We start from the raw sequence: 67,014 nt of genomic DNA on the forward strand, positions 1-67,014 counted from the left end.
TCACCACCCAGCCCTGAAAACGACGACCCTTACCCACTGCACTCAACCCCCATCAACATGCAGTATAGCCATCCTGAAATGTAGCACTCATTGCACAGCATTCCAGACAGGAAGGCTGAGTATGATAACAGGACATATGCAAATCTGTGATTGTACCATTCCGCACCCCTTTGCCCTTTCTGTTTCCCACGCAGTTGTGTTTCTTTTCAATAAATGGATTTTTTGGCTTTGAAAACATTCTTTATTATTGCATAACGTAAAAGATACCTTAGCCCAGGAAAGAAGCAGGCACTTCAAATCAGCGTAGCAAACACAGATTCCTACTAACATTGGAACCATTGCACTTCACTTCCATGCAGGGCACCAGACATTACTGGTGGCTTTCAGCCTCAAATTTGCTCCCTCAAGGCATCCCTAATCCTTGCAGCCCCGCACTGGGCCCCTCTAATAACTCTGCTCTCTGACTGTTTAAATTCAGCCTCCAGGTGTTGAACCTCTGTGGTCCATACCTGAGTAAAGCTTTCACCCTTCCCTTCACAAATGTTATGCAGGGTACTGCACGCGGATATAACCGTGGGGATGCTGTCATCGGCCAGGTCCAGCTTCCCATACAGAGAGCACCAGCGGCCCTTTAAACGGCCAAAAGCACACTCCACAGTCATTCTGCACCTGCTCAGCCTGTTGTTGAACTGCTCCTTGCTGCTGTCAAGGCTCCCTGTGTAGGGTTTCATGAGCCACGGCATTAAAGGTTAAGTGGGTCTCCAAGGATCACAATGGGCATTTTGACTTCCCCTATGGTGATCATCTGGTCTGGGAAAAAAGTCCCGGCTTGCAGCTTCCTGAACAGGCCAGTGTTCCAAAAGATGTGTGCGTTTTGCATCTTTCCGGGCCAGCCTGCATTAATGTCAATGAAATGCCCATGGTGATCCACAAGTGCCTGGAGAACCATAGAGAAATACCCCTTCCGATTAACGTACTCGGAGGTTAGGTGGGCTGGTGCCAGAATTGGAATGTGTGTGCTATTTATCTCCCCTCTGCAGTTAGGGAAACCCATTTGTGCAAGCCAGCAAGAATGTCATGCACATTACCCAGAGTCACAGTTCTTCTGAGGAGGATGCGATTAATGGCCCTGCAAACTTGCATCAACATGATTCCAACGATCAACTTTCCCACTCCAAACTGATTAGCGACCAATCGGTAGCTGTCTGGAGTTGCCGATTGTGTTATAATAGGTTGATAGTATTTGTAAGGTCACTAATGAGATGGTAACATTTTCAAAAGCAATAGCCGCCCCCTTCTCCACAGGGCAGGGCAGCTCTCAATCTTGTGACCTTGCGCCGCAGGGTGGGGGCGAGCTCCTCACACAGTCCCATGAAAGTGGCTTTTCTCATCCGAAAGTTCTGCAGCCCCTGCTCATCATCCCAGACTAGCATGACGATGTGATCCCACCACTTAGTGCTTGTTTCCTGAGCCCAAAAGCGGCATTCCACGGTGTTGAGCATGTCCGTGAATGCCACAAGCAAACTCGTGTCATATCGAGAGTTGATGTCGGAGCCCTCACTGTCACTTTGGATCATAAGGAATAACTCGACTGCCAAACGTTATGTGCTGGCAAGATTCGTCAGCATACTCCTCAGCTGTTCGGGCTCCATTCCACCAGACCGAAAGGGAAGACAGAGCATGCAGCACAAAAAATGTTGAAAGATGCCGCCAAATGTGGACGGAAGCACAGGGATTGCTGGGATGCGAACTGATGCAACACTGGGCATTGGGACAGGACCCAGAATGCCCCGCCCCCTTCCCACAAGCCACAGCACCAGAATGGGAAGAGGTGCTCTGTGGGATAGCTGCCCGTAATGCACCGTTCCCAATACCGCTGCAAGTGCCGCAAATGCGGCCACGCCAGCGTGCTTACAGCTGTCAGTGTGGACAGACTGCAGCGCTTTCCCTACAGCGCTCTCCAAAGGTGGGTCTAACTCAAAGCGCTCTACATCGAGTGTAGCCATGCCCCAAGTTGTGTGAAACTATCTATTCAGACCCACTGGCAACAGCTAGGGGCAGCATCTAGTTAAATCATTGGAATTACTTAATACTTGAACTCCCTGACACGTCCCATACTGCAGCATGTTTCCAGCTAAATGAAAATGCAGTTTGAAAGGTTCATAGAGCTTTGAGGCTGGAGGGGTGCTAAGGAAATGCTCTTGTTATTCCCCTTTGGTTTTGTTTTTTTTTTTCTTTCTTATTCTGTCAGCTTTGTAAGGCATCTTCGAACTCTTTCGAGACCCAGATTTATTTTCTCAGCGTGATACAGACACATCCTGGCTGCAAATACAAAATTCGTTGTAGTGGTTAGAATTCAGAACCAGGAAGGCTGTTATATCAGGGTATTGTGTTGGCTAGATTTCTCTGTATAATGGAGCTTTTCTTTGTGACCAAGAAAATAAGCTTTTTAATAAACGGGGGGGGGGGGGATATTTTGTCAGTAGGTGTATGCAGTTATAACTGTTTTGCAGAAGTCTTGCAGCAATGAGCAATCTAGGACATGATCAGACGTTGAGGCCAGTAATCTTTCACATATGTTAGCTCCTATTTATAGAATATGGAAAAGTGACTGTGACCTGTGTCCCTATCCTACCAGCAACTGCTCAAATTTTAAGTTCCTTAAGTTTTATTTTAAGTTAATTTCAGTAGGAGCAGAAGTGGGTCCACAGACCTGCTAAGAAAAACGGCAGGTCCAGTTCCTCCTGAAGTTAATGGGAGCGCTTGTTAATTTCTACAGCAACAAAATAAAAAACAAAAACCCATGCTAGGCGTTTATTGGCAAGATGGCATTGCTGTCTCTACAGGAAGAATGTGGAGTCCCCCAGAGTGAATTTTCTGAATGTATTACTAGATTAACTATAGAGATGTATGGTGATAGCAATGTTTGTGACAGTGTGTCATAGTAGGATGATAGTATTTGTAAGATCACTAATGAGACGGTAACATTTTCAAAAGCACCCGAGTTAGGCTCCTAAATCCAATTTTCAAAAGTGACTTGAGCACTTAGGAGCCTGAGTTCCATTAAAAGCCAATGAGACTTAGGCTCCAAAACACCTAAACTGCTTTTGAAAATGGGATTTAGGCTCCAAAGTCACTTGGGCCCTTTAGAAAATTTCCCCCAAGATTTTTGATTACATCCCCTTGCTTTCAGTTCATTGAATTGTGAGGGAAGGGCCTGACTCATAAAAGAAATAGCCAGTTATTTTTTCTCTCAGTCCCAGCAAAGTTCAAATCCATTTTGGTCTCGAAATAGCCAGTGACCCATGCTGAGATATAGCTCGGATCATGTGGTGGTTATCCCATGCTCCAAGACAGTAGCCCAGGGTGGTTTCTTGCTTCATCTGCTTTAAGACAACTTTCAGAGTAGCAGCCATGTTAGTCGGTATTCACAAAAAGACTGTATTCGCAAAATTTATTTGAGCATAAGCTTTCATGAGCATCCAATGAAGTAAGCTGTTGCTCACGAAAGCTTATGCTCAAATAAATTTGTTAGTCTCTAAGGTGCCACAAGTAGTCCTTTTCTTTTTAAGACAACTATTACTTTTTATCTGCCTGCTGAGAGGGTTTTATTTGTAATGATGCAATTCACTTTGAATCTGGCCTATTTCCAAATGCAAACTCTGCAGAGATCTTCACTCTGCTTCAAAGGTAGCAAGGCACAATATGGAATATCCTGCGCATAGATATTTCGCTATAACACAAAATGCATTCAGAAAGTGCAGACCTTCAACTGGCTCCATTGAGCATAGCTAGTGCTCTGGTTAACCTGGATGCTGGTTTACATAACTGCCAATCATTATGCCTAATTTCCTATCTATATTACAATGGAGCCTAAAGGTCCCAACCAAAATTGAGACCCCATAGTTCTATGTACGGTACCCACGTAGAGTAAGATGCAGTCCCTGCTTTAAAGTGCTGCCACCATGCCTCCATGGGTCACAGCTGAGGATGCCAGATTCAGGACAAGTGAGAAATAGGGCAGACTCACCCCAAACTGATGGTTATTCCATTATTAGCTATACCAAGCCAGAAACAAAAGTAAACTTATGTCTCACCACACTAGTTAACAAGAAGTCCATAATGCACTCTCTTTAGGCATCCCAGCCCTGGTTTCACCACCAAGATACTAGACTTTATGACGAGAGGTTATTGAAAACCAATTCATCAATCAAAGGGTTCTTCTGATCTCAAAAGATCTGCCACGTACCCAGGTCAATATATAACCCGGATCTTACCCAATAATCATGCTGTTGCCAATCCTTTAGTATCTAATATCTAAATGTTTATTTATGAGAGAAAAGAAAGAGTTAAAATGGTTAAATCAGATATATACAATCATTGCAAAGTTATTGCATCAGGTTTGTAGCAGTGAGGGAATAAAGTGCTAGTTTGCAAAAAGTCTCTCTGGAAATTACCCAAACAGCTTCAGGGTCATCAGTCCTTGTTTAGAGCTTCCTTCTTAGAAATCCAGTCCAGAGAAATAAAGCAGGAAATGAAGACAAAATGGAGATTTTCCAGCCAGGGTCTTTTATATCCTCTCCCATGTGGATGGAATTTTACTGTCCCAAACAAAGTTCTCAGTCTTTGTTTGTGGAAAATTACAGGCACAAGATGGAGTCCAGGGTCACATGAACAAGTCACATGCCCATACATGCTTTGATGAATCACAAGTACAGCCATTACCCATATTCTGGCTGGGGGGTCCACATGAAGGCTTGCTGGGCTGGATGGATTTCTTCTATGGGCCAGTGTGAGAGTTTATTGCTTTTGATGGGCCATCAACACAAAGCTGTCTTGCTTCAGTGTAGATTTTACCTGGGGGTGTTGCTCAGGAATACAGCACATATGTAGGATGCCAGTACATAGTCTGTTCATAACTTCAGATCCAAAAATGATACATGCGTGTAAACAGGATAATCATACTCAGCAAATCATAACTTTTCCACTGACACCTTACATGATATACTTTGTACACATTCTATTGCAGTTGTCCAACAGTGGCAATATTAATGATATACATGATCATATCTCAATCATACAGCATCACAAGAGCTTAAAATCTAAATACACAAGACAGACAAAGGGTAGGAGGGTTAACAGAAGCATAGAGAGGGAAAGCAACTTGCCCAAGGTCATACAGTAGGTCAGTGGCAGAGCCATGACTAGTAGAAACTCATGTCTCCTGAGACCAGTGCCCTTTCCACAGGCCCATATTGCCTTTAGGGTGAAATTCACGCTAGTGCAAAATGCATCAATTAAGCCTTATTTTAAGGGCATTAGTTGTGTTTATACCCTTGTATGGGTCCTCTACACCAGAGTGAATTTCACCCTCAGTTAGTATTAACTGACAACACTTATATCGTCTGTTACTCCCTTTACACTCTGTGTTACATACAGCAGGTGGCTACCTAGGCAGGTAGGTGTGTAGCATGCAACAGGTGTGCTGCCTCTGGATATAGCATATGCAGCCACCTCTGGGCATCACGTGCAGCAGGTGGCCTGGAGCAGGGCTGAGAAAGGAGAGCCATGCATGGTGGTTTGTCAGTGTTATTTCTGAATGGGTTGTCAAGGATATAAACCCTTCTACTTCAGGGCATACACCAACCTCTGCATGGGGGGCGCATGGTCAGAAGGAAACTTCTTCTGTGTGCATCTTATTCCATAGTTGGCCACATCTGGATTTCTTGCACCTTGCGCTGAAGCAGCGGTGCTGGCCACCCTCGCAGACAGGATACTGGACTGGGTGGCCCAGTGCGCTGCTCTGCCCTGGCAATTCCAGTGCAGCCTTCTCCTGTTGGGCGCATTTTAGGCTGTGTCTGAGCAGAAGGCTCTGGAGTAGCAAATATTAATCCCGCGACTCCCAGGGCCGGCACTTAATTGGGTTGAAGCTGAGTATAAGGGAACACGATAGGCTCTCCCAGGCCTATTGACTTTCCTCAAGGAGGAAGAAAACAAACCTGTACAAGTCTGAGTCAGGCTTTTATTGAAGAAGGTGAAATAAGGCAGGAATGTAAAGGGGCGCGGGCGGGGGGAGCCTGCAGGAGGGACAGCAACTGCCATAGAGCTCAGCTTCCCCTCTCTCCTCTTTTCTGACAAAGCTGACTCTCCCCACCTGGGTTAGAGACACTACAGTTCTGTGCCTTGCAGTGAAAAGCAATTAGCACTCATAATTAGCTCTTCTGGGGGCTGATCCAAAGCCCACTGCAATCAATGGGAGCCTTAGAGTGGGTCCACATAACACTTTTATTACACAGCAGGTATATTACACAAATTCAGTACAACAGGATCTTCGTTCTCTCTCCCAGCAGAAAGGTAGCCTCTCACTTTTTCAATTGGAGCAGGGGCAAGAGAATTGGGGTTTCTAATTGTTTTATATGCTCTGAGAGCTTCACAAAGTGGTGGGTTAGATATGGACAACACAGCGACTGTGTGTGCATTGCCCATAGGTTCCGCCCTTAGCTTCTTCGCAGTAATTCTCCTGCATCCTTGACCTGTGTTTTAGTGAGAGGGGCAGGTTGACCAGGCTCTCCTGATTGGCCACAGACTGATTGTCCCATGAAATTCTGCCAATGTATAAATGCCAGAGGTGCAGAAAAGTTCCCACATCACACCAACATTGTTTTTCCTTCCGCCCAGTTCTTCACACAAATGCCTTGAGACATCACAAAGAAGCAAGGCCACCCTGTCCCCAGCACCTTATGGAGATGGGGACAATATATGTGGATGAGCAGCTGAGGGGATGCTTAGCAGCTCTGAGGACATAATACATTTTCTGCTACAGCCTCTTGGACTGTCCCTCTGAGTTTCAGCCGAAGGTCGATGCACCATTTATGCCCTCAGCCTATGAGATCTAAGAGCACCTTGGTCTTCTGCAGCAGCCACCTCACCCATAGAACAGGTGACATGCAATCTGGGAGAAAAGTTCCATTAAATCCCCTCACCACACAGAGGCCTCACTGGCAAATTTGCACTCACCCCAGCAGGCTGCTCTGATGGCTGACTAAACCAACAGATGAGCACCTAGAATGGACCTCTCTTTATTTTCCTGATGTTTGCAAAACTCCTTCCCTAGCCTACTGTCATGTGCTCATGTTCTCCTTCCCCTAGCACATTGCCTAACCAAACCCAGACTCCTCATGGAGAAATGAGGAAGGAGCTGCTCTGTCTATGCACACTGTGATTATGCCCAGAAGGCCTGAAGCCAGTCACTACAAGCAAAAACTGTGTCACTGCAGAAGCAAAGGGGCACAGTAGAGAGTGGACAGTGCCAAGTTAAATTGGTTCAAAATCCCTCCATCCCTCTCAAACCAAAGTAACATACTTTTAAATTAGTTCCTCTTTAGATAACAGGTATGTTATAAAGTGGCCTGCAGCCATGACTACTCAAGTTAGGATCTTATCATCTCTTAGGCAAAGAAGGGCTAGACTGATTAGATTTTCCTGGCGGGGTGGGGGTGGAGGGAGGGTCTCTGTGACACACTGTACCCTTAAGTTCACCATTTTTACAAAACTAGGATACATTTTGTACAAAGTATGCCTTGTGAGATATCATATGAAAACTTATAATTCACTGGTCATTACTGTCCTGGTAAAATATGTGTGGCAACATTGCATGTAAAGTTATAAGATCCTACTGCATGATGTTACTAAGGCATATTGCAAATCTGGGGAAGCAGCCCAAACCAGTTCCTCAGAGGCAAACTGATGCCTCAGCCAGGTATCAACAAAATCAGATGGACTATGGCCTCGTTAAGTGGCCATTCTTTAACAGCAAGAAGGGTGTGAGTGAGAAATTTACATTTTAGTTGGATCCCAGGTAAACAGACTGGCTGTCACTTGAACCCCAGCTGGAGATGATTTTCAAAGGGAAGGAAAAGATATAAAAATGAGGAACAGAGCACACAAATCAGCTCTCTTCCCTCATCTCTGTTCAGGGCATCAACAACATTTGAAAGACAAAAGAAGCATCATTGAACTGGGGGACTGGTCTTGACTGAAAAATCCAGCCAGACTTCTGTGAGCATGTGGTGAGAAAAACCTTTTTGCTTCAAGTTCACTTAGCTTGTTAAGGTAGGTGTTAGTTTGCATTTTACCTTTTATTTCTTTGTAACCAATCCTGACTTGTATGCCTCATTACTGTAATCACTTAAAATCTATCTTTCTGTAGTTAATAAACTTGTTTTATTGTTTTATCTAAACCAGTGTGTGTTTGTTTGTAAACCTCCATTTGAGATAACAGGCTTTGTGCATATCATTTTCTATTAATACAATGACAGATTTTCTATGAGCTGGTACTCAAAGAAGGGAAGAGGTGGGCTCTGCACTATCAAAGAGATGCCAAGACTTTCCCGAGAGGTGGTTGTTTTTCAGCAGTGGGGAAAACTGATTTCAATATCTGTAAAGTTTGTTGCACCACTTTTAGGATGCAAATTGCTACTTTTCAATGTAAGGCACAGTTGTTTATTAAGAAAATGACTAATGATAGACTGTTAATCCACTGAAGAAATGCACACATCTGACATAATACATGGGACTTCTTAGCACATATATAACACCAGGTTTCAGAGTAACAGCTGTGTTATTCTGTATTCACAAAAAGAAAAGGAGGACTTGTGGCACCTTAGAGACTAACCAATTTATTTGAGCATAAGCTTTCGTGAGCTACAGCTCACTTCATCGGATGCATACTGTGGAAAGTGTAGAAGATCTTTTTATATACACACAAAGCATGAAAAAATACCTCCTCCCACCCCACTCTCCTGCTGGTAATAGCTTATCTAAAGTGATCACTCTCCTTACAATGTGTATGATAATCAAGTGCTGTGTTTATGGGACTTGCCCAAAGTCACATTAATTCAGGAGTCCTGACTTCCAGTCATCCACTTTAACCTCTAGGCCACACTGCCTCCCACAAAGGAAACAGACTTTTAATGTCACAAATGAAAACATCTCTCCAAATGCTAATCCAGCGCTGAACATTGTTTTGTCAATGTGTGTGTGCACAGCACATTCCCTGCTGTCCCGGTAGAAGATGTATTTCACTAAACATTGGCTTTCTGTTCCTTACTCCAGTCTGCAGGGATAAGCAACATGTGTACAGTTATTAAATACTTTCTGGCATATTTGCAAAGGAGGAAGAAAGGGCAGAATTGAGAGAGAATTTACAGCCAATGTACCAAGTTTGATAAGGGAAAATAAAGCAGCCCGTCCTCTGTAAACATAATCCATGAAGCTGTGCTTCATAACCTTACATGGCAAAACAAAGATCATATTAGAAAAAAATCATGATGTAAAATTATGAAATCGTGTCAGCTTCATTTGTAAACATCATGCTGTCATGGTCTCTCTGCCTGGTATGCTCATGCTCTCCCTGTTCCTCTGTCTACATTATTTGTATTGGAGTTGCACCTAGAGGTCCCAACTGAGATCAGGGTTGTTTTGTGCTAGGCATGGTACACACCAGAAGTGAGAGACAGGCCCTGCCTTGAAGATCTTACCGTCTAAATAGATGAGTCAAAGGAAGTAGAATTACCTCAGTTTTACAGAGGGAAAACTGAAGCAGAGAGAGATTAAGTGACTTGCCCAAAGTCACAAAAGAATTCTGTGGCACCGCCAGGAACAGAATACAGATTGCCTGACTCTCAACCCAGTGCTTTAACCATAATGCCATTCTTCCTCTCAGATCAGTCTTCCTGTACACAGAGATCCATCCATCCACTTACTTCTGAAGAGTCAGTAGATTTACAGATATTGGGGGCTTGACTGTGTCCCAGGCTAGGAGGGGTGTCTTTTGTGGGAATGGGGGAGGGCGCTAGGTAGCTACCCCAGAGACAAGGAAAAGGCAGCGAGCCTGCAATGAGGAGAGGGGAGATCACGCACCGTGGCGTTTGGGGAGCGGCTGGGGAGCTAGGGAGATCCCGGCCCCTTGGGGATTCAGGAGGGGCTGGGGAGAGGGGAGATCACGCACCGTGGCGTTTGGGGAGCGGCTGGGGAGCGGGGAGATCCCGGCCCCCTGGGGACTGGGGAGCAGCTAGGGAGATCCCGGCCCCTTGGGGATTCAGGAGGGGCTGGGGAGAGGGGCGATCACGCACCGTGGCGTTTGGGGAGCGGCTGGGGAGCGGGGAGATCCCGGCCCCCTGGGGATTGGGGAGCAGCTAGGGAGATCCCGGCCCCTTGGGGATTCAGGAGGGGCTGGGGAGAGGGGAGATCACGCACCGTGGCGTTTGGGGAGCGGCTGGGGAGCGGGGAGATCCCGGCCCCCTGGGGATTGGGGAGCAGCTAGGGAGATCCCGGCCCCTTGGGGATTCAGGAGGGGCTGGGGAGAGGGGCGATCACGCACCGTGGCGTTTGGGGAGCGGCTGGGGAGCTAGGGAGATCCCGGCCCCTTGGGGATTCAGGAGGGGCTGGGGAGAGGGGAGATCACGCACCGTGGCGTTTGGGGAGCGGCTGGGGAGCTAGGGAGATCCCGGCCCCTTGGGGATTCAGGAGGGGCTGGGGAGAGGGGAGATCACGCACCGTGGCGTTTGGGGAGCGGCTGGGGAGCGGGGAGATCCCGGCCCCCTGGGGATTGGGGAGCAGCTAGGGAGATCCCGGCCCCTTGGGGATTCAGGAGGGGCTGGGGAGAGGGGAGATCACGCACCGTGGCGTTTGGGGAGCGGCTGGGGAGCGGGGAGATCCCGGCCCCCTGGGGATTGGGGAGCAGCTAGGGAGATCCCGGCCCCTTGGGGATTCAGGAGGGGCTGGGGAGAGGGGCGATCACGCACCGTGGCGTTTGGGGAGCGGCTGGGGAGCGGGGAGATCCCGGCCCCCTGGGGATTGGGGAGCAGCTAGGGAGATCCCGGCCCCTTGGGGATTCAGGAGGGGCTGGGGAGAGGGGCGATCACGCACCGTGGCGTTTGGGGAGCGGCTGGGGAGCTAGGGAGATCCCGGCCCCTTGGGGATTCAGGAGGGGCTGGGGAGAGGGGAGATCACGCACCGTGGCGTTTGGGGAGCGGCTGGGGAGCTAGGGAGATCCCGGCCCCTTGGGGATTCAGGAGGGGCTGGGGAGAGGGGAGATCACGCACCGTGGCGTTTGGGGAGCGGCTGGGGAGCGGGGAGATCCCGGCCCCCTGGGGATTGGGGAGCAGCTAGGGAGATCCCGGCCCCTTGGGGATTCAGGAGGGGCTGGGGAGAGGGGAGATCACGCACCGTGGCGTTTGGGGAGCGGCTGGGGAGCGGGGAGATCCCGGCCCCCTGGGGATTGGGGAGCAGCACTACCTCTGCCCCGGAGCTGACGGGCTGGGAGCCCGGGAGGAGTCGGGGGCGCTGGCGGCCGGCCCGTCCCTCCTGGGCGGAGCTCTCTTCTCCCCCGCCGCAGACTGTGCGCGCCCGGGAGCCAGAGCGCAGCCCGCCGGAGCCCGAGCGCGGCGGCCGCGGAGCATGGTGCGGGCAGCGCCCTGAGCCCCTTCCCCGGCGGCAGCATGAGCTTCTCGCGGCCCCTGCGGCGCTCGGTCAGCCTGAGCCAGGCGCGGACGCTGCGGCTGGTGGTGCTGGGACAGGGCGCCGTGGGCAAAACAGGTAGGGACCCTGCCCGCCGTGCGCCCGGGGGGCCTCGGACCCCCCGCCCTGCAGGGCAGCGCCAGCCGCCTGGCCAGGCAACTTCCCCGCTTCCTCCCGGCTTTGCCGGACGGCGGAAGCGGGAAGCCAGGCGGGGGAAAAGGCTCAGGCCGCCCGTGGGCGCCCCGGGCTGACTGTGCCCTGCCTGCGAGGCTGCCTGGACCGAGGTCCCGGCCACGGGCCTTAGATCAGCGCCCGCGGGGGCCCTGGGCAGTCAGGCTCCCCCTGGCGCCCCAGCAGGGATTTCCCCACCCCTGGTGCCGTCAGGTTTGGCAAGTGGGTGCGCTTTGTCACCCCACCCGTCGTGTTTTGCAGAGCACCTTCCCGCCAAAGCCCTCAGCCCAGCCGGTGTGTTATGGGCTTCCCTTGTAGACACGTGCACTGGGGGCGTGAATAGATCACTTGCCCCACGCCTGAAATGTTGCCGATCAGATGCTTTCCACGGCCGCTCGAAACAGGGCAAAAACCGGGCTCTGTAAGGGGGTGGTCGGGCAGGCAGGCAGTCCTGGCTTCTAAAATCAGCCTTTGCAAAGGACAGTGGACTGGAGATTGCTGGACTGGAGGCAGTAAACACAAAAGTTCTCGTTAGTGGGGGTGCTGAACTTCCCCTGACTCCATTCGGAGTTAGCGAAGACTCATTGATTCTGGGAATCATACCCAAAGGATTTTTGGCCCATGTCACCGCCTGCCTGCAGAAATGCTCCTTGTAGATCAGCTTGGCTTAGACTTGTGGGTCACTGTCCTATATCTTCTAGCCATATGAAAGATATCTTTTGGGGGAAAACAATGTAAATGCCAGGTTTAAACTCCCATCAGTTACTCTGAAATTCCTGCCTGTATTTAGTAAATTAAAGCAAGCAAGCCATTAACATCCTTTAGTTATAAGTTTGGGGGTGGGGGAAGTGGGGTTAAAAGTTGAATGACTTTCACTGCACTTTCAAGTGACTTTTTTTTTTAAGCTGAAGTTTGGGTGGATTAGTGGACTGAAAGGCAGTGTGGTCTAGTAGATAGAGCACTGGACTGGGAGTCAGGGACCTGGCTTCTTCTAGTCCTTGTTTTATCACTGAACTGCTGTGACTTTAAACAAGTCACTCGCTTTCACCCACCCCCATCTGTCTGTCTAGATTGTAAACTACGGGGGGGGGGAAGACCATCTTCTACTATGTGTTTGTACAGCATCTAGCACAATGGTCTGAAAGCCTGTAGGGCAGGGGTGGGCAAACTTTTTGGCCCGAGGGCCACATTGGGGAATAGAAATTGTCTAGCGGGCTATGAATGCTCACAAAATTGGGGTTGGGGTACATGCTCTGGGGATGAGGAGTTTCGGATATAGGAGGGTGCTCTGGGCTGGGACCAAGGGGTACAGAGGGCAGGAGGGGGATCGGGGCTGGGGTGTGGGAAGAGGTGCAGGTTCTGGCGGGGGGGGTGCAGGCTCTGGGGTGGGGCTGGGGATGAGAGGTTTGGGGTGAAGGAAGGTGCTCCGGGCTGGGATTGAGGGGTTTGGAGAGCAGGAGGGAGACCAGGTCTGGGCACGGGGTTGGGGCATGGGGAGATGCTCAGGGATGCAGGCTCCAAGTGGCGTTTACCTCAAGCGGCTCCTGGAAGCAGTCACATGTCCCTTCTCTGGCTCCTATGCGGAGGTGCGGCCAGGTGGTTCTGCACACTGCCCCATCCACAGGCACTGCCCATGCAGCTCCCATTGGAGCGCCAGAGGGGGCCATTGGAGCGCATAGGAGCTGGAGTGGAGTAGGAGCCGTGTGGTCCGGCCCCTGGCCGGAGCGCCGGAGTAGGGCTGAGTTGTGTGCTGCGGCTCACGGGCCAGCTTAAAACAGCTCGCGGGCCGTAGTTTGACCATCCCTGCTGTAGGAACTTCTGTAGGGGCTTCACACAGCAGACAGTCAACCTGTGGAACTCCTTGCCTGACGAGGTTGTGAAGGCTAGGACTATAACAGGGTTTAAAAGAGAGCTGGATAAATTCATGGAGGTTAAGTCCATTAATAGCTATTAGCCAGGATGGGTAAGGAATGGTGTCCCTAGCCTCTGTTTGTCAGAGGGTGGTGATGGATGGCAGGAGAGAGATCACTTGATAATTACCTGTTAGATTCATTCCCTCTGGGGTACCTGGAATTGGCCACTGGCAGTAGACAGGATACTGGACTGGATGGACCTTCGGTCTGACCCAGGATGGCCATTCTTATGTTCTTATTGGGAGATACAAGTTTACTCTTGTACAGTCATACTTTTTCTCTGTTACTAGGGGTCAGTGGTGTTGGCAGTTGAAATGCAAATTTCCACAATAAACTCCAGGAAAGTATAGTGGTCATTTTTGCGGGGGGAGAGAGATGGCAAGTTTTAAAGAACACTTCCCCACCATTTATTTGCCCACTCCAGAAATACCCTACAGATATGGTATCCCTGTCTGGTTCACAACACAGACTTTGCTTTGGCTGCAGATGCTCTGTTAGTTGTGCATTTCCACCGAATTTATTTCTTTGTAACTGGTGAATTTCTTCCTTTCAGTAAATGAAAAATCACAATTTTTCATTGTTTAAAAGGAAGTGAAATAAACTCTTGGAGTTAACATTTTAACTTAAGTTTATGATTTTTTTGAATTGGGCATATAAACATGAAAAGATCACTAAGCCCAGGCTCTAGGGGCTATGGAAAGAGAATTAAAAGTGCAATCCAACTAAGGCATGAAACAAAAACCCAACAGCGGTTGAAAAGCAACAGCCTTTCTCCACACAGAAAAGAAGGCGAATCACAACACCTCCATTTCAGCTCCTGTAAAATCCTAACCTCTCCCATCAAATAAATACTCACACCCATACACCTTCCTAGATAGACAGGTTTTCCAGCAGGTTTCAAAAGTCAACACCGTAGGCTATTTTCGACCAGGAAAAGGAGTGAATACCAAATTGGAGGGAACCCCTCCTAGGAAAGTATCCTGCCAGCAGCTCCTAGTATGGGGTACAATTGCAACAAAGACAGCAACTGAATGTGGCTCTGACATGGGTGTGTTAAGTGTCAAAAGCCCTGAACTCACAAGTTTCATGTGGGCAGAGCCTGCTGGGATTCTGCGTAGGTGCAGGGATCCTCCCGCGCCCAGCTGCTTGTAGAATCGGGACCCACGTGTGGTATTCAGGCCAGGACTGAGTAATTGGAAGTGGGAAGAGCAGATGGAGCAGTAAATGAAAAGTCACATGAACTGTGTTTCATGCAGAAGAATGCTGGTAAGAAAACCCCGCAAACCAACAACTAGTCAATTTCATAACCTTGAAGCTGAACATATATGGTTCCCTCATGCACTTTAATAACTCATCAGCCGTAACATACAAGAAAAGAATTGCAGAGAGAACACGATTTGATTAACCAGATGCCGGGGAATTTCAGGCCACCCCTCATTATAATTAAGTGGTGGTTCCCGTTTTCCATTTAAATTTATCCTAGAAAGAATTATTTCCATCTCTAAAATGACTGGGGGGGGGTGGTTATTTTTTGTTTGTTTATTTTAAAAGATCAAAGTGGACTAATGCACTTGAAAGGTTAATGGCTTTTGGCCATGCCTGTATTGAGGATTTGCCCTGATTGCAGCCATCACTGGCCAGCCACCTGCCTAGCAGCAGCAGTGAAAACCAAGATTATGTCTAGACTGCAGCTGGGAGTGAGCCTCTCAGCCTGGGTACACAGGCTTGAGGCTTGCACAGATGTGGTAAAAATAGCTGCGTGGAGGTTGTGGCCCTGGCGGAGGCTTGGGCTAGCTATCCAAGCTTGAACCCACCCTGACCCTGGGTCCAAGCCCAGATGGCTAGCCCAGGCCTCTGCTGGTGTAATGGTCTCAAGTTGCAGTGGGGGAGATTTAGGTTGGATATTAGGAAAAACTTTTTCACTAAGAGGGTGGTGAAACACTGGAATGCGTTACCTAGGGAGGTGGTGGAATCTCCTTCCTTAGAAGTTTTTAAGGTCAGGCTTGACAAAGCCCTGGCTGGGATGATTTAATTGGGGATCGGTCCTGCTTTGAGCAGGGGGTTGGACTAGATGACCTCCTGAGGTCCCTTCCAACCCTGATATTCTATGATTCTATGGTGCTGCAGTGTCCACACTGCCTTTTCTAGCATGTTTGTGCGAGGCTCATTAATACAAGTCTGTCTGCCCAGGCTAGGAGACTTGCTCACCGTTGCAGTATAGACATACCTTTCCAGTGCAGGCAGCCAAAGCTGCGCCTATAAACCACAATTTGAAGTGATGCAGTTTAGCTCAGTTTCAAGTAGGGAGTGAACTGTATCAGTGCAAATTATGGCTTCTAGTGGCTTTGCATGTCTGCATTAAGGCTGTGCATCAGTTCAGCTACACCGGTGGTTGAAATCCCCTCTGAAGTTTAGACTTCACTCCTAATGCTGTTGTCTGTACAATGTGCTAGTGTGATAGCCTGTTAAAATAAGTCAGTCTCCACAATGACACTAACATCTGGCTTACTTTTTAGTTTAAAAATACAGGTCAAAAGAGTGAGTAATTAGCTGGGTAGCTTCCCTAGAAACTGTAGGCATGGAGGTGAGGTGGGGGAAGTGATATCTCCCAATTGCTTGCCTTTGAATAGTTATTTTGCAACATTGCTTGGACAAAGCCAAATCTTAGAGTCTGACAGACTTTCATACTTACTGTAAGGTGAATTCTGGAGCTTGATGCATACTTCGGACTATGCCATTGTCCCACTCTCAGCTTTCACAATCCTAGTGTATTAGCAGAGCTCCACAGTTGTATTTCTGTCCCAGTGTTCACCGACAAGTAAGATCACCTACTGCCCTGTGCGGGGGGGGGTGGGGGGGGTTAAGACATAGAAATGATTGATGACAGTTCACGTAGACTATTTATTATTTTTGTATTACAGAAGCATTTTGCCGGCCCAGCTGAGATCTAGGCCTCATTGTACTAGGCGCTGGACTGAGAGACAGTCCGTTCCCTGAATATTTTATAATCTAAAAATGGGCAAGACAGACAAAAGAAATATGATCCCCATTTTGCAGATAAGGAACTGAGGCACAGACTCAGTAACTTGCCCTACGTCACAGGGGAAAGTATATAGCAGTGGTGGGATTTGAACCCAGGGCTCTTGAGTCCCATGCTTTCCTCTCTTGTTTCAGTTTCAGCATTCCCCTGGATTGTTTTTTAACTCGCACATGGGCGCGTTGTTTTAGTGTATGAAAACCAGAGAGTGAGTAGTTTCCATTATCCAAGCGGAAAACGATGTAAAAGCTAAACAGGCAACGCGAATGAGGAAAAATGAATTTGAGAGGCAAGGTGGGGGAGGTAATATCTTTTATTGCACTCACTTCTGTTGGTGAATGAGATGACTTTTCAAGCTGCACAGAGATCTTCAACGGCCCTATATAGCTCAAAAGCTTGTCTTGTTCACCAACAGAAGCTGGTCCAGTAAAAGATATGACCTCACCCACCTTGTCTCTCTCATATCCTGGGACCAACACGGCTACAACACTGCAAATAAAAAATGAATTCGATTTTTTTTGAAATCCCCTTGGTTTCAATCCTCTGAAGTGTGGCTACGAACAGCCCCGCTCCACGTCTCCCCTCCCCCAGTCTGATTGTAACTTGACAGCAGTGTCCCGTAATGATCCTTTTGGAATCAGACAGTTCAGTTAGAGGTCAGGTTTAGTGAGCTATCAGGGACACTATCTGTGAACCCCTTCCACATGCAGGAGCAATTAAAATCTTGAGAGATGGCGAAAGATACGTTTACAGGAGGAAAGTAACCCACTCCTTGAAAATAATTTCCTGCCAATCCTTTGATGTGGTTGACTGGAAATCCTCAACAGGTGTCCGTGCTAGCAGCAAAACACTGTGACCAGGACAAAACCATGTTCAAAGCCATTGCAGGAAGGGTGGCTGGGACCAGCTGCATCTGGATTTGAATATCATCAAAGTTGAGCAGCTTTGTTTCAGGCTTATCTGTAGTTTAGAGGTTTGGATATTGAACTAGGTAAGTCACCTGTAAAAGCTTATAAATCCCGAATATCCCAATCCTTTAATGTGTGTTTGCTTCCCCCTCTCCCCTGGCCGCATATCTTCTGCTGTCTAATTTTGACACTAGCCAGTGTAATCACAGTCATATTTCACATGAAGGTTCTGTTTATAAAGGATTAATAAGTGATTAAGAGATGTCAGAAGCCTGTTGCAGCAGACATGAGTCGCATGTGATATAGAGATCTATATGCACATTGGTAGGTGGCATTATAGATGGTTGTAAAGCATCATTCCAAGCAACCTATTGGTCTCTCTAGCAATCAGTTAACGATTTATTAAAACATCTGTTAATTTATTAACCATTTATAAATGGAATCTTCATATAAAGTGTAACCATGTCCGCTTTTTAAATCCCTCTCTCTGAAAGGTATAAAAACATCTGAAGTGATGAACAAAAAAGGTCTTCACATTGTCACGCCTCTCTGCCCTCATCCACTTCCTTGTATTGGCAACTTCTGTTGTTTTCTTGTACCCAAGCCAATTTTTAATCAATTTAATTGGTTCTCCATCTTAATAAAGTACCGTGTGATGCAGCTTTGGGAGATTGCCTAGAGCGTACTACAGTGTCAGGTGCTTCCTAGGAATCAGGTTTGATTTGTTCCGCTGTCTCCCCCTTTCTCTGACAACTCAATAGTGTCCTTAAAGATGAAAATAAATACCCGCAGCAGGATCCAACTCTTAACGAGCCCTGTTGCGCTGTTTTATTAAGCTACAGTGTATTTCTGCATATTGTCTCTTGTCAATAATTACAACACAGGGAAAATGAAACTAGAGACCTGTAAGACTCGTTGGATTTTTCCCTTTATTATTTAATAAATAATAGAGAGTCAATTTGGCAGATAACTTTTCTGGGGACTCCATCAACTTGTGTTATTAAAAATGTGTATCAAAACACTTACTGAATAGTAAAGATAAACCAGGGGCTAACAGGCTGGTTTACAGTTCACACTGGTGTAAGGTGACATTGCATTGTATCCACCATCTGGTTTGGAGTCGCTACTGATTTTGTGATGTGATAGACTCTCAGTATGGAAACAGGCATTGCATGGATAGGCGGTGAGATCTGAGTTGTAGACATGGCAGATTGTATCTGTCTTCTAAATAAAATAATTGAAGATATGCAGCAAATAGGGTTGCCACCTGTCCAGGCTTTCCCAGAATCGTTCCTCTTTTGAGGTAGTTGTCCCGGGAAATCTCTAAGTAGTGTTGTCACCTGTCCCAGGTTTTCCAGGATTGTCCCTCATTTGAGGTAACTGTCCCAGATGAAATGGTTCAGGTGTCCCGTTTTTTGGGTGGAAGGTGGAAACCCAAGTAGCAAAAGACAGATGATGCAAATTCCGCCAAGAAAATGGGTCTTCTCAATACATCGAAGACCGAAGTTATGAAAATTAACTTGCCTACCAATTATTTTGACTGCTTGGAAACCTGTTAAGAAATTGACTTATCTGGGTATCCTCATACACAATACTGGTGATTGTGTTTGATATGAAGTTCAGAGCAGGTACTATATTTCAAAACCTCCCTGTAGTGTGGAAGTCCAGTGTGATTTGCAAAAATACTTAACTAAGATCTTTAGAAGCAACTTCCGAAGTGTCCCTGATATATTATGGGAAAATAATAGGTCCATCCAATGCAAACTGAACTGCTTTTAATGCAGGTGTCGGCATAGAATATTCAAAGTAAAACGGGACATAGAATAAAGGCTTGTCTAAATGTGCGCTCAATTCATGGTAACCTGGGGTGCAAATCTATGTTGCGCTAACCGGCTGCACACTGTGTCCATGTGGACCGTGCTGCTGCACACTAAAAGGTCCCTAGTGCAGTGGTCTCAAAAAAGGTTGCAAACCACGGCTCTAGTGTACTTTATTGTTTCAAAGCAGGAGTCCGTTTCCCATCCCTGGGCAAAGTGAAACCCTTTTTCCTCCTAAGAGCTCCAGCACAGCTCCTTCCTTATCAGCTGGAATGTTGCTGGTGTTCTGAGCGTGTATCCAATTTTAGGGCTCGCTCCTGTTCCATTGAAACCAATGGGAGTGTTGCCATTGAACAGTGTGGGAGCAGGAGCAGATCCTTATTTCTCTCTGAGTCCAGACAAGGTAGAATCGGGGCCTTTTAAAAATCCTTTTTGTGTTTGCTCAGTCACTTCCCAGCCACATTGGTCTTTCTGGTTCAGTGACCCATAATTCCTGATTCCTGTGGCTCTTTCACCGTGGGAAATCTAACAGTATTCCCTAATGGCTGGAGCACACACAGTTTCTGCTCCATCCGTGCTTTAACCAGGGCCTTCTTTCACCAACAAGACCCCAGCCACCTCCTCTGCATGGCTGCCTATGTCCACCACACCACCTACGTTCTTGACCTTAGTGCCCTGGTAATTATCCTTTCCCAGATGGAGAGAGTCTCTAGTATCCCACTTAACTTTCTATACCTTCTGCATCTGGCTGGCTGTGTTTCTGTGCTGGGTGTCTGTATTTGTACGGCGAGTAGTAAGTCAATACTTCTTGAACCACCCCTTTGTGCTTCCTCCGTCATTACCCCTAAAGCATATAATCACGATCATTTCTTCCACACGGGTATGTGCTTTGCTAAGTTCTTGTGTGTAATATGGCATGTAGATTCCTCCTCTCCTGCCCCCTCAATGGTTTCCAGCTCCTGGCAGAAGGGAAGCCCTCCACCCTGCATCACATAGTCTCTCCACCCTGATGTTCAGGTTTCTATTCTATCTGCTCCTGTGTTCCCTGCTAAACAATGAACCAGTAAACATCACCTTTCTGTTCTTAGTCTCCCCTGTGGAGTATTCAACTATTTTCTTTAACCTTACCCACCACCAGCAGCGTTCCCCCATCAGCGTGAACCCTGACCTCATCTTGTTGCATCCTTAGTAAGGCATTTCTGGGACTCCACTAATTACCAACTGGCTGTGTCTCTGAAATCCCTCCTTCCAAGCACTTTGAACTTGTCCTCAACCTCTCCATTACCATGGATAAGCTGTCAAGAGTAGGATCTCTGTATTCCAGAACAGGACTCCAGAGCAGCTGAAATAGAGCCAGCCCAGAGCCCAGCCCCAGGGCATGCTAGGACAGGGCCATATGGGACTTTGTTGGCTTTGTGTAGACCTTCAGCCAAGCTGGAGATGTTCAGTAAAGCTGCTAGTTCTTTACCTTGATACTCAGCCTTGGTGTATTAACTTTTAACGTTTCTGGTAACCTGGCACACAGCCATTAGTTTAACTATAATCTGTGATTAGCTCACACCTTGTCTTTCCTCATCAGAGCTTCCCCCCCTGCGATGTGATGTCCTGCACCCGGAAAACTCTTGCATTTGAATTCATGACAACACACCCCTTCCCTCCACCTGCACACCAGTCCCTAGGAACCTCCTCTCCTGTCCTCTGAGATTTCTGGGGAGCCGTTTGTGAATGTGGGCTGGTTCCTCTTTACTCGTCACTGCATTTATCAGGCACCCTGGAACTAGTAAAATAGAGATTCAGTGTAAAAGCTGTCTAGCTAGATCTCCCTTAGAGTCAATGGGAGCAATGCTAGGCCAATGCTGAGTGCTTCTGAAAATCCTACCCTAAATGGGCATTTTTTCTACTGTATCCTTAATGACCCACTAGTCTAGCTACCCCCTATACCCCCTTTTTACTCTAGGCATAGATGCTCGCCTTCCCGTCACATGGAAGAGTGTCTTCCTTCTGATGGCGGCTTCCACTCAGCCAAGTTCCTAGTAGACAGGAATCCACCATTGCAATAGAAACAGTGAGACGACAGACATCTCTTGAGTCTCCATGTCCAGTCAACCTTTGGACTCTATAGTAAGCTGTGCTCTCACCCCTACAGCTTATTCTTCCATGTCAGGGAAGAGGAACATTGGTGGGGTGGGGTGGGGTGGAGAAGCTTGCTCAGCTGCAGCCCCTGCCCCTGTTCTATGGTGAAAGGCCGAGTTTGAATCTCCATGACATCAGCACTGCAATCGCTTGCTTTTTAGAAAGAGCCTTTCCTCCTTCCTGCATGCTCCTGGACTGTAGCCAGCTGAGTCTCCATGCTCCGTGTAAGCAGGTGAGCAAGGGCCTGGTTCTCCCCACCGCTGGAGAGGGCATTTCTCTGGGAATTGCCAGAGGACATCTGCCTCACCCGGAGACTAGCCTTGTCACCTAGTAACCCATTGCAGCCAGCTCTGAAGAGGCATTTATTTAGTTCCTAGCCCGCTGTACTTTACCTTTACCAGGCCTGTCATTTCACTTTGGTGGCCTCCCTCGAGGATTGTTCCTTTCCCGAGGCTGCTTTGGGGTTAGTTTGGCTTGCTTATAGTGAATGTGGAAGATACAACACAAGCCAGTACTTTTCCATGGGAGGGGAAGAGAGAAAGGGGCATATGCAATGCTTAATTTGTGCCAGGGCTTGGCAGTTCACAGCCAGGCACCTCTGGGCTTGCTGCATCAGTTATGAATATAAAAAAATTGCTTGAGCCCCGGTACCTCTTTCATTACCAATTAAGCACTAGACAGATGCAGTGTTGGGATGGAACTACTGGCCCAGCGCTCCAGCATTAGGCTTTGTCCTGGTTTAACTGAGTATTAAATTGGACACAAAGGATTTGGGCCTCCTGTCCCCCTGTTGCAGGGAGGTTGGACGCTTGGATAGAATGGTTTAATTGTGTACATTCCTCTTCTGTGACTGTTCCCACCCAACGCTCTTGACTGAACGATTTGATCTCTGTTGCTGCTTCCGGGCCTGCCTGATTGTGAAATACGAAAGGGGAAAAAAAGACATTTTCACTGCCACCATCCAGTTATTTGTGAAGGGCTAAAGCAAACTCCCCCTGGGGGCCCTGGCCCAGGTATGCCTACGTAGCATTTTGGGGCAAGCAGGAGCAAGCCTCCCAGCCTGGGTCCACAGATTGGGGCTAGTGCGCTAAAGGAAACTGCAGATAGTGCTTTGAAGTTGCAGCTCGCTCTGGAGCTTGGTCTCTGAAGCCTAGATAGGGAAGGGTCGAGCGAAAACAACATCCCTTCCCTGTGCTGGGGACAGACACTCCCAGGCATAAATGCAGTATACGTGTGGCATGTAAGGGGTAAGTGACAGCAAACAGGAGAGTGAGGAGAGAGGTTCTGGGCTATATTTCAAGCTGTTCCTTGTATAGGTTTTTCTGTCTTGCTCTTCCCCACCCTCCACTATGTTCTCAGACGTAAATATTCTTTAATAGTGGTTTTGTTGTATGTCTCATTTTAAAAGGATACTGCTGAGTATAGGTAGAACCTAGCTTTGAACTATCTTCCCCCCCCCTCTGTTTGCCAAGTGCCTCTAATTTCTTATATAACATACAAATGTTGTGGTGCTGTCTCGTTTTATAACTATTGGGGTGCTGAGCCTTTGACTGATTGAATGCAAATATACAAGATGGTACAACTTGCGTTTGATATGTTTAACTTGAGAATAAAACGTTCAATAAACAGTATTGGAAATTCATCAGACCGAGCAGATATCCCGCCCTTTCTAGAGCAGTCATGTCACCTAGGCTGATGTGATACATCAAGATCCCTCTGTCCTGCCAAAGCGTACGCACATGCTGAACTTCCTGCGCAGTAAATAGCCCCACTGAAGTAAGGTGACCAGATGTCCCGGTTTTATAGGGACAGTCCTGTTTTTGGGGATTTTTTCTTATATAGGTGCCTATTACCCTCCACCCCCGTCCTGTTTTTTCACAGTTGCTATCTGGTCACCCTACACCAAAGTCACTTGGGCTACTCACTGTGCGTAAAGTTAAGCCCATGCAGGCTCGGGGCCACAAAGCACTGTTTGCCAGTATCACACATACAGAAAAGCATGTTGAATTATGATGACCTGTATTTTAGAGTGCTCACCAGAATAGTCTCTGACTGCTTCTACACTATATGCTTTTGTCCAGATGCAAAGTGTAAGATTCAGGGCAGGAGTTTGTGTGAAATTCTGTGTTATGCAAGAGATCAACTAGATTGCTCATAATGGTCTGTTCTGGTCTTGAAAATCTGTGGGTGAAATCAATGCGACTCCTGAGGGTTAGCTGTGAAATGTTGTTTTAAAATGTGATGTGCGCTATTGGACGGGGGGTAGAAATAGGAAGCAGGTGAAATTGCTGACGGAGCAAAAGCTCTATGTCTCCATGATCTCTCTGCTCTTAGGGAACTTGTCAAATGCCACTGTACTGCTATATATTGACTCAGGTTCGTTTTCTGTTGATATTGCATTTGGGTGCGAGGGAAATATTTGTGCACAAATGCAAGGGATAAGAGAAGCACTATGAAGCACCCCTAAAACACATTCCTGACTGAAATCAATAGGATTGCCCAGGGTGTAAATCGGGTCAGAATTTAGTTCATCTGTGTCACTGTGTGGTTAGATACTTTCACTAGATTTTAAGGCCAGAAAAGACCGTTGTGGTCATCCAATCTGACTTTCTGAATTGTACGAGCTGCGGAATTCTACCCAGGGACTCCTGCGTTCCGTCCAGCACTTTGCGATTGAACTCGAGCATATCCTTTAGAAAGACATCTGAGGATCTGTGTTTGTAAAGCAGCTGCTGTATAAAAACAACTTTGGGCAATGCCAAGGCAGTTCTCGTCCACCAATAGGGAGAACAGAGTGTTGGCTACATTGTGAACTTCTCTGTTGGAAGCAGCTAAGCTAACTCTTAGCTCTAGTCAGTTCCTCTGGTAACCAGGGTGCAGAGAGGCACAATCAGGCTTTCTCTGTTCTTTTGTTCACACACGGCAAGTCCTGACTTTGGATTTGGGCAGAGAACTGCTTGCTGGTCAATGTAAAGTTACCCTCAGATCCTTTCCAGTCTATCTACTGTAAGTCTTGCAGTTTTCAGCCTTCAAACTCCCAGGGTACTGGAAGTAGATCTTGGCCAATCTGCCATTTTAATATGCTCTCCTCTGCCCCGTAGCTTTTCAGGTGGCAGCGTTGCCCGGTGTGGGAGAGAGACTTTGTTTTCTGTTTGTTTGTTACCCAGCGTTTATTGATGCTCGTGGTTACACTTTGGAGTAGCTTCTTCAGAGATCCTGACTGGCTCCCAACCTAGTATACCTGGTTGGGATCAAAAACTCCCTCCCCCTGCCTGTGCGGAGCCCAGCAGGGCACACCGCCATCAGCCTGCACTCAGGGTTGGAGGACGTCCTCACTACAGAGAGGAGCAAACTCATCAGAGCCCTCCTGTCTCAGTTAATCAGTGTTTTACTGAGTTTGCTTTGGTGATCACAACTGACTTTCAGGGGCGGGGGGGTTGTTTTGTTTTTCTCCAATGCAGCTCTAACTGTGAGATTCATCACCAAGAGATTCATTGGGGATTATGACCCTACTCTAGGTAAGCAAGTATTTATTATTATTATTATTTTATTAACAACATTATTATTTGTGTTACAGTGGGGCTGAGGGACTCCATCGTGCTAGGTGCTGTACAAAGAGTAGTAACTGCTCTATTAAATGTAGGCTTAGTAATCTGGAAGCAGTTTGGCCTCGGGGTTGTTTTTTGGGGAGAGAGACTTTCAGCGTACAGAGCCAAAAGGGCCAAGTGATTTCCAATGCCCTCGTATTTTGGTGTGTCCAATCTGAGCAGCCCTCCTTCTGAAGATCCTGCCCATTGAATGGTGTGTCAGGTTGGGCACCCAAAAACCACTAGTCACTGTAAATGGAGGTCATTATGTTGAGTCCATGTTATTCACTGGACTGTGTTTTCATGTGCAAGCGCAGGGTTTTTTGGTGGGTGGCAGGTGTGCTGGAAATTCCTCAGCCTTGCGGCATTTCATTGAAGAAATGGGTGATCCCTAGTGGAAAACTCAGATAAAACAACCCTGCTAATTCCCTGTCCGTCCTGTACTTTCTTAAGTTTGATTCCCACATTCATTCGGACTGGAGATGTTTAGTACAAAAGTAAATATGTTTTCCTTTGGGAGTTCCTCTCTGCCTTCTGCTTATTCCCTCACTTGGAGTTGCTCTCTGTAATGTTACCAAATATTTAAACAGTGCTGTAAATATACCTGGTGCTGCAGAGAATGTGGCTGGTTCCCTATCCCAAAGAGCTTACAGTCCAAATGAGACAGGAGAAACGGGGCAGGAGAGGGTCAGTGTGCTAGAAAGTCTGAGACTTAGAGAAAGGAATAGGGGACAAAGGGAAATGAGGACGACTGGGAAGAACAGAGGGACCTAGGGGGATTGAGAGCAGAGGTGTAAATGGGGGTGAGATTTAACAAAGCTTAAAGGTGAGGATGAAGTCGAGTTTTGTGCAGAACCAGTGGAGGGATTCAAGGACGGGAGCAGGTGGGCTGGGAGGGAAGATGGCTTTAGCAGTTGTGTGAACAGACTTGGGCAGCCAGAGGAAAAGGTTACAGGCCCTGGGGCAGGGTCAAAGACCAACAGCTGCGATGTCACAAACCAGAAAATGACACCAACAAATGGGAAATAATGCTCAGCCTTGATAGCACTTTACAGACATTAATTAATGTCCACAACACCCTGTCACAAGGTACATAGGCAAGTCTTATCCCAATGATCAATGGCAGAAGCAGGAATAGCATTCAAAGCCAAGATTTTCAAAACTTGGTGCCTAAAGGTAGACCCCTAGATCTGTAGTCTCCTAAATAAGAGCCTGATTTTCAAAAGTCCCAAGTATCCAGCAGTACCCATGACACTTGTGTTCCTGAGTCTACCCTGTGATCCATCCACTGGACCATGCTGTCTCTTGGAATCAGAAGCAAGAAGATATAGACTCTGGAGGGGCAAAGATCCTGTTTTCATACACATTCCTATTAAAGAATGGGGAAGAGAAATCCTGGAGATCTTTCTCCCTCTCCCTCTCCTTCTCTGCAGAGTTGTTGCTAAGCAGAATGTTGTGGGATTTATTTCCTGGAGATATTAGTGAGGCTTTAAGCATTTCACTCCATATATTATGTTGAAAAAACAGTACAGATACAAGCATCAGTGCAACTTTTATCTCTTGTTTAGAAAAGCAAGATCTCCTCCTGTCCTATTTGTGTGTAATATGAGCCAGAATGTAGGCAAGCTAAAGGGTGTGGATTAGCAGCGTCAGTGGGGCTGACAAGCAGTATTAAAATACATTATTTTTAAGAATAGCTTGAAAGGACTCTTACAGCTTTTAAGTCCCTCTTTGTTGGTTATGAAATCACCCTCACTCTCTACCAATCCCTTGTGTTCCTAGCATTCTGCAACCACTGATCGCTGCTGTCTCTCCCACCCTTGCACTGCCAATGGCACAAAGGCTGCTGATGTGGCTTGGATTTTTTGTTTTTTTCTTTACTTCCTTGTCTGTGTCCCTGGCTCAATGGCCTTCATATGAGGCCAGGGCCACATATGGGGCTAGTTTGGGGCAGATGGGATTCACCTCCAGAGGACTTAAAATCACCACAGCAATCTCACGTGGATGGTTCAACTTTCCATTTGCTGAAAATGGAAAAAAATTCAGTGCAGATAGTTCTCCCACTGCCATCCCAAGCTGCACCAGTCCTTGCAGAAAAATTACCCAGAATGCAGCACACCAGGGAGCAGTGCTGGGAACCCTGGGACCCATACCCAGAAGGTGGCATATCACATCCAATACAAAACAGTGCCACTGTGGATGTAAGGCAAAACCTTCCAACAGTGCTGTGCTTACAGTGTAGACAAACGCAATAGGAGTTAGATTAGTTGGATTATAGACACAAATTGATATGATTCCCTGATGTAGTCAGGGCTTTGGGGGGCGAGGGCATTGACAGGTGGGCATAAAGGAATGAGATTTGAATGAGATGCTTCTGTGCTCCCGTGGCTGTTACTGAAGATACCTGTGTTTGCTGAATAAGAGCTTTTCTCCCTTAAGCGCCAGGGCTGCTTGATCCTGTAGTGACATCACTGTCCTGTCTGTGTGGCATTATAATTGTTTGTCATGGAATTAGCTGTGACAACAGAAATCTAGCCTTTTGACTTCCCCGGAGCATGGGGTGAAGGGTTGGGGGCAAAGGTGGGTTGCATGGGAGAAAACAGTCTTTAAAACACAGATTTCTTTGACAAATAGGAAAAGGAGCTAGGAAAGTGTTGCCAGAACACATGCCACACACAGATTTATGTATAAAAAGCTTGTACAGGATATGCAAGTCCCTTCCTCTGATCCAACATGCTCTGTTATCATCTTCTAGATCTCAGACAACAGAGGGATGCCCTTGGGTGAAGATGAACTAATAAGACTTGTCAGAACCTACTTATGCCAAACTCAGGGGAGGTTTGGGCATTGGATATGAGAACAATGTGTGGAAGGAAAGATGGCAGCTTTTTGCACTGTTCACTGTGAACTTCTGTGTGTCATGCTTTCTGTAGATGAGAAGACTGCGCTCTGACAGTGTCTCCTTTAAGAGAGGTTCTGACCCTGTTCCCTTTTGAAGTCACTGGCAAAGTCCCCATTAGCTTTGGGGGCACCAAGAATGGCTCAGAGTCTGCCTGTTCAGTTTGGTGCATCAAGCAGTTACTGTGTCATGGGAAGGGTGGTGACTCTTTTCAGTGATCAGGGAGTTTCTGAGTCCTCCTTTTGTGTTATCTGTGCCTTCTCCTTTAGCATGCTCTTCACCTGGCTGTGCGGAGTGGAATCCACCCGTGCTCTGCGCAGAGATCAGGGAGTTCTCACGCATCTTTGTTTCCTACAGAAATGATTTACAGACACACAGCTGTCATCGATGGGGAGATGGTGCACTTTGAGATTCTCGACACAGCAGGACAGGTACGGTCACGGTCACTGCTTCATGGGCAACCGATGTCAGAAAATACTAACCAGAAAATGGTCCCAAGGGTGGAGCATTGTCTTTTCAGTCTGTGGTGGTGGTGGTATTGGCCCCAGGCGTGCGTTAGGACAGGTGGATTGCAGCTGGGAAAGTGCTGTCGCTGCCCTGAGAGGTAGTCAGTGGACATCCCTGTGTTCCGAGGCTTGACCAGTTAGTGTTGGCACTTGCTGGATGGTCACTTGAGTGGTCCCAGCAAAGGCCATCTGACAGGAGCAGGGTGGCAGGGAGGGGCACTTTGGCTGGAACAGCGTAGGAAGCCAGCAGCAGTGGAAGAAGGGTGATGAAAGCAGCACTTATGCTAGACAAAGATCCAGGACTCGCCCCCATGTGTGAAATATAGCATGGTGAAGCTGTGACTCCATCTTGGGGCATGGGAGAGGGATGCTCTGGGGGACTCCAGCTTTGCTTTTGTGCTTTCTGATCTCACCAGGACTCCTTGATGGGATTTCAGCCACATAATTCATAGTTGCCCATTGATTCTCTCTCTCTCTCACTCTCACTCTCTTTTCCTTTGCTGCGTACAACACAGCCCCATTTTATCAGCAGTGTTTGGGAATATGCAAGACCCACAGATGAAGAGAAGAGTGATCCCCTGTGCTGAGGGCTACCTAAGACCAATCTGTCTACATTTATCCAGATATACTTGCACAGGTTAAATTCAAGCCAAGGGAGCCACTTTAACCCAACCTCCTGACCCCGCTGGGCATTGCTGCTGTTTTTAACAGCATGCTGTAAATGTACATTGCGCTTTACAGGACATACGAGAAGCCCCCTATCTGTGCCAGGCAACAGCTCAGCTGCAGCAGAGGTGGAGTTGAAAGGACAGAGGGGGGGCCCTCTGGCTGGCCAGTGGTGGAAGGCTGCTCTGAATACAGAGCAAAGGAAGGGGGGAAGCCGGAGAGTGGGCAAAGGAGACCGAGGAGGCAGCAACACTAAGTGATTTTGAGGAGTGCAGAGAGGAAGAGGAAATAGCAGTGGAGTTGTGGGCGGGAGTGAGATTATGCAGGGCCCTGAAGGGGAGGACAAGGACCTTGAACTCGATGTGGTAAAGGGCAGGAAGCCAGTGCAGGGGCTGGGGAGGAGGAAGGCGACGTGGTCAGAGCAGTGGGTGAGGAAGGTGGCTTGGGGCCTGACCCAAAGTCCCCAGACATGAAAGGGAGTCTTTCCGGTGACGTCAGTGGGCTTGGCTCAAGCCCTGTAGCAGCAATGTTGTGGCTAGACGAGGGAGGATGAAAACACAAGCCACACATAGAGCTTGAGGGACCGTGTGGCTGCGGAGCTGGAGTAAATGCAGGCACCGAGAACACACAAAGACTCTGATTTGCCAACAGCAGTGGAGGATTGTTTGCGATAGGCATGTTGCATTGTGATCATGTTTAGTTATTTCCTGTTAAGATGCCCAGCGGCTTTCTGGCGTGGCTGCCTGTCAATTAATGATTACTGCACAATGGCCTGCTGCCAATCAGATGTCACAAGCTAAGCTGGGTCACGGCTGGGTCAGTGCTTAGATGGTCAGCCTCCAGTGATGGCTCTGCAAGAGGTGGTGTCCGTGGCCCCTGGGCCTTGAATTACAGGGCACTGTGCTGCAGAGGATCTCTGCCTGAGGAGAGGAATGTCTGTGGTCCTACTGCCTGTGGTTGTTAAAGATCTCCTTCCTACACTTCCTACATAATCGGAGATGCTGCCCTGAGTACCTGGCCCAACTTCCAATTCGGATAATCTGCATCCCTACGTTACACCTGCAGTTCCAACTGGATTTGGCACCCAATTACTGCCCCGAATTGTTGTGTGGTGTTGCTGTGTTGGTCAGCAGCTGCTGTGTTCCACTCCAGAGGCAGGCACCTTTCAGTGGTGTGTGAAACTACCCTCTATCTCTCTCTGTTTCCCTTGATATTGATGGGCCAGATCCTCAGCAGATATAAACTGGTATAGCTCCATAGGTTTCAAAGGAGTGAGGCCGATCTGCTCCAGAGGGTTGATCCTGCACCGTTGAGAGTTTTACCACTGACCCCAATGGGAGCAAAAGCAGGTGGTGGTCCAGTGTTGGTAAAACATTTTGAGCTCATTGCCTTGCGTGGTGATGCTGTGATTTCTGTTCTCCCCACCCTAGGAGGAAGACTCCTTGCAGATCGAGGAAAAGATCAAGTGGGGCGACGGCTTTGCCGTGGTGTACTCTGTGACTGACCGGTGCAGCTTCGACGAGGTCATGAGGCTGTGCTTCCTCATCAACCACATCCACTCCAGCCCCAAGAGGAGCGGCGGGAGTGACCAGCCGCCCGTGGTGATTGTTGGCAACAAGAAGGACCTGCAGTTTGACCGGATGGTGTCTTGTGAGGACGGTGAGAACCTCTCCAAAGCCCTGAAGCATCCTTTTTATGAGATCTCCACCAGGGACAGCTACGAAGAGACCGTGGTAGTGTTCAACACCCTGTATAACGAGCTGATGAGACAGGGGCACTTCTCCCCGGGCTCCTTCAAGAGGAGGGCCGTATCTAAGCTGATGGAAAAGATTCCAAAGATACATGCCAACTCCACCCTGAACGCAGGCGGCCGGAGCCTCAGCTTCAACTCCTTCAGGGACTACATACCGGAGTGAGCCCCTGCATGGGCAGGGTGTGGGAGAGAACAGTGCCCCAGAGCAGCCTGGATTGGCAATGGACAGGCTGCAGGCTGCTTACCTTCCTGGTCTAGAGAGTGCTGTATGTCACAAGGGTGGGTCCTTTCAGGCATCTGTATTCCAGGAAGGTCACAGTGCAGATCTGTGCTGGCTTCCAACAGAGAATTAGCAAGAGGTGCGTGGCTCAGTGGGTTTGGTGCATCAGCCATTCACCTGTAAAGCCCAGGGGTTTACTTCCTTGCTTAGGATCAGCAGTGAAAACTCATTTGGGAGGGTCTCTCTCCTCCTCCTCATCCCCATTCTGTGCACATCACAAACTGCCACCGAATTTAATACAGTTGGCAGGCTCCACTCAGGAGAGGCTTGGGGCCGCTGCAGGCTCGGACTGAGGTGCAGACCTTTTGTGGGTGCCAAGGCCATGGTTACCTGGGTCTGCTGTAGGGCAACATCGAGAGGCATTGGTGGAATTGGCAGGAAGCTTGCACAGCACATGCTGTCATTCCGCCTGGCTACTGATCACTCTGTTCCGTGAACACAACATCCACAATTTAGGCCAAATAGCGTACATTGGATTTGTCAAAGCAGGTCAGACCAAAGGTCCGGCCAGCCGTGTCTGCTGTCTTTACCGGTGGCCAACACTGGATGCTTTGCTTACATACAGTTGTTGGTGTATGGATGCCACTAACCAGGAAAGTAGCCAGATCCTGCTTCAGCAAACTTATTCAAAGTGTTTCCAGCATTCCCTGCCCTCAGCCCATTTCCCACACTCACTTAGGACCTAATTCTGCACCCATCAAAACCAATGGCAAAGTTCTCATTGACTGCAGTGGTGCAGAATGAAGCCCTTAGTGCCTTGGAGGTCACACCATTGTGACCCACTAGCTTAGTTTGACTCTCCAAGACTTGCACACAAACACTCAGCACTGAATGTTTCACTCCACCTGCACTCTGCTCCCTTCAGAGTGCCATGTAGATCCCAGTGACTACTTTGATGGGCATGGGGAGCCTAGTGACACAGAGATCATGTGGCCATATAGAGAAAAGAGCCTTATTTCTGACCATCATAAATGTCTTAGATGTATGTCTTTAGCTCGGATGATGGAGAAACTATCAAAGGACCTTGTTTTCCCTCTTACAGCTCTCCAGGCTTTTTATTCATTTTTTTACCCTGAGGAAAATAAATCAAGTGAGAAAAGAAGAACAAAGTCTGTGTGAAAAGTGCCAGCCCCCAAATGGATTAAAAAATTAAAGGGGTGCCATCAGTTTGAAATTGAGTTGATTTCAAAATAAAATTAAAAGCAGTTTGGTGCCCTACCCTGCCTACCTGCCAATCTGGTTTTTCAATCCTATTTCTCTGTTAGTGTTTACAATTTTTGTCTCTCTCATGGCTGTCTGAAAGCTTCACAGAAACCGGGAAAACTGATTAGCAGCTATACAGGAAACCAGTGAAACGGACTATGCACAAAGTGAAATAAACTGAGAAGACCGACACTTTCCTGGAATCTCTTTCACATGGAGTGTTCTTAGGTGTCACTTGTCACAATAATAAGGGACAACTTTGAGACAGAAATGGGATTTTCAAGTTGGCAATATTGCTGTGAGAGTTGCATGATGGGAATCCAGCCGTCGCTCTCCATAGGGCTGGGAGCAAGGCATTCTGATAGTAAGGTGTGTGTGCTACAAAGACACAGACAAAAGGAGACTTAATGGCTATGGGGATTGGAGCCCTACACTTCTAGGACATTGGTGTGACCTTCTCCCACCTGACCCCCAGCTGTGATGGGTAGTAACCAAAAGGTTCCATTTGAGTATGAGAGGAAGGATGGTCTAGTGGTTAGGGTGCTTGCCTAGGAGACCTAGGGTCAATGCCCTGCTCTGCTACAGACTGCGTGACTTTAAGCAAAAAGCTTAATCTCTCTGTGCCTCAGTGTCCCAACTGTGAAATGGAAATAATAGCACATTCCCTACCTCACATGGGCAATGTGAGGATGTTAAAGATGGTAAGATGCTCATATGCCCCAATAACGGGGGCGATATAAGTAGATAGGTTTGATTTAAAAAAAAAAAAAAGATTTGCTGGCTGTTCAGTAGCCTGTTTGAGCTGTTGCAGTCCCAACGTTACCCACTCATTACTAGTGACACCTCGACTATAGAAAGCGAATGTTCTCTCTGCTTCGTTTTTCTGCATTTAAATGATAGCTCTCTCCCTTCCTGTCTGTCAGGCACTGACCGTGCAGCTTGCACTACAGGGAAATGTTTCATGTAAAAGAGAAAACCGTTTACAGTGGCATGGTTTTGAAAATATGCCTATTAATCCCAGGTTTTGTGAAACCTTTTTTGGCTTAAGCTACTTGAGAGCGTGCCCTTTAAATAGCCCAGTAAGTCACATCTTAGGCCAGGAAAGGCAACGATTTCAGATTTTATGTCCCACTTCAGCCTAAAAGAACCAGGCACATTTAATGTGGTGGGGTGGGTTGTGTTTTTTGTTGTGGTGGTGGTTGCTGCAGTCTTTGCTGAATCTGTGCATCTTGTGTTCTTTGTCTCACTTTGGGTCCTCCAGCTCCTAGGGGAGGGGCATACAGGCTTTTTGCACATTCTTAATGAATCTAGCATTTGATTTTAATTTCCATATCACTTCTGATGAACAGAATATTTTTATGGGATCTGCAGCTGATGTCTCCAGATCTAGGCCCGTTGAGGGACTCTGTCAATCCAAGAGGATTTTTCATTTTAAACACCATCTGTTCCCTGCTGAATTTTCTTAGAAGCCAGAATGTGTGTACTCTCCTCTACTGCCAGTCACTGTAGAATGCATTTGAATTACTGCACATCACAAATCAAGGAGACTGCATTTCCCGTGAGACCCATACTGAAACCTGTGCTAACAATCGCCTGGTAACCCCACACATCGATCTTAGGAGCCAGTAAAATATTAATCTCTGTGGGGATTACTCCATCTTAATGGCATTGCTTTATAGCGTGGTTGAATAGTGAACAGAAGACTTAGACGTCCATTGGAAGAGATTTCAGTGTATATGAGAAAGACCAAACATCTGGGCTGGTGATTCTAAATGTGGATTAAATGGAGCAGAGAGAGGAATCTGTTGATGCACAGAAGAACTGATTCTTTGTCTAGTTATTAATTGTCCCATCTTTGTAAAAGGTACCAGTTCAGACATGCTCACCGGGGAGCGAAATCTGCTATTGCAGTCTGTGTGGAGAGTTCTCTATGGTCACTGCCATGATGTATAGAATTTTTGTATTCTACTGACAAAACTGTTGTCTTCATGAACAAATGCCTCACGGGGGAGCAGATAACCATCGACACATGCTCGGCTTGCAGCTACCAATATCTCTTCTAGTGTCTTCACACATGGGGGCTTTCCAAAACATATTCCTGGCTTTCTAAACCATAGACATTAGAGACCAAAACTTCCTCTTGAGTCCCCTTCTATCCCCCCTGCGAGTATAGGACTGTTCCTTCCAGAATATAGCTTTGCTACTTGTGATGGATTTGCTAAAGGTCTGAGATGTAAATAACATGACTTGCGTTTCTCTCAAAGAAATAACCCTAGTCGACTGTTGAACTGTACACTAGCTGCATTCCGTTATAATAAAACTCAACTTGAACAACCTTGTCTGGTTTGCTGGATAAAGCTTTGGCCATTGCCAGCCTGGGTTCTATCCTCTATAAGGGAAGAGCTTTACTTTGTCTCAGCAGTATGCATGCAATATTCTTTGCCGTCCCTATCCAGGGAGAGCGTGGCAGTGGTTGCTCTCTAAATGTATGTAATAATATAACACACAGCTCATTTATTATAGAGCCCAAGTTGATGTCTCTTTGTTCTCGCTCCTCTAACCCAGAAATGGGCAGGTGTGAAATTCACCAGTGCCAGCCCCACACACAGGAAATCAATTCTTTTGGGATAACATCTACTGGTTTCAATGTGTGATGCTGTTTCAGTGCTTCAGCAGAAGGTGAAAATTGCCCCAGCGTCCCTAGAGCAGACCATTCTGGAGCGCAGACAAAAGAAGCCTTAATTTCTGCTGCTTTTACTTGTATAGGGTTTTCAGCAGACCAGATGACCCAGTTTGATAATTCACCCAGGGCTCTGTTCTTCTCTCATGCTATGTTTATAATTCTTGCTGCCTTCAGTGTGAGTTTTTTCTGCAATAAGGAGAGGGAGGAAAGACCTTTGGGCCTCTGTCTTTCTAAACCTTTGTGAGCTGGATGCACGTAGCAAAATGGTGAGAAATGGGTACATTCGCCTAGACACAGCACCCTGCAGAATTAGACACATCTATCTAATCAAGGGGTTCTCAAACTGGGGGTCACGACCCCTCAGAGGGTCACAAGATTATTACATGGGGGGTTGCGAGCTGTCCGCCTCCACCCCCAAACCCCACTTTGCCACCAGCATTTATAATGGTGTTAAATACAAAAAAAGTGTTTTTAATTTATAAGGGGAGGTCGTACTTATAGGTTTGCTGTGTGAAAGGGGTCACCAGTACAAAAGTTTGAGAAACACCGCTCTAATCCCGGGGCAATACCAAGTTAGATTAAGAACCTGATCTAGTACAGCAAATTCTCGGTTCCACCTGACAGGGGAGCAACAACAATCCCCCCACACTTCTACCTGTGCAATTATTGCAAGGCAAATACGTACAGTAACTCCTCACTTAACGTTGTAGGTATGTTCCTAAAAGATGTGACTTTAAACGCTGTTAAGCAAATCCAATTTCCCCCTAAGAATTAATGTAAAGGGGGGGGTTAGGTTCCAGGGAAATGTTTTTCACCAGACAAAAGACTACGTTGTATATACACACACACACAGTATATGTTTTAAACAAACAATTTAATCCTGGTACGCAGCAATGATAATTGTGAGGCTTGGTTGAGGTGGAGGAGTCAGAGGTGGGGTATTTCCCAGGGAATGCCTTACTGCTAAATGATGAACTAGCAATTGGCTGAGCCCTCAAAGGTTAACACATTGTTAATGTAGCCTCACGCTCTACAAGGCAGCACAAATGGAGGGAGGGGAGACAGCATGGCAGACAGAGACAGAAACACACACCCTGTGTGTGGGAGAGAGAGATGCGTGTTTCCCCTTAAGTATGCTGACCCCACTCTAAGTACACGGCCTTGTTAAGTAGATCAGCAAGCTTAGACCGCAGCTGCTGCCAGGAAGCTCCCTCCCTCCAGAGCCCTGTTGTATGTCCCCCCTGCTTTATGGAAGATGGGGTAAGCGGAGAGCAGGGGGGACACCCTGACATTAGTCCTCCTGTCCTCTTCTCCCCCTCCCCCCGCCCACCCAGCAAGCAGGAGGCTCGGGAGCAGCTCCAAGGCAGAGGGCAGGAGCAGCACATGGCAGTGGGGAGGGGGGGAGGGACAGCTGAACTGCTGGCAATTGATAGCCTGGTCTGCAGCTGCCGCACAGGGAATTTAGGGGAGCGGGGAGCTGATGGGGGGCTGCTGGCCCACCCTGATTCCAAGCCCCCACCAGCCAGCTGCAATGGGCTGCTCTTCCTGGAAGCAGTAGACAAAGCAGGCGGCTGCCAAATGACGTTAGAAGGGAGCATTGCACAACTTTAAACGAGCATGTTCTCTAATTGATCAGCAATGAAACGACATTAACTGGGATGACTTTAAGTGAGGAGTTACTGTATACAATGAAATTCTGGGCAACTTCTATTACACTTGAACACAGTCAGGGTGTGAAAGGATCCATGGAGTCATTTTTGATGTGTGTACATTTGAAGTGGGGACACCTCTCTCTGCTCATTTTCATTGCCGTTATGGCTCTAAGGCTTTGGATTAGAAGGCCCTTCCTGAAGCTCCATCAGTAGGCGAGATCCTGCAGAAGACAGATACGAGAGAGTCATTCCTGCCTGCACCTTGCAAAGGAACAAGCCTCGAACTAAACACACAGTGAAGAGACCATATGACATTCCTGGGACACCCCCACTGTTAAATCAGTGCACAGCAATGCAGGTGAAGGACACTCTCCTCTCACCATCCCACTCTTGGGGGTCTGTGCCTTCCACCACGCCAAGCTGCCAGCATGCAGGAGACACTAGTTTGGCAACGTTGATCCTTAGCGCACTGAAGCAGAGCTCCAGAACTCTGAGGCCTGGACTGCCGGGCTCCTCCATTTCGCCCTCTCCTGCCATGAAAACGATGTCCCACAACAAAACCACCCCCACCCACAAAGCGCCTGAAAATGTCCCTCCGCCCGTCACCCAAGCCTCAGGCCACCTTCCTACTGCTCTCACCCAACAGTCCTACGTCCTGATAGGTGCAGATGCTTATGTATACCCCCCTATATATGCCTTCTTAAAAAACGTGACCCTTCTCCTCCCTGCAGGGAAATGGTAGCTGGTGAAGATGAGTCATGTTGTGGGTTTGGGCTAACAGAGACCGGGTTGGGGGCGTGATTCTGGAATTCTTCCCTCCCCCCAAGAGCCTTCTCTGGGCTCCACCTCCCAGCAGGCAGAAATCTTCCCAGGCACTGCCGGTCAGCCTCAAGCCCTGGACACCAGCCAGTTCTCAGCTGACAGCTGAAAAGCCGCTCAGTGCTTTACAGTGCATCGGTGGGGAGGGAGGGGAAATCCAGGACAGAAGTGGGCAAAAGTCAACTTTTCCTAAAGCCGCACAAGAGCATCATTCCAGGAAGGTGCCAGTGACACAGACTGCCTGCCTCCAGCCCCAGGGTCTGGTCACCTCACCCTGACTAGTCCCCTGGGGACCAGCCACTTTGTTCTGCATCTTCCTGTGTGAGATGATCCCGGCAACATGGAGGGGAGAGAGGGGCTCAGTTGATGTTTGATGACGAGCCTCAGTCTCAAGTTGAGTCAGTAGCTCTGGCTGCTGTTTCACCTCCCTCTGCAGCATGGCTGCTCCTGGGAACAACCCCTGCAAGCCGGCCGCTTGCTAGGCCAGCCTCGCAGCAGCTCTCATTAGTCTTTCAGCAGATAATCTTTCAGAAGTCACCTTCGGGGCAGAGTTGGATGGCAAGGAGATTTTTCCATTGCTCCCCCGCACCCGGCAGCAGCTTGGGTGGGGTTTTATGGACAGGCGGCTCCAGAAACAATGACCCTGCTTTTCCAGCCACTGAGGGACAGGAATGTGCTACTGGGAATGTTAACGTCCCTCTAGCCCCTTCTCTTGCCTTGTGAAAGGGCCTCTTGCAAACTGTGGCCAATTGCTGGCATTACTATTATGGGTCTCATGCTTTCTCTTTTGGTGGGAGGGAGGGCGGGTCCAGGGCACCGTTTCTTGCCCCTGAACAAGGGTATTAACTGCCCCACTAGTGTCCTAGAGTGGAGTGAGGGACCCAGGCTCACCCTCTACTCCAGGTCCCAGCCCAGGGGCCCTAGGGATAGCGGTAAACCACAAGAACTAACGGTTCCTTCCCCTGGGCTACTTCCCTCCCCTGCCCTTCAGCTTGTGGGGCTTCCTACCCTCCCTCTGTACAAACCAGGTGCCCCTTTACCTAGCATCTTGGTCTTCTTAGCCCACAGCAACAATTCTCCAAACTCTCCTCTGCTTCCCTCTAAACTGCTCTCTGCGCCAACACAAATCCACTCTGCTTCAACTCCTTCCCTTGTCTGATTGACGCGGGTCGGGGGGATCAGGTGACTGGCTTCAGGTGCTTTAATTGGCTTCAGGTGCTTTAATTAACTTATAGCAAACTTTCTTCCCTCTACAGGGAATAAGGTGCCCTTCTAACACTCTCCTCCTGCCCTCTGGCCAGACTGTATCACAAAACCTAGCCTCCCCCTGGATCTAGGAACAGCCCAGAGGCACTCTACCCGTTAGAGCACTGTCCAGGGGAACCTAGAGCGAGAGATTCTGAGCTTAGCTCACCCCTACATCGCATGGGGCAGCAGCAGCATTTTAAAGGGATTCCAGCTTGTCCTGCTCGCCTCTCTGGGCTTCCAGCAGGATGGGGCAGCTTGAGGTTGCATCTACAATGTGCTGAGTCACACACCCCCCCCCCCCGCACCAGCTGTGCTTGTTACATCTACTTTCCTAGCCCACCTGAGGGTCCTCCAGCAGAGAAGAGGCTATGGCCCCCTTCCCCAGTTTTCTTCCAGCTGATGCCCTGGGTGCTAGTGAATGGTCTCCATGTTATGCCTTGGTTTTAGTGCTGCTGCGCCCTGTCAAGCCACGTCCATTGAGTGAAGGGGATTCAACAGCTGCTCTAGACATCATGCCCCTTTGGAAACTCTCTGCGTATGAAGAGGTTACCCCCGGCTGGCAGAGAAGGCATTAAAATGGGCCATTCTACTCCCCCATTCCCCCCCACCCCACCTCTCTCTCTCTCTCTTTTTCTCCCATCTGGATAACAAAGCCAAGAACTAGAAGAGCCTGGCCATGGATATCAGCCCTAGAGGTGAGCCATCCAGTTTAGGATTAAGGGTGATCACAGGGCAGCATGGGGGAAGCTTATACTGGTGCTGCCCTTGCTGTACCTATTTGGGGAGCAAACAGATGTGAGTCTCCAGCAGTCTGTTAATCTGGCCCCTCTCCCTAGCAGTCAATCCCCCAGAACCCTTGTAAAGCCAAGGAAAATGCAAACCCCTGGGAGAGGAGCAGCAGCTGCTGTCCTCCTGGCTTCACAGCTGGACCTGCCAAGGAACCCAGCCATGTGGGAGAAGAGTGGGTGTGATGGCTTAGCTGCACTTAATGACCTTACTGTGTAGATCCAACCCCAGATTATAAGTGGGAGAGGATGTGCGGAGGTGGCTTTGGACAGAGTTTGACAAGTGCAAAGCCCAGAGGGGCCTTTCCCTCAGCCCCAGGAAAGTGATTATTTTGTACCACTCCTCATGGTTTGAACTCTGTGAGGCAGACGCTGTGTTTTGTGGTCTGGCAGCCAAACCAGATGATTATTGTCCTATTGTGTAGGGCTCCTGCGTCTTGCAGGCTGCCTAGAAAATAGCCACTTATACCTCTGATGTTGCCATACTGATCACTTCATTGTCCTGGCTTCTGTCCTCTTCTCGCACGAGTGCCCCCTGTCAGGCTGGTGCAAACTGGACTTCTGTCTGTGCTAAGGGATGGGAGCATCCTCAAAGCCCTGGGTACAAGCTGCCAGAAGAGAGTCATGCAGCTAACACACGCAGCAACTGGACAGCAAAAGCCGATCATTAAGCAGCTTTGTTCTGTATCGAAAGCCCCATTAAGAAGATACGTTGACCAGATAAAAAAAACTCCAGGGCCAGGAACAAAAGTTCAAGAGTCCAGGGCATTCCATTCCGCTCCTCTAAGTGTTTTTGTGGCTTTCTGCTGTACTTAGAATAATAATCATCTAAATGGGACTGACCACTGTCCAGACTCTCCAAGCTTACTCTCCCCCCCCCCAATTAAACCTACTTTCTCCTCACACCCGCCAGTCCTGCTGGGTGGTAATTTCTCCCACTTGCCACCCTCCTGGCTGCTACAGCGTTCCATACTCCCAGAAAACTTTGGCAAGCACTTCCCGGCTAATGTCGTTCAAACATTTCACGCCGCTCTGCACGGTTTAAAATAACAATGTGGTATTTGGCGCCAGCCTTTGCACTGGAGGAAATGGAGGCCTCGGCCTTGTGGTCTGACGCACAAGATGATTTCCCCGCATTGAGCCAGGATGTCGGGGCATGACCAAAGGAGAGTTCAGCATGTCTCTTATGCTTCCTTCTTTACAGGAGAGGGAACACGGTGGGAAAAGAGAGGACGTAGGTGCTGTCACTGAACTTCTACTGCACTTCAGCGCTGAGGTGAGTCCTTCAAAGCAACGCCGCCACCCCACCCCACACACACACTCTAAACACACCTTCCTTGCCAGCGTTCACACAGGGCAGAGAGGGGTAGTGCCCAGCACGGCCAGGAAGGGGGTGATGGTTCCATTCCTGGCCTGTGCTCTCTCTCACTGTAGGCCTGGGAAGAGCTGGGGGGTGTCCAAATGAGGCAGTTTGCCTAGCTCGGAAAGCGGGGCAGCACCTCACATTGCACAACGGCGGTGCCTTGTGGCCCATTCAAGCCGCAAGATTTAACCGCTTTGAAGATAGCCCTGCCCAGTCCCATTCACCCAAAAGGACAGGTTTGTGATTAGGCCGCTAGCTTGGTACTCAAGATCTGGGTGCAATTCCCAGCACTGCCGGCGTGACCTTTGGCAAGTCACTTAATATCTGTGCCTCAGCTCTCCGTCTGTCAAATGGAGATAATATGTACTTTGGTCTATTGAGACTGAGCTCTTTCAGGGCAGGACTGTCTCTCCCTCTGTATGTCCAACACCTAGCACAACGGAGGCCCTAGCTGAGCCTGGAGCCCCAGCTGCCACGCTATGATGAATGAATAAAACTAATGACTAAGAGGCGGTCAGCCTGGAAGCAGAGAGCCAGGCAGAGGACAGGCTTCTGAGGCAACAAGTGCAAAAGTTCTCAATCCTCCTTTGCCGCCAGGCGGAAACCAGCCCTCAGTCTTGGAGGGTCTCTATCCTGAACTGACCCCTGCATTTTTTTTATCTCGAAAGGAATTCAGAAATGGCTTTTAGCCAGAAGCCTAGTGTACCCGCTGCCCTTATTTAAATCTCTACCCACTTCCCAAAGGTCGGAGGGCTGGTTGTCTTGCTCATGTGCTATAATTAGAAAGAAACGGTGTTTCTGTCAATCTCAAATGATTGCAGCCCTTCAGAGGCACTTTTCTAGTGGGGGTTCATTTGGCCTGCTAACAGCTAGGCTGCAGGGGCTTGATTGAAAGCTTGGGGTGGGGCTGAGTATCCTGTATAGCATCCCCTAAAAAAAAAAAAAAGCCAAGTAGTCTGCAGCCCTGCATTTTACAGTGATGTGACTGCAGTGATCTGGATCCTTACAGCTGATATTTTCATTAGTGACATGTCCTGAGTTTCTCTTTGACATTTTAAAACAGGGGTGGGAAAACTACAGCCTGGGGGCAGCATCCGCCCCTTCAGACATTTTAATCCGGCGCTCGAGCTCCTACCGGGGAGCAGAGGCTTGCTCTGCGCGACTCCTAGAAGCAGCAGCATGTCCCCTCTCCGGCTCCTATGGCAGCCGGGGGGCTCCGCTCTGCACTCCACCTCTGCTTCTCCCATTGGCTGGGAACCACAGCCAATGGGAGCTGCAGAGGCGGTGACCACAGACGGGGCAGCGCGCAGAGCTGCCTGGCCGTGCCTCCATGTAGGAGCCGGAGAAGGGACATGCTGCTGCTTCTGGGAGCTGCTTGAGGTAAGCACTGCCTGGAGCCTGCACCCCGACCCCCCTCCAGCACCCTAACCTCTTGCCCCACCTCGATCTCCCTCCCGCCCTCCTAATGTCTCGGTTCCACCCTCCTGCACCCCAGAGCCCACACCCCAGCCAGAGCCCTCACCCCCCTACCTGCACCTCTGCCCCAGCCCGGAGCCCCCTCCCGCACCCTGAACTCATTTCTGGCCCCACCCCAGAGCCCGCATCCCTAGCCGGAGCCCTCACCCCAACCACCAACACCCCAACCCCCAATTTTATGAGCATTCATGGCCCACCATACAATTTCTCTACCCAGATGTGGCCCACAGGCCAAAAAATTTGCCCACCCCTGTTTTAAAACATATTAGGCCCAGCATCTGCTACAACGCAGAGTTCTAACCCACAAGCAGAGGGGATGGCGCTCTTTGGTCACAAACTCCCGGCTTCCATCGGCTTTGCACTGCCTCTATGCATCCGTGTGCAAGGCTCTGCATGTGGGGGAAATTAAATAATCAGCCCACTCTGTTTTGGTATTTAAAATAGGAGAGCACACAGAGTGGCTGAGCCAAAGCCCCCTGAAGTCGAAGGGTGTCTTTCTAATGATGCCAGTGGATCATGCCGTAAGTGCTCATAAAAGGCCAGACAACATGACCAGTACCATTGGCTTAAGGCAGGCAGGAGATATACCTACGCTTCTTCCACCGCCCCACCAGGGCACTTCACTCCTGACCTGCAGTACCCCTGCTATTGTAGTGCTGCACCCCCTTCTCCAGCTCTGCCTGTGCACCTTAATCCTTGCCTGTGGTTCCCCTGCTATTCCAATCCCCACAGACACCACACCGTGCAGAAGAATTTGTGTAACATCGCTCATTTCCGGCTCTCCCACCCTCTCCCTCCACTGCTTTGTCTAGTGGTCATGCGGAGTCTGTAAAATGTGGGTATTTTTCAACTCCTGCCCTAAACTATTATGTTGTTTTGTTGTGTATTGTTCACTCTTTGCCTCCTGTCACCCCAGAGGTGGCTGCATTTCCCCATAAGTGAAGGAAGGGGTCCCTAAAGAGTTTGTCAGTTAGGATGCATTGTGTGCAAGCCAGGCAAGATCCTCCTGAAAGAAGGGTGCTGTCTAAAGGTAAGTCACCATCAGTCTCATTCTGCATGTCACATCAGCCAGCCGGCTGTTCATTCCACAAAAGCTGATTGAGCCCAGTCAGCTTTCCTTTATAATGAGGTTGTTTGGGGGTTTTTACCTCCAGGTGTGGTAGACCAGCTGCAGCTTGACATCTAGAACTAGCTCAGAATCTCTTCTGCTGCTTGCTTGGAAACACACGACTCCTGGGGACAAGTGCTTCTTAGTTTTATGCGAAGTTCATTTGAGCCAAGAGAACTTGGTGTTCCTTCTGGAGTAACCTGCTGAGTAGACAGAGCGTCCTGTCAGCAAACTCCATCTCTCCCTTGCAGGAACATGCCAATACTTGTTAGAAATCCTGTATGTCTTGGCATATTTTTGAAAGTAAAACCCCAGGATGCTGCAGGTACTGATAACTCTACAGCTGGCAAATCCTTGGCACCCAGCTGTGGGTTTGCAGTTGATGTTGCTGGCTGAAGGTAATTGTATGTAGATTGCTGATGGAAGAGTAAATACTTTTTCTTCATACTGCTACAGACTGTCAGATATTTAAAAAAAAAAAAATTCAAACAACCCTCAATCCAAAACTATAGTTTAATAATTTGGGTCGCGGGTTCAAAGTCCCCCTCCTGTCCAGGGATGAGGGCCAAAGTGCATAATCTGAGTTCCGTCTCCCTGTTCTTAGTGCTGGGGATGCCTCCCTGAGACTGACATCTGCGTTCCTTCAGGGTCCCTCTGCTACAGCTGCACCATCCCCATTTAGCATTACAAGCTCCTTGATGTTGCAGCTGGCTGTTAAGGGATGACTGTAAGGTCAGAGCAGAACAAAGGCCTGGAGACTCACCGTGCCGAACACCTCCAGCTCCTGTTGGGCCTAGTTTTGGGTTGTCCTGTCTGTTGCTTAGGCTGCTCGGCCATAAACCAGGCAGAAATAGCCCCGGGGAATAATTCCAGAATAGGGGGTTCTGTGGCTGGTGTGGAGTTCCCCCAAAGGTGCTACATAGGCCTGCCTACTCTTTGCCCCTGGTATGGGACATGTCAGGAGAGGGAAGGATGGAGGGTGGTTCATAAGAACCTATTGCTGTCAGAAAATAATGAAGGGCAGTAATTCTCTGCTGTAATTTACATTAGGGCAAGGAAGTTCCCAGGCAGCCTGCGAATATGAGAGGTGCAGAAGTGGCTGAATCTGCCTGCAGGTGGAAAAAGTCAGCCGAAGTTGTGGGGGCTGCTAAGAGACAAATGGTCCTACAAACAAAACAACAGGATAAAACCTACCATGCTGTAGAAGCAGAATGGTTCAGTGAGAGCCAAATCTGGCTCAGGGAGAGGTTTTTGCGGGAGGGGAATTCATTTAGATTTGCTTGTCACAGTGTTTATAATTAAACCTTTCTGTAGCTCAAAGACTAACTGACAATTATGGTAATGTCTGCTCTGGAGATTATTCATCAAGATTTCAGAGATGAAAAAATACCAGCCAATTAAAATAAAAGCTCCCTTTCATTCAAACGGCTCCTTTGAGTCTCATGTATTAAAGAGCATGGTCAGGCACACTCAGGGTTGTGGTGTAATGGAGCACTTGAGCATTCATAGGTCGTTCCTCTCCATTTGACTGTCATCTATTTAGCTGAGTCTTTAGAGAGACAAGGTGGGTGAGAGAGACAAGCTTTTGAGTTTATACAGGGGCTCTTCAGGTCTGGTACCCAGAAATCACCTACTACAGGACAGGCCCAGCAAGGAAAATAACAGAACACCACTGGCCATCACATACAGCCCCCAGCTAAAACCTCTCCAGCACATTATCAGCGACCTACATCCTATCCTGGAAAACGATCCCTCCCTCTCACAGATCTTGGGAGACAGGCCAGTCCTCGCTTACAGTCAGCCCCCCAACCTGAAGCAAATACACACCAGCAACTACACACCACACCGCAGAAACACTAACCCAGGAACCAACCCCTGTAACAAACCCCATTGCCTACTCTGTCCCCTTATCTACTCTAGCGACACCATCAGAGGACCCATCCATATGAGCCACACCATCAGGGGCTCATTCACCTGCACATCTGCTAATGTGATATGTGCCAGCAATGCCCTTCTGCCATGTACATTGGCCAAACTGGACAGTCCCTACGTAAAAAAATAAATGGACACAAACTGGACATCAGGAATGGTAACATACAAAAGCCAGTAGGAGCACACGTCAATCTCCCTGGACATTCTATAACAGATTTGAAAGTAGCTGTACTTGAACAAAAAAACTTCAGAAACAGACTTCAAAGAGAAACAGCAGAACTAAAATTCATTTGCAAATTTAACACCATTAATTTGGGCTTGAATAGGGACTGGGAGTGGCTGGCTCATTACAAAAGCAGCTTTGCCTTTCCTGGAATTGACACCTTCTCATCTGTTATTGGGAGTGGACTACATCCACCCTGATCGAATTGGCCCTGTCAACACTGGTTCTCTACTTGTGAGGTAACTCCCTTAGTCCTCTTGGCCAGCAGTCATTCCATTGGTCTGATCATGGGTCTCTATTGTCAATAGTTACCTTGGAGATACATGTTCATAGAATATTAGGGTTGGAAGGGACCTCAGGAGATCATCTAGTCCAACCCCCTGCTCAAAGCAGGACCAATCACCAATTTTTGCCCCAGATCCCTAAATGGTCCCCTCAAGGATTGAACTCACAACCCTGAGTTTAGCAGGCCAATGCTCAAACCACTGAGCTATCCCTTCTTCTCTTCATGTGCTAGTATATTTATGCCTACATCTGTAATTTTCACTCCATGCATCTGAAGAAGTGGGTTTTTTACCCACGAAAGCTTATGCCCAAATAAATCTGTTAGTCTTTAAGGTGCCACCAGACTCCTTGTTGTTTTTGTGGATACAGACTAACACGGCTACCCCCTGATGCTTGACAGGTCTGGGAAAGGTACTCAGTGTCACAGCTAAATACATGGTGGAACAGATTGTTTAGTGAAAGTAATTTAACACCCCACTTGAGGTGAAGTGGCCCATTAACTCCCCTCCAGTCATAGAGAGGAAAAGAAAGGGAAGGGAGGAATCAGATGGGGGGAGGGGGGCTTCTTTGTGGGTTATAGATTATTGTAATAGACCATAAATCCAGTGTCTCTATTCAGTCCATGATTTTTAGTGTCTAACACAGTTATGAATTTAAGCTCCCAGGCTCGTCTTTTGAAAGTGTTGTGCAAGTTTTCTTTTCTTTTTCTTTTTCCCCACAAAGCAATCATTCTCGATCAGACCTATCAGTTCTCATCCTCCAAGAAAACCTGAACAACACTTTCAAAATACAAGCTCACGCGCTTAAATTCGTAACTTTGCTAGACACTAAAAATCATGGTCTTCTTAATAAATGCACTGGGTGTATGGCTTATTACAACAATCCGTAACACACCGACCTCCCTTTTTTGTCCTATGACTTCAGAGGTGCTAATGGTGTGCAGTGTAGTCGTAGCCGTGTCAGTCCCAGGATATTAGAGGGACAAGGTGGGTGAGGTAATATCTTTATTGGACCAACTTCTGTTAACCCCTTAATGCTAAACAATTTGTTCTTCCTTGTATTTAGGTCTGAGTACCTTTCCCAGACCTGATGTAGCTTGAAAGTTTTGACTCTTTCACCATGTTCCAATAAAAGATACTACCTCATCCACCTTGTCTCTCTGCTTCAGTGAAATACATGACTGGGCTCAATTCAGGGGTAATGGGGTGAGATTCTATGGCTTGTGTTAGACAGAAGGTCAGACTAGGTGATCAGACTGGCCTTAAGGTCCATGACGCCCCAAGGCCCCCATCCTGCGTATTTATAGGGGGAATTAGAAGAGTGAGGAGGAACCTCTCCACCTTCTTCTTCTTCTTCTTCTTTTTTTAAGGAGTAAATTCCTAGCACTTTTCCATGTAAAGAGCCTTAAAACTTCAGAGTTACAAACCAGCCTCTAAGGCAGAAAGTGCCTTGCAAGTGGGCTTCAATTCTGCAGCAACAGCGTGATGTGGTTCTGATGCTCTCTTACCCACTCTGGTAAAGTGAGGCAGTTAAGTGTGAAAAAAACAAAACCAAACCAGGAGTACTTGTGGCACCTTAGAGACTAACAAATTTATTAGAGCATAAGCTTTCAGGGGCTACAGCCCACTTCATCAGATGCATTGAATGAAACATATAGTAAGAAGATATATATACAGAGAAGGTGGAATTTGCCATATCAACTGTAAGAGGCTAATTAATTAAGATGAGCTATTATCAGCAGGAGAAAAAAAAATTCTCCTGCTGGTAATAGCTCATCTTAATTAATTAGCCTCTTACAGTTTGTATGACAAATTCCACCTTCTCAGTATGTGTGTAGAGATCTATCTATCTTCTTACTATATGTTCTGTTCAATGCATTCAATGAAGTGGGCTGTAGCCCACGAAAGCTTATGCTCTAATAAATTTGTTAGTCTCTAAGGTGCCACAAGTACTCCTGGTTTTTTTGCGGACACAGACTAACACAGCTGCTACTCTGAAACCTGTCAGTTAAGTGTGAGGGGTATATCATTAACCTTCTCTCCTCCCACACCCCCAGCCCAGTGCGTAATGATTTGATAATGGTGGATAGGAATTTGGTTAGAATTGAGGTGAGAAGTAGGGTGACCATATTTCCCAAAGGGAAAAACAGGACACAGTGCGGGGCTGGCCCAAGCTGATGGCCCTAGAACCTCCCCTCCAGGGTTGGCCTGAGCTGCTCGCCCAAGCCCTGTCTCTTCCTCCCCCTCGCCCCCCGCCACCTGAGCCCTGCCTCCCCTCTGTGTGGGGCTGGAATCACTGCTTGTTTCCCCCGCCCCCCGGCACATTTCTCCACACTTTATCCCACTTTTTTGGCAGAAGTGGGCGTATTTTCTGTTTGCTTTTGCCAACTGATCAAGTCAGCAATAACAAATGGGACAAATACCCACTTCTGCCAAAAAAGTCGGGATGGCTGGGACAGGGGTTAAAAAAGGGATTGTCCCGGCCCAAATGGGACATATGGTCACCCTAGTGAGAAGTGGGTGATGAAAAATATAACACAGTCCCGCCCCAAATGTCAAAGGCCAGTCCTGGATTCCAGCATTCACAAATGCAAGTGCATATACAGCTTTGTACATTCCCTCAGCTCAGCCATGGTCCCTGAGTACACCCATCCCCACTTACAGGCCCACAGCACAGCCATGGTCCCCACCTCCAAAAGGAAGGATTTAAAGGTTGCTTTTGGGCTCTGTCAAAGCCACACCAATGAAAACAAGCGAGGTATGAAAAAATTAGGCATGTAATTTTAAATGTCTCATTGAAACACTTTGCAAACCCCTTATTCAAAGAATCAGGGGCTTTTTAAGCTGCCTTCCAATTAATCCCTAATGAGTGAGACTTGGCAGAATTTCTTCCATTATTAGCTTTATGGTACTGGCTCTTCTGCTTAAATGTTTAAAGCAGTTTGGCTTAAGCTCATAGAACTGGTTTAAACTAACTTTAGGGCTGGAACCCAAATCTGGAAAATGCAGTATTATTGTGGATCGCTGTTCACAGAAATAACTGCTTGCGTACACACACTGACAGGTGGCCTGTATGTAGCAGAGGATCAAAAACAGGATGTTAAAAACCTTGTTTTCTCTTTTTATTCTTTTATCCCACTGAGACTTAGTGATATTTTGCACATTCGTTTATTCTTTAATATCTTCCAGCTGGCAGCACGTGGCACATGGCACAATCTCCCCCTTGCTGGGTAACGAAGGCAGAAGTTTTCCAGTAAGGAGACTGTACTATTTTGTTCTCTGTGGAGATGAAAGACCCTAACCTCCAAGGGTTACACACAGCCACAAAACCTGACACTCTCTGTTCTTCATGCTAAATGCTTACTCCTGCAGTGCTGGATTAGCTGTAGAGACACAATCAAAATGTCCTTGCTTTAAACAAGACCAAGAGAGGACTGATTATGCAGGGGCAGGGAGAAGGGATCCAGAGGCAGCAGGGAGTCATATGCAAGTGGAAATAATGTGCAAGGAATGAGCGAAACAGGCCCATATCTAGGCAAACCCAATGGCCATTGGCTAAAGCAGGACATAGGACTCCCTGCTGCACAAATGCATACCTGCATAACTTGAGCTAAACAAACATTTCCATAAGGTGCTAGGGCTTAGATCCTGTAGCCAGTGTCAGATAATTGCTGGAGAATTTGTCTGACATATTCTATCCAATAGAGGGCAGCTGAGCACATGCACACACTAGAAAATGTTAAGTATTGTGCATTATTAAAGTCGGGCTGGGGACACTGATTCTTCAGGGTCACATTCTAACTGGCTGATTGGGTCTTTGATGATGCAGCTGTGCGCTAACTCCCAGCTGCCTGAATCTGGTACCTCCTCAGTGGAAACTCACAGAAAATGCTTAGACCTGTTACGCTGAATGGAGAGAGGTACTAACAGTGCAGTTAACGTTTAAGGGTGGGAAGAAAACAGATACCCACAAACACATTTTAAAAAGTTATTTTAAAAGAGTGTAATTTTAAAATGTGACTGAATCAGGAGGTGAGTAAAATCAGAGGAATGGGCAACTTTATGAAATAAGTGGAGAATAATCTTACTGTAAAGTTACATTGTGATACCTGTAGAGTCCATCCAGTTATTCATCACCTGGCCATCTTTTGCACCCTTTACCGTTTCTCAGAATCAGTGGGAGCTACCACACAGTTGCATCATGGAAAGCCCAACCAGCCAATCAGAATGTGGCTTTGGGAAAGGCACAGACCACCCCGTTCCATAAATTGTGGGGCCGCACTAAACAAGGGACTACTTGCTTTGTCTTTTGGCTCTGGTGCTTTGCTGTGGATTGCTGAATGTTCTCTGATCACTTGACAACTCAGCACAGGCCTTGTGTATGCTAGGAGCTTTCCCTGCTGACAAAGTCAGCATCAGTACCTTATGCAGAACTACAGAAGGGTGAGGTGGGGAAAGCACGTTTTTCCTACTTGCCATGAAGCAGGCCAGGGTTACAGAAAGGGTCAGTTTACCATTGCTCAGGGCTCAGCAGGCACTCATCACTAACGGTGGTCTAACAGGATGGTCTACCCCTTTAAGGAGTTGGGCGGGAGGCGGGGTAGGAGGCTGGAGCCTGCTGGGATGGGTCAGGTCACTGATGCCTGTAAAGGTGTGCAAAAATTACAGCTGGAAAGGAGCTCGAGGAGTGAGGTGAGAGCTGTGTAGAGCAATGGGCTGCTGTAACCTGTGGTGGTCAGGGGAATAGCTTTGTTTTGCAGTAGAGTTCTGAGTTAACATATTGTTGCCTGAGATAAGGGCCTGAAAGAGAATTGGGGGCAGCATTAGGCCTTCCTGGGCTGGGGAAGCAGGCCAACAGGCCTCCAAAGGGGTACTCCAGAAATGGTCAAAGGAAAAGCAAAGAACACTGCCAATGCACTGGGTGGGGGGGAGGTTCAAAATGTTGTCCCTATGATCCACTGACTGCTATGGTGTGTACCCATCACCAGTGGAGTGAGAGAGAAATCTAATAGTCACATCGGCCTGGATTAATCGAGAGTGTAACTCCATTAACTTCCTTGAAGCGACACCAGCAATGAATTTGGCGGGCAGAGTGGAAGCTCTTCGCTCTCCACCAGATAGAAGGTGTCTTAGAGAGATCCTCAGAATTGGGCATCAGGCAAAAATGGTGCGATAAGCCATGATCCAAGGCTTTAGAACTTTACAAAATATCTTGTCAGTTTCAAATTGAAAATCTCCTTTTAGTTTGTTAATCCCTTTATAAAAAAAACAAATCTACAAGATCAGGTTATGTTGTTCCAATGATGGGGAGGGGCGAAGGGGTATCCCTGTCCAGCTACTGTGTCTATGTGACTTTAATATTTCCTCATGGGAAGTCTCATTTAGAAAAGAGCTCGGAGAAATGTCTAACTACTGTGATCCAGTAGGTGGTGGTGCTAACCCAGGAGGTTAGGAAACAGGCAGATTCTGGCTCAGCCTTGCATTGCAAATAACCTCCAGCTTTTCTGCCTGGGAGGGGAGCTGCTGCATACAAATAGATATAAAAGTGAGAGCTGATCGAGTCCTTTCAAAGCAGCATCTCATTCTCCCTCCCCTATTAATTTCCTGCATCTCTGATTTCCGCATTAGTCTGCTACCTGCACAGGGCAAGGGTTACTCTGGGGTCTTATGATAGGAACTTGCCTTATCATTAAAACAGGAGGAAGGAGTAATGATAACAATACTTAGCCCTTCTCTAGAACTTTCCATCTGGAGACCTCAAAGCGCTTTTACCAAAGAAGGTAAGTGTTGTTAACAAGGCTGTGACCTTTATTGTAGCCTCACAGCCTTTCCTGTCTGCTACCGGAGAATAAATGTGTGCAGAAAGCTCAGGAAGATAAGAAAGTGGAAACCTTTGGTTGTTTACTTCCCTTGTTCTGGGAAGAGGAGGAGAAACCCCAATGAGGTTCCCCAGCACTGGATCAAGGGTTTTCCAATGGGGGAAACAAATAGGATGCAACCGAGTGCTGTGCAAACTAGCTGGATCTTTAAGAAAGACAATGAAGCACACAATGCTTTGCACAAGCAGGTTTCAGAGTAACAGCCGTGTTAGTCTGTATTCGCAAAAAGAAAAGGAGTACTTGTGGCACCTTAGAGACTAACCAATTTATTTGAGCATAAGCTTTTGTGAGCTACAGCTCACTTCATCGGATGCAAAGTGAGCTGTAGTTCACGAAAGCTTATGCTCAAATAAATTGGTTAGTCTCTAAGGTGCCACAAGTACTCCTTTTCTTTTTGCACAAGCAATCATCCTGGGACTTTTTGCCACGTGCTCAGTTGTATTTTCTACCAGTTTATTAGCGTCTAGGGGCAACTCCCAGTGAAAATCATAGGAGTCAGTCCACTCAAATGGTCGTTTGTCATGGGCATGCGTGGATACATTTTTGGGGGACTAGAAAAGAGTAGGATAAGAAAGTTCCCCAATGGCAGCAGCCACAGGCAAGGTGACAAACTCCCCTATCAATATACAGATTTTAATGTAAAAAAAATATCAGGCCACATGGAGCCAGAGTTTTGATAATGTCATTGGGTGTGACGCCCTTTCACTGCCATTTCCCCCATTGCTTAGTATTTAATAGAGACCTGGGGTGAAATCCTGCCCTTACTGAAGCCTGTGGCACCAGGATTTCACCCCTGAGGTTTATCAGCAAGTTAGTATGGTAGATAATCCCTAACTGAATGTTCACCATAAACATATTTGCTAAATCATCCGAGGAAAGAAAAAGCAATGAAATTGGGGGCCATTTTACTGAAAGTTCCAAAGCTGTCATTTAGTTGCACTAGGGAAGCATCCATAAATAGAAGGAATAGTGTACGTTTATGATGTTACCGTACAAGATCTAATGGTACAGTCTGCCTTTGTTATTGCTTCACAATACAGGGCATTGAAAATTCTAGTCTGGCATCACCGCCCATTCATCTTGCTTTTGCAAAGCATTTGCCAAATTAATCCTCATTTTAAAGTCAGCCCTGGAAGCTTTTTCACCATGTTGTTAAGGCTGTTGGCCACAAGCAACTTAGTTGCTGTGCACTGCAGTCCAGTGGGGGCTTCATTTTCCTTGTGCAAAGTGGTTACAGAATGCTGAGTGAGATGGGAAGGTCTGTAGTCTGTAAAGTGTGAAGAATATTTGCATCTCCTGGTGTGTTCCAACCTTCTGAATCCTGCAGAATGTCCAAAATATATGGACCAAGTTGGTGGATACACATGTCAGCCAGTCACTGAATATCATCTGGTGGATTACACTTCGGTGCTCATGCTTCACTCTAACTGCAGATTCCTTTGCCTAGCTTCAGGTGCCTTTGTAGCCCCATTGAAGAAGACCCATAGGAATTCTGCTGCTTTTCATTCCACCTCTGGCCAGGCTTTAGGGTCACAGTCACTGGCTCAGATTCCCTGCTGGTATGAAAGAGGCTCAGCTCTGTTGCCCCCAGTGAAGAAGAGCTAATTTGGCTAAATGACAGTAGGTGACTATTGCGGCCCGGATGCTGATTGGATCGTTCTGGCGACGATGCACCCCCCTCAGCCCACCCAGCCTCCGTGTGCAATCCTGACCCTGACGCCCTCCCAGTGACGGGCATGATACCATGAAGCTGAGGAAGGAGCTGATCCTTCATGAGCTCCAATCGGTAGGCCTCCGTTTTGGGAAGTTAGCATCTGCCAGTAATGAATTATGAATACTGTGGCGTTGTGAGAGGCTGATGGTCTGATGTGAGCGATATACCTTGTAATGAGGGGTAATTGAGAAGCACGTTTTGCTATGAGCTGCATGAATAACTTCCGAATGTGATGCACCAGAATGGTGCATGGGATCTGTGCATGCACCACTGCCCTCTGTGGGACGGAACTCAGATCAGCCTTGTTCAATCACTTTTCTACGAACACATCTAACATGCTACCCTCTTCCCCTGCCAGCCGAAGCTGTGGGATCCATTCCTGATGCTGCATGTACAGCTAGTGTATGTCACCACCCGGGAACATAACCAAGATGCCTGCTCCCTTCCAGGAGAATTCAGAGATGGAACAGATCTCATGGACCATCCGATTCATCTATCTCCTGTATGGGATGCAATCTCACCTCTGAGGGACCCAGGAACTTTCAGAAGATGAAAGTTACAATTCAGAGCCCTGGATCCATAGTACTGCTGCCCCTGCAGCTGATCCCATAGAGCAGCTCCTATAAACAGCTGCCTGGATATTGCATTACACCAAAGGGCCCCTCCGGCTGCTGTCACCTGATGGCCCTGGATTAGTAGTTAGTATCTGCTACTCAGCTGTTCCTGCAGAGTTCCGGCCATTAAGGGGGTTCTCTGATTATTCCTACTCAAGTGATTCCCGCTTCAATTTTATAGCTCATTTGAACGTAAAAGATATAGATACAGGTGCATTTGAATGATAGACTTCAGTGATTTAATGTCTTCAGCTGCCCATTTGGAAATCTACAGATAATGTTGCTAATCAAAGATCCTTCATGTGCCTGAATTTTTTACCTAACCTTTGACACACGCAGACTGGAATATGGTAGACTGGAATATGGAATATGCCACACCATTGGGGGAGCAAAGGGAGGCTAGCTGGGTAGACTGATCAGCATACAAAGCCCTTTGAGGGTAGCAGTGCAGTGTATATGGAGACAGAAGTGGGATACCCATAGCTTGGGAAGAAAAAAAGCCAACTTTCAATATTATTAAAAACAAAATTGTCCTTACAATGCTGCCATTATTGGGAGAAATATGGACTTACTAAAGTAGCTGAAGCCTACGTATGGTTCTTGTGGGGGGAAGCACATGCTACTTTAACAAGAAAAACTCAGAATAGAGAGTGCTGACAAAATTGAAGAGGCTAATTAAAGAGCACTAACTTATTGGTGCAGTCTTGGCTTTGCCAGGGCAGAAGGGCCTTCCATGAGCATCTCACAGTAACACACAGTCAAGATATAGATGTTGACTGGAAAGCTCTACAGATGATCACAGGACACTGAACAGAGCAGACCTGTTGTTCCACTGTAACCCCAGGTATTGAACAAATACTGTTTTAGTACAATAAGGGAACAGTTCCTCAGCTGGTGCAAACGGGCATAGCTCTGACTTCAGTGGAGCTCCACTGATTTACACCCACTGAGGAACAAACCCCAGTTCCTGCCTCCAGTGAGATTCATAACCTGCTAAACCTGCTTTGCTGTTGGGTAAATTGGGGCCACTTGGACTCTGCTTGATTTGTCCACCTGATGTGGTCTGCCCCGTGCTTGGCTTCCACAAGCCGCACAGCTAATGATCAGTGTGGGGTTATGAGCCATGAGGGTCAACAAGAGGTAATGGTGGACCTGATTGACAAACACGAAATCCCCTTTTTGTGTGTGTGGCTAGTATTACATTGCAGCAGGCAGGGTGTTAAAACTGCTGATAACAATAAAACTTCTAGTGTCTTGTAACAGGATGTTATAAATAGCATAGGAAGGAAAGCCAGAAGGCTCCTACACTTGTGTCCTGGCTGGAATGGTGTCCATTGTGAAATGTAATAGGCAATCCATTTCAATACACAAAGTCAGGCACTCTCCTTTTAAAAATAAACTGGGTTCAGTTTCTAACAGGGGTGGGCAAACTTTTTGGCCTGAGGGCCACATCTTGGTATGGAAATTGTATGGTGGGCCATGAATGCTCATGAAATTAGCAATGGAAAATTAACACTACTCAAACATCAGAGTCACCTAAGCCAACAAATAGCAGGCACGTGGGCTTGCATGTTCCAGGCTCTGATGGCGTGTGAGGCGGAGCTGGAGTAACATGGGGGTCCTCACGCCCATCATGCAGGTCCTGAACGTGCAGGAGTGCTGAGTGGGCGGAGCGGATCAGGGCAAGCACCTGACCTCGTTTCCCAGCTGGAGAGCCGGAATGGGGCAATGGAGCTTGCTGACCGGATTAAAAGGTCTGACGGGCTGCGGGCCGTAGTTTGCCCACCCCTGTTCTGTCAGCATCTGACTGGTAACAAAACTCACGTTAAAAAGAGTCTAGACTAGCGTGTGTTATTGCAGAGTTGGTGAGCAGGCCTCGTGTACTCCTCTGACCAGCTTTCCTGGGAATATGTTGGCATGAGACAAAGGTTTTCAGCTGAGTATTTCTTACATGACGGGCTGTTAGCGAAGGGTCAGTGTGGTAAACATTGTGAAGGAAAGGGCTAGTCTAGGTCTGCTACACAAAAGGGCCACTCTCTGGTTCTATATGCAGTGAACTTCCTGGCGATGTTCAGAGCGCTCTTCCTCCCATGCTACAGTGCAGTGGTTCTCAACCCACGGGCCACTTGCAGCCCAATCAGCACCCAGCTGTGGCCTATGTGACATCCTCAAGGCCACACAGATAGTGTATATATTGTTTGGATGTGCCTCATGTAATGCACAGAGTGCTACATATGTCTTCCAAAATGGTAAATAGGTTGAGAATCAGTGTTACCATGCATGTATGTGTGTGAATGCGGTGCGAATAGGATTTGCCTGCATGACAAAACCACACCAATTGGTCCCCTTACCGGGAGCCTCAGCAAAGATGCCAAAGCTTAAATTGGCTTATCAACTGAAATATCCCACTTCATCCACCTAGATGTACATTCGCTTCGGCCATATGGCAAAACGTGTAGAAGCTTGCATTGCTTTTGGAGGACAGAGAGGCTGTTCCCTGCTCCAGTGATGGACCTCTGGAGCATGAGCCCTCTGTATTACAGCAAAATGTTTATCCCCCACCCTGTCCCACCAAGTGGCCACCCCTCTCCCAATGGGGTCAAACAGCCTGTCTCCATTGCTCTCCCCACATGGCCCAGCCTTCACGTCAGCTGGTATCTGCTCCAAGCTCTGCACCCAGCCCTGCCATATCTGATTCCCTGCTCACGCTGGCACGGGGATCGAGACTGGGGCAGGCACCAGGCCAGGGGCCTCCTCTCTGAACTGATACAGATGACAGAAACATTGAAGTGCTAACAGCCTAATCTGGGGGGAAGGAATGGGGTGAAAAGCTGAGGGAAGACTCTAGGCTGTGTCTGTGTGGATGGGATTACTCATGGGGGACTAATGGACTCCTGGAGGATTCTAACCAGAGGGATTTCTGTAATCCCCTCTCTACTCCCTGCCCCCACAACAGTCCCATGGCCATGGACTTAGAGCTATGGCGAGCATGACACTGGGCTGTGCTCTAGCCATCTTCCCCTGGACTCAGGTCTGGGAGCGGCAGTCCTAGCCAGGGAACAGCCAAAGACACGCTGCCCCACTGCCAGGGAACAAGGACAGAGTATGTCCTAGCTGAGGGCAGGGAACAGCCAGTTCCCCCTCCCAGCCCAGGGCAAGCAGCAAGGTCCAGAAATCCAACCACAGCCCTCCACCATCCAGCCCTGGACAAGGGGCAGCCAGAGGCTTCAGACTCAGCAGGTACATCTAAACTGCGATTAAAGCCCCGCGGCTGGCCCAGCTCAGCTGATTCTGGCTCACAGGGCTCGAGCTGCAGTGTAGACAGTTAGGCTGGGGCTGGAGCCCTGGCTCTGAGACGCCGCAGGAGGGAAGGGTCTCAGAGCCTAGGCTCCAGTCCAAGCCAGAACATCACAGCAATTTTTAGCCTCGCAACCCAAGTCCTGTGAGACAGAGTCAACTGACCTGGGCCAGCTGGGGGTGTTTTATAGCAGCGTAGACATAGCCAGAGACCCTGCTGATGTGACAAGCTAGACAAGGGATGCCAAAGTGTGGGGAAGAGGTACAGCCCAGACAGGACCGGGCTATAAGGCTGTGCCTGGGGTTCGTTCCACTGTATCCGTTCGTCATTATGGTCCATCCCTGATCACTAGTGGGAACCGGCTGTGTAGTGTGATGCCCCTCTGCTGTCTCACCTTTCTCCCCAGGGCCAGGCACAGTGTCTCCTCATTGCTCTTTGAGGAGATGTCTTTGACTGATTCCTGGTACTTTGCGGCAATCTCTCTGCCTTGCACTGCTTCATACTTGGGACACTGGAGTAGAAAGCATCTCTCTAGCTAGTACACAGGTGACTAGACCTTGATCCATGCACATGGTTGTACCAGATTGTACCCGCTGCAATCCACATCTAAACCCCAGAAGCGTGGGTTTCAAGGAGTGCCCAGGGCAACGATGCTAGCGCACCTCAGGGGCGTGGGTTCGAACATCCCTGGGGCTGTGGCACAGCTTCATAACTAAACCACTTTGTAGTGTGCATGGGGCTAAGGAGTGTGTACAGGTCCTGGGTTCAGTTGTCCTCCAGCCCCATTCCCACAATGCACTGACCCTTTCCTGCTTGACTGTTACCCAAATCTACAAAGGTCCCGTTCCCCCACAATTCTCACCAGTAGTAGGGAGCTGCGCTGACGACTTTCCGTTTTCCACTGCACTCTCTGCACCAGTTCATGGAACCTGCTCTGAGAGCTGCCTCCTGATCAGCCAAGTACATCCGGGTGCTTATCAATATGTGGTCAGAGAACGCCGTCCTCTATGGCTTCTCTCACAGCACCGGGAACATCCAGCTGTACCGAGACGTTTTGGAGAGGCTGGCACAGGAAGGCATTCATTGGACTCCAGCCCTGGGCTATGAACAGGTAAAGTCCCTCAGACTCTTCTGTTACCAGAAGGTAAAAGACTCCAGTTGTTGCTCCAGGAGGGGTCCTGCAATGTGCCTCTTCTTCAAGGAGCTGGACCAGGTGCTCTCCAGGCTCCTAGTACCAAGCCTGAGGTGACTTACCCCGCACTGGCCTCATCACCCAACCATATGCTGAGGAGGCCATGGAGACTGGAGGAGGCAGCCCTGGAAGACCCAGAGGAAGAGGAGCACGTTATCCTGCACCTCTACCTGGAGGAACCAGCTCCAGAAGCCCCTTCTGATGAGCCAGAGGAGGACCCTGAGGCTCAGTAGGAACCAAACCCCAAAACTGGTAAATTAAAATCCCACCCTCCCTCTTTCTCCAGGGCGGCATGCAGGACAGGAAGGCCCCGCCCGCCCAAACGGTCCCTGACCAAGACACAACTGCCAATTGAAAATTTGATTGAATTACCACGAACCACTATAAGCTTCTGGCAGAAGCTATAGCACAGGTTATCTGCGAACTCTTGGATTGTCCCTGGGCCTGTGAGGTTTGTCAGCCAACTGGCTGACAGTGAGAGAGGGGACGGGAAAAGCCCAGTTAGGGGATGAGGGGAACTTTTTTGCTTCTCCAAAGTTACAGCTGTTTTTGACTCCTTTCAAGATCACAATCTTTCACTACAGTAACCTCCTTCCCCTGCCCTTTACAAACAGGAGCCATGCACAAGGGGTGGGTGGGTTTAGTATCAGGGCTGGGTATGTACAGGAAGGAGAAGGGGAGCCTTTGCTGCTCCAAGGAACGTGACAGTGGTCCTCTATCACAGTACAAATGTTTTCAAGCATTCCTGGTCCCGGGGGTCTCACAAGCTGGTAGAAAGACGGCGGGGCTGGGAGGGGGCCGCTCCAGTGACTGCACAGACACCCTGCAGTATCCCTTTGCAGGAGGGAGGTGAGTGGCTTACGGTCTTAATCAGAAAGTTCAAGGACCACAGTACAGTAGCTGTGACTCCTTTCTCTGCTCTTCGCTGGATGAAGGAGCCAGATTCCCTGAAGCTGCAGGGGCTGGCCTGGGGATGATGGGGGCATTTGATGTGGTTTGCTTCTCCGCATTCATGCAGGCTCCCCTCTGCTAGCTTGGAACAGTGAGTGAACAATTACACTTTCGACTGAGGTACTCACTCTGTCCTTTCAGTGGGCAAAGTACTGGGATTGTGGGTGCCACCAATGGCCCCTGCGCAGTTCGGAAACCCTATTCTCTGGAACCCAGCTATTCTTTTTGGAACTCTGGTGAAGGCAACCAGTCATGGGCAGATGAGTGTGGATAATTTTGCAAACCTGCACCCATAAGAGCCCAACAGTAGACTTCCCCACCCTGAAGTGGTTTGTGACTGACTGGTAGCGGTCTGGAGTTGCTAGGTTCCAGAGGGCAATCGTCCCAGACTGGCATAGAAGCACGTGGCTGTGGGATGGAGTGTTCTGCCATTGTAGGGTTGGGGTCAGCGCTTCACAGAGCTCCAGAAACCGTTGTTTCCTTGTTCTGAGGTTCTGCAGCCACAGGTCATCATCCCAAATTTCCAAGATGATGTGATCCCACCACCCTGTGCTGATTCTCCTGGTCCAGAAGCAACAGTCCACCCATAAACATACAGTTGCAAGACAGGCACTCTCCTGTGTCTCTGAATCATGAGGCAACAGCGGATCAATCACTGTTCTGATCACCCATCTTCAGCTTGTGAGAAAGATTAGAGTCCCATTCGTGCAAGATTCTTGCCGGTCGCGTGCTGCAACAAAAGCACATTTGTCCTGCATGAAGGATCGGAAACACATCATCTGTCACTTGCTCCATGTCTTCCACCAAGTTGGACAGTAGAGAGGGGTAAGTGGAAACTGCCATCCTCAAATACGTGAAGGCAGCAGACCGTACCAACAACATACTGCGAGGAGGTTCCTAGAGTGTCTCGTGTGATGCACAGAACTGTGGGATACCACCCCTGAAATGCTAATACCAAATGCACGTACCAACAGCAGCAGTGGGACGCATGTATACAGGTTGTACTCATGTCCAGCACAGAATATGTGAACGCTAAGCAGAGGGATGGGATACATGCACAAGCATAAACATGGGGAAGTGTGTGTCCCAGTGTAAACATAGCTTCTATTTCACAATGTCACGTTGTCTGCACAATTGCTTCTCCCTGGGTTAAGACTGTGCTTTGTCCTTCAAGGAGCTACCAGAGTTGCATGGATACCAACCCAAGGAGAGGCCAGTGTCAGCATAACAATTCCCATGTTCCTACAGCCATTCCACACTGCAGCCTTGTCAGGCTTAAGTTCTCATAACTGGGATATTTCCTGTCATTTATTTAAATAAGGTGATACATATTAATCAAATATGCAAATTATGCTTCTTGCACAAAATCTCCAGATTGCTAGAGCCTCAGACTTAACAAACGTGTAGAGATGCCCACTGAGCTTTGTAGCAAGAATCCAGTCGTTTTTCAGTGGCATGCGTAAGTGGAAGATAATTACTTTGCAACTGTCTCTCTTCTGCAGTTGACGAGAAATCAGCCAATGGGCTTCTAATATCCCTTTGGTAGTCAATGTACACCTACAGCAACATTTAAAAACTCCAAGTAAATAATTATTTCAGATGCTTATGTGGAAAATGTGGTAAAAAAAATCTTGGATCACAGAGGGGAACGGCCACTGCAGGAGTGCAGCAGTTTTATTCTCTCGTTCGTGAGATCCTGCACTAAGTAGCAAAATGTGAAGATTTCAAATACAGTTTGTGACACTGGTAAACCAAGTGCCAGCTCTAGCCAAGGCCATAGGCGTTAGCTAAGAACTGACAAACTCATAGCTGGAAACAAAACCAGCTCACCTGTATGTTAGTTTTGTTCAAAACAGGTATTAGTCTTATAAGAATGTATTTAGTGTTTAGACTGTATGAAATGCATGTAAGTTGCTGCATGCATTAATCTCACTTGTAATGTCTGTATTCCATGCTATAAGGACAGATGTAAGTTTTCCTTTATAACTTTGAAAATGTTTGCTCTGAACTTGTGAACCCAGGCATGGGAATCATCCCCATCACCCATCCAGGAGGACTATCAAAATTTAAGTGGGCCATCAAAGGTAAAAGCTTTGTAAATTTCCCCATCAACCCATGGAGAAGGCCTTGTCCCATTGGTTTGACATCAATCCCAAGCAAGATAAAGGAGTAACTGGTACAGGACTTAATTAATAAAGAACTAAAGGGGGATAATGTAATTAATGCAAATCAACATGGCTTTACGGGAAATAGATCTTGTCAAACTAACTTGATATTAGGGCTGCCAATTGATCGCAGTTAACTCACGCGATTAACTCAAAAAAATTTACTGCAATTACAAAAATTAATCACAATTAATCGTATTGTTAAACAATAGAATGCCACCTGAAATGTATTAAATATTTTTGGATGTTTTTGTACATTTTCAAATATATTGATTTCAATTATGACACAGAATACAAAGTGTACACTGCTCACTTTATATTATTATTTTTTATTACAAATATTTGCACTATAAAAATGATAAACAAAAGAAATAGTATTTTTCAATTCACCTCATACAAGTACTATACTGCAATCTCTTTATCATGAAAGTGTAATTTACAAAGGTAGTTTTTTTCATAACTGCACTCAAAAACAAAACAATGTAAAACTTCAGCTCCTACAAGTCCACTGAGTCCTACTTCTTGTTCAGCCAATTGCTAAGACAAACAAGTTTGTTTATATTTACAGGAGATACTGTTGACTACTACTTATTTACAATGTCACCTGAAAGTGAGAACAGGCATTTGTATTGCACTTTTCTAGCTGAAGTTGCAAGGTATTTACATGCCAGATATGCTAAACATGCATATGCCCCTTCATGCTTCGGCCACCATTCCAGAGGACATGCTTCCATGCTGATGATGCTCGTTAAAAAAATTATGCATTAATTAAATTTGTGACTGAACTCCTTGGGGGAGAATTGTATGTCTCCTGTTCTGTTTTACCTGCATTATGCCATATATTTCATGTTATAGCAGTCTTGGATGATGACCCAGCAAATGTTCGTTTTAAGAACACTTTCACAGCAGATTTGACAAAACACAAAGAAGGTACCAAAGTGAGTTTTCTAAGGATAGATACAGCACTCGACCCAAGGTTTAAGACCCTGAAGTGCCTTCCAAAATATGAGAGTGATGAGGTGTGGAGCATGCTTTCAGAAGTCTTAAAAGAGCAACACTCCGATGTGGAAACTACAGAACCCAAACCACCAAAAAAGAAAATCAGCGTTCTGCTGGTGGCATCTGACTCAGATGATGAAAATGAACATGCATAGGTCCGCTCTGCTTTGGATTGTTATCGAGGAGAACCCTTCATCAGCATGGATGCATGTCTTCTGGAATGGTGGTTGAAGCATGAAGGGGCATATGAATCTTTAGCACATCTGGCACATAAATATTTTGCAATGCCAGCTACCACAGTGCCATGCGAACATCTGTTCTCACTTTCAGGTGACATTGTAAACAAGACATGGGCAGCATTTTCTCCTGCAAATTGTAACCAAACTTGTTTGTCTGAGTGATTGGCTGAAGTAGGACTGAGTGGACTTGTAGGTTCTAAAGTTTTACATTGTTTTATTTTTGAATGCAGTTACTTTTTGTACATAATTCTACATTTGTAAGTTCAACTTTCATTATAAAGAGATTGCACTACACTACTTGTATTAGATGAAATATACAATTTCTTTTGTTTTTTACAGTGCAAATATTTGTAATAAAAATAAATATAAAGTGAGCACTGTACACTTTATATTCTGTGTTGTAATTGAAATCAATTTATTTTAAAATATAGAAAAGACCCAAAAATATTTAAATAAATGGTATTCTATTATTGTTTAATAGAGCAATTAATCACGATTAATTATTTTAGTCGCTTGACAGCCCTACTTGATATCTTTTTTTTTATGAGATTACAAGTTTAGTTCATAAAGATAATAGTGTTGATGTAATATACTTAGACTTCCATAAGGCATTAGAGTTGGTACTGGACAATATTTTGATGAAAAAGCTAGAACAATATAAAATTAACATGGCACACATTAAGTACATTAAAACTGGCTGATAGGATTCAAAATGTAATTGTAAATGGGGAATCGTCTCTGAGTGGGTCTGTTTCCAGTGGGGTCCCACAAGGATCAGTTCTTGGCCCTACTCTGTTTTTAGTATTTTTATCAGTGACCTGGAAGAAAATGTAAAATCGTCACTGATAAAGTTTGCAGATGACACAAAAATTGGAGGAGTTGTAAAGACAACAGGTCACTGATTCAGAGTAATCTGTATAATTTGGCAAACTGGACGCAAGCCAACAATATCCATTTTAATACATCTAAGTGTATATATCTACAATCAAAGAATGTAGTCCATACTTGTAGGATGGGGGATTCTATTCTGGGAAGCAGTGACTCTGACAAAGATTTGGGGGTTGTAATTGTTAATCATCTGAATATGAGCTCCTAGTGTAATGTGGCCAAAACAGCTAATGTGATTTGGGACACAGAAACGGGAATCTCAAGTAGGAGTAGAGAGGTTATTTCACCTCTATTTGGCACTGGTGTGACCCCTGCTGGAATACTGTGTCCTTTTCTCGTGTTTGCAATTTAAGAAGGATGTTGATAAATTGGAGGGGTTCAGAGAAGAGCCACAAGAATGATTAAAGGATTAGAAAACATAGTGGTAGACTCAAGGAGCTCAATCTATTTAGCTTAACAAAGAGAAAGTTAAAGATTGACTTGATTGCAGTATATAAGTATCTACATGGGGAACAAATATTTAATAACACGATCCAATGGCTGGAAGTTGAAGCTGGACAAGTTCAGACCGGAAATAAGGTGTAAATGATTAATGGTGAGAGTAATTAACCATTGGAACAATTTACCAAGACTCATGGTGGGTTTTCCATCAGTGGCAACTTTTAAATCAAGATTGTTTTTCTAAAATAGCTGTTCTAGGAATTATTCTGGACAAGTTCTATGGCTTGTGTTAGACAGGAGGTCAGACTAGAACTAGATGATCGTAATGGTCCCTTCTGGCCTTAGGATCTATGACTTCTTCCCCAAGAAAATGTTGTGACTCTCTGAACCAGTAGCATATGATAATAAAATGACATAGAATATTCCACAGCAGCCGGGCAGTGATTTTAAAATGCCACAACTATTTATATTATCATTAAATTTTACTGCAAATCCTGCTGTTTGTTTCATAGTTATTATAAATAATTGCTAAGCTACCCAGGTGTCTTCTGAAGTTCCCTAAAGTCAAGGGTCACTTCCCACCTATGAAATGGGGTGTCTGGTAGTATATGTGATCCAGCACTGAGAGGTGCTACTCAGCAATGCTGCGGCCAGTTTTCATGCCGGGCTTCCTCGCACCTTTAATTGCACAGCTTTTTACGTCTCAGGATAGAAACTCTCAGAAGTTAGAGACAAAAAAGCTGTGTTCCATCATCGGGTTTCACCCTGCTCCCTACAATGTCTTCTGCAGAGATTTGCCCATAGAAGATTTTTGTCCCATTCCCCCTCACCCTTACTAAAAGATGTGGATGGGGCAGACTTTAGCCCTGCAGCAGGCATGACAGCCCTTGTAACTTTATCCTGGCAAGTGCAACCGAAGGTTCTACTTTTATTCCTCTTGTACAGTACACATCTAATCCTCGGATTGAATTTTACAATGAGAGCTACTCGGACCGTGGTGCTTGATTCCCATTTATTTATTTCTAGTAGAAAGTGATGAAGCGCAGGGACATCTTGTTCCTTTTTGCTTTATTCCAAGTGAGTCACCAGGCGGGAGACATTTAAAGCAGCTGAAACACAACATCTCAGCAAGCTCCCTCTCTCGGAAAGGGTAGGGACATTAGTATCAATTAAGTTATTCCTACCATCCTTCTGATTCATCTTTACTAGGCCTAGGCTTCCTTCCAGGGCACCTGTGAACTCCCACCTCCTTTCTCCTCCCATCTCAGCCTTGCTGCTACATCATGAGCTGGGGCACTGGTGCCGAGAACACTAACATGGCAAGTGTTTGGAGACCGCAAAAGGGAAGGCTGCCAACTTGGAAATGATCATCTAGTAGCCACAAGCATTACTAAGGGAAAATTGCTCAGCCCAGCAGTTTGAGAGGTCGCAGGCTTGGGGGCGAGGGGGAGGCTAATAAGCTGTGACTATATTGGGAAATAAAGGGTTTTTTTTATTACACTTGGGCTTTTCAGAGCTTCTGCTGATGCCAGCTTGCTAAGGAAGACATCACGTGCGACTCTACTACCAGCGGCATGGGGGATTCATGACAGCAACTGTAAGCTTGCTTCAAACATGCCGGACTCCAGTACAGTTATCCAGAACTTCACCATCAAATTAAACATACTAACGTCAGTGGAGCACCACTGAGGTACACAAGCTGAGGAACTGACCTTAAGGGGCTGGGGTTTTTTTGTTTTTAAATGAAAGCAGGATAGAGACTTTTCCTGGACAATCTCTGGCACTCGTTCCCATAATGTTAGCGTCACAAACTAGGTTCCTCGTTAGCAATGGCTATCCTCTCCGCAATGCTCAATTGTAACTAAATATGAAATTTTAAATACACAGCATGGCTGATTCCTGAGGGGGTGATCTCTCCCTGTGAGTGTTTTGATGGCAGGGTGGCTGTTTCCCTGCACAAAGAACAACCCTATATGTTAAACAAGTTAGATTAAGGAAGGCAACAGCAGCAAGAAAAAACAAAAGTAATGTACCAATTGGAAAGCGTCAAGTGTATGTCTCCTCTGTAACGGGCTTCAGCAACTCCTCCTGTTAAGAACAAAATGGCTGCAGTCACCGGAGAGAGGAAGAGTTCTGAGACACTTAAAGTCAAGGACACTTAACACAAAAGGTATGACGGGGTCAAGATGTATACATCAAGTGGTATCTTCCAAAATGGTGGCATTTGGGGAAAGCCAGTTGAGTGGTAAGAATATCGGATTAGGTAGCAGTACCCCAACTTCTAAGCAGCTACTGTGCTTGCCTCTGGCTGTCTTTATGGGTAAGTATAAATTACCGTGTGTTGGTTAGGAATAACATACGTAAACTGTTGTTGTGGGGTCACAGCAGACTGCTTTGTATTTATTTTTAAAGCAGGTTTTGTGTCAGGTAGAGGTGCCGGACTCACTGACAGCACCTGTCACCAGAGAGGAGTGCAGCAGAAATGCACGCATCCATCAGATAGCTCCACCAAGGCCCACTCTGACCCGGAGGCAACACTTATAAGGGTAAGAGGAGAGTTCAGTCTCTATGGACCATTCAATCCCTGACTTGTCCCCTAAACCTGTCAGATGTGGGGGGTTCCCCCTTCCTGAATGCTCATGCCATGGGGAAAATTTACTGTTGCAGT

At 47.4% G+C, this 67,014-nt stretch overlaps 1 protein-coding gene across 1 annotated transcript; it reads left to right on the forward strand.

Annotated features, from left to right (window-relative positions):
* The first annotated feature begins 11,413 nt into the window (after positions 1-11,413).
* Positions 11,414-34,727, forward strand: LOC140912528 (ras-related and estrogen-regulated growth inhibitor-like). The gene is made up of 4 exons (XM_073347035.1): positions 11,414-11,598; positions 24,961-25,017; positions 28,343-28,416; positions 30,588-34,727. The coding sequence occupies exons 1-4, from the start codon at positions 11,502-11,504 to the stop codon at positions 31,071-31,073; spliced, it is 714 nt and encodes a 237-aa protein (XP_073203136.1). The 5' UTR covers positions 11,414-11,501; the 3' UTR covers positions 31,074-34,727.
* Positions 34,728-67,014: the final 32,287 nt, after the last annotated feature.

Source organism: Lepidochelys kempii, chromosome 6, assembly GCF_965140265.1.
Source record: "Lepidochelys kempii isolate rLepKem1 chromosome 6, rLepKem1.hap2, whole genome shotgun sequence".
NCBI lineage: Eukaryota > Metazoa > Chordata > Testudines > Cheloniidae > Lepidochelys > Lepidochelys kempii.

Bases quoted from the DNA above. Each gene is read 5' to 3' on its own strand.
- LOC140912528 (XM_073347035.1), top strand. From the start codon at position 11,502: ATGAGCTTCTCGCGGCCCCTGCGGCGCTCGGTCAGCCTGAGCCAGGCG. The intron at 25,018-28,342 runs GTAAGCAAGTAT...TGTTTCCTACAG, and splicing joins GGATTATGACCCTACTCTAG to AAATGATTTACAGACACACA. The intron at 28,417-30,587 runs GTACGGTCACGG...TCCCCACCCTAG, and splicing joins TTCTCGACACAGCAGGACAG to GAGGAAGACTCCTTGCAGAT.